The sequence below is a fragment of the Telopea speciosissima genome, chromosome 3, assembly GCF_018873765.1.
Source record: "Telopea speciosissima isolate NSW1024214 ecotype Mountain lineage chromosome 3, Tspe_v1, whole genome shotgun sequence".
Taxonomy (NCBI): domain Eukaryota; kingdom Viridiplantae; phylum Streptophyta; class Magnoliopsida; order Proteales; family Proteaceae; genus Telopea; species Telopea speciosissima.
The window spans coordinates 33,965,496-34,027,195 of NC_057918.1; the positions used below are offsets into that span (position 1 = coordinate 33,965,496).

A 61,700-nucleotide genomic window follows, 5' to 3' on the forward strand; every position below is an offset into this window, starting at 1 on the left:
GTAGGCCTCATAAATTTTGTTAAAGGGCAATTTATTTTCATCGCCGCAAGAACTTTATATCCTCGACATTTTTTGGAACCTAAACTTTTTGGAATTCTCAAAGGTCTTGAACATGCCGCGCTGTAGGGATTAAAGATGAAAGAAGTTTGGTGCTCCAACAAGACAATGCCCGGTCTTCTTCCATCTCCATCCCATTCGCCATGGCCGCTGGAAATTATAAATATTTTTTTGCAGGTGGAGGATATTTCCAAAGAAGTTTCTTTTTACCGGTGCCATTATAATACACTGCTTGATCTTCTTAGGTTTTGCGCTGAAAAAGCCTTAAGCTCAAAAACAAAATTGTTCTCTATAATCTTACTGTAAATCTGCCCTTGAATTAATATATTTTTTCTTTTCATAAAAAATAAACTTAAGTGTACAATGGTGTGGCCTATTTCTAATCCATGGTTGTGTGATTTATGTAATGCTCAGCCATGCGTTTCTCACATTATCCTTAATAATATTTTCTTTAAAAAAAAAAAAAAAAAAACCTTCAGTATGCTTCCTATTACTTTGTAACTAGAGGTGACAAATGATCGATTCGATTCAATTCAATCTCAATTTTTTATTTATTTATTTTTTTTAAACCTATATCAGATCAGATAGAAAATCAAATTGATAAGATGTTTGAGATATAATATCTAAACCAAAACCGATAGCTATCAATGCAAGATGGAGACACAGTTAGCTAACGCACACGCACCAATTGTATATATACCAATTTCTTTGTCTAAAAATAGGTTTGATTTGCTTCACCTATAAAGAATTTCTAGTTACCAATTCTTGTTTTATTCATCAAAGCCAACTTAAAAGAAAGGGTATATGATCTTATCAACTAAAGAGAACTAACTATATATTTCAGGAATAACGCGTTGAACGTCTTCCATCATGTTCTGACTATTTTACTGTAATTTGTTAGCAAAGCATCTCAGAAGCATTAGCATAATTAGTTAAAACACATTTTAAATGCCTTTTTTTTTACCCGTTTTCTTTGAATTCATCTCAAATGTATGGATCAGGATCGTCTCTAGGGAGCCTAGCGCCCAGGATGCTGCCAGGGGGCATCCAGCGGTTGACCTGTGCTGCACACATCTCGGTGCATGCCTAGAGATGTGTGCGGCACAGCCTAATGGCTGGCAGCACCCTGGGCCTGCTGGGCTCCCTGGAGACGAGCTAAATTCCAAATGTATGTCAAAAACAACCCTAAAACAACAAACTTTTTAAACGTGTAAAATTTCAGAGAGACTGATACCTAGCTAAATTAAGCCCATGGGGAAGTTCAATTCAATTCAATCCCTTGTTGCTTTTGTTTCTACAAATTCTTATCACGAAGATGTGAAATTTTGGAAAATTTATCTTCTCATGTGCAGTCCACTATCCAATGCACCACATTTAAGAATTCAACCGTCCATTCAACACTTGAAAAGATAAAAATACGTCACTATCCATATTTTTACGATTGGATTCTTAAATGTAGTGCCCTGGGCAGGATGAAAATCCGAAATTTTGCCCGATTAAACAGGACCATGAACATGACATGATATTAACTAATGAGTTTCAGTTAGTTTCCTCAAAAAATGGCAGCACTGCAGGAAGGGTTTGTATTGGGAAAGTCCTTTGCTTGTACAAATAAGCAATTTAATTTTGTGTACATTTCAATGATTGTGTGGAGGAGAGGGCAATTGTATTTGTTGGTTTGGTGCACCACACGTTTAGTTGAATCCAAATTGCAAATGGACAAATTAGTTAAGGGTAACAGAATGCTACCTTTTTACCCAAAAAAAAAAAAAAAAAAAAAACAGAATGCTACCTGGTTGTGTGCAAGGTGTGGCGACCATGCCTAGGCACAAAATGCACCTTGTGCGTCTGAAAATTCGGCTTTTACATGGAGGTAAAGCGGTAATTTCCAGGCGCCCAAGGCACTTCTTGTGTCTAGGCATGATCGCCACGCCTTATGCACGACTGGGTAGCGTTCTTTCCCTCATTAGTTAACTAGCAGGTTTGGAGTATTATCATCCCTACATCTGGAACTCCATCCATCATGCTCAGTTTTAAGGATATGTGGTTGTTTGGTTGACCCTACTATTTAGTTGACATGTTGCCCATAACATCATTCGTTAATGACAATCAAATATTCAGATCTATCTAAGATTCCATATTTTACTATAAAAAGGACGTACCCAGAGCATTAGGCTCCCGCCAATGTGGGGTCTGGGGAGGGGTGGGAACCTCGTGCACTGGGTACGCCCTTTTACTATAAAGATTTCAATTAAGTTTAAAAAGTGAAAGGGATCACATAAAAACCCATACATGATGAATCATATAATTGACATAATTAATCACAGAACTTCAGAATGACAGTTAATTTTACCACAAAAGGTTTTTTAAGTCTACAACATGATCATCCCCAGACCCCATAGTGGCAGGAGCCTCATGCACTGGGTATGCCCTTTAACATGATCTAGTGTCAAATCATCAATCCATGTCTTAAAAGGATAGAAATAAATGTGATGGAGATACAACTCCAAAGGGTCAGCTCAGTTGGCAAAAGAACAACTCCTCAAATAAGACGTCATGAGTTCAAACCACCTTGGGGCCTATCCCCCCCCCCCCCCCCCCTATTAAAGCTCTCCAATTCCCAAAAATAAATGTGATGGAGGTATTGTGATGAAAGCCCTATGTGTTTATGTGCTCCATTTGGTTGGATGTAAAAGGGAGGGAAGTGAACTAGTGGAAAAACTATATATAAAAGATAGAGGTGGGAATGAAATCGTACCTACAAGGTGGGAAACGGATTTGTTTAGTAAAATGTACATATTTTTTTCTAAGAGAGAGTGTCAGAGTGGATTCTCCAACTTATTCTCATGTGGGAAAAAATCCCCAATCTAGCGTCTTGGGATCTTCTCTCAAAAACAAAAATCTCAAAGCTGGTTTAATTTTGCATGTCTTTATAGTATCTCCAAATTGACATCAAGTTTTATCACAAAAAGAATGATATGGTGATTCTTGATCCATGTAATCGTGTATTATAAGAAAATTTAAGTTTGAGGAGAAAATTTTCTTCCACTATGTAAGTAGGTTTCAACTCTTATCATCGGTCCTTAAACATTCTCCCCTATTTATGAATAATTGAACAGGCTCTTTACTGTTGTGTGATACCCTCTCTCGCCCGTATAAAAACCACGGTCAAGAGATTCCCTTTTAACTGTGGCTTAAGAAAAACTCTTTGGTCCTAAGTTTTATGTCAAAAACTATGTGCTTTTGGAAATCCCATCTCCTAAAGAAGCACGCCCTGATTGCCTCACCAAGTCAACTAATCAAGTAATTAGGCAATCATCCAATCCACACCTACCATGGAGTCTCGCCATGGACTTATTTGGGTTCGATGTTTCTCGAACTGACTTTATTTAAGTTTTGTATATTTAAAGAGGGGAAAAGATGTCTGCAACACTACCAGTGTCCCAACCCCTTTTGCATGCACCCACCCACCTCTTCTTTGAAGTCTCCTCAAAACACCCCAATTTTAAGGGTTTTAATTTCCTAATTAAAAATCCTCCAATGCCTGAAACTGCACACTGGCGTGATAGGGAATTTCTTCCATTTAATGTGACGCCTAGTTCTTCTTTAAATGGAAGATGGGGACATATACATCTCTAGATGATGTTTCTACTTTCTAATGTTATCATTTAATTTTTTGGATAAAGTTTTCCTTCTTCCATAAATGACGATTCACCTACCATCCTAAGGTTCACAAACCCCACATAAGATTTTAGTATGTTTCAAATTTTTCGGGACTAATCTTATCTCATGGATATCAAGGAAACAGTTCACTGTTGCACGTTCTTCTACAGAGGTAAAATATAAGGCCCTGACAGATGCGGCGGCTGAACTAATATGGCTACAATCTTTGTTTATCGAACTTCACATTTCTCTATCTGGCCCACCAATACTATGGTGCGACAACATTGGAGCCACGTACCTCTCGACTAATTCGGTCTTCCACGCCCAAACAAAACGTGTTGAAATTGACTTCCATTTCGTCTGGGATCATGGTGCCAGCCGTGAATTACTCGTCCAGTTTATCTCCACGAAGGATCAACTAGTAGACATTCTCACCAAGGCCCTAGCAACGGCCCGGTACCAGTTCTTGCGTGACAAGTTGAAGCTTTAATGCTCGAAACCTTCCACTTGAGGGGGCATATTGACCAAATATTGGATTTCCTCCTAAACTTGGAAACCCAATATTTGGTCCTATCCTCCACCTCAGCTGATTGCTAAGATTCCATTGTATCTAGTGTACATACCAAACAAAGCTAAGACTATCTTTGTAAGCTATTCAACTATATATTCAGTAATTATTCATACAATCAATTAAGGGAAAATTACAATCAATCAACCATGGTTATTACATTTCCTTCTCGTGGTTGAGGTTCTTCCCCATGACCAGGGCCTGCTTCTTTGCCAGTCCCGATATATTGGTGACTTATTGATCAGGAATATATAGTTGAATTGTTTAAAGAGATAGCCTTAGCTGATTTTGATATGTACATTAAATACAATGGATTCTTAGCAATCAGCTGAGGTGGAAGATAGGAATAAATATTGGGTTTTCAAGTTTAAGAGGGAATCCAATAATTGGTCAATACAAAATACCCTCCCAATATCCATTCTCGCCCTCTCCTGCCCCTCGGTGAATAAGATCTCAATCACCATTGGTGGAGGAAAACTCGGTCCTTTTTATTTTCCCTTTTCATAAAAAAAAAATTTCTTGAAAAAAGTTTCATTAAGGGGTCCGTGGATGGTACAGTGAGTCATACGTTAGCATGCTCTCTCTGTTAATCTTTCCTAACATGAAATGACCTATCTATCCCTACGTGTGAACCCATTTATTAAGTTATTACTCTCATTTACCAACAAAAAAAAAAAAGTTATTACTCTCCCTTCTTATCTGGACTGGTACGCTTTGACCGCCTTACCCTTGCCCAAGCGCCTTGCCCAAGCTGGGATAAAGCGGTCAAAGTGCAGTGCCTTGAGTCTGGCGCTGCACATGCAGCCCGGCTGCCCGGATGCACAGGATCTTTTTCGTTCTTTATATACATTGCAATTGGAAAACCATATCTTCACTGATATCCAATAGAACTCCAACTCTACAGAGAGAGAGAGAGAGAGAGAGGGTGAAGGTGATGGCAGCGGATATGGGTGGTGGTAGTGGAAGTATTGGATCATGTAGAGAGATGAGAAGCCTAACAGGGCAGGTATTCTCAGGAAGATGGTTCATGGTCTTCGCATCTCTTCTCATCATGTCAGCAGCCGGTGCTACTTACATGTTTGGTCTCTACTCTAACGAGATCAAAACATCTCTTGGTTACGATCAAACCACTCTCAACCTTCTTAGTTTCTTCAAAGACGTAGGTGCTAACGTCGGTGTTCTCGCCGGCCTAATCAACGAGGTAACACCTCCTTGGGTGGTTCTAGTCATCGGCGCCGTCATGAATTTTGGTGGTTACCTCATGATATGGCTCGCCGTAAAAGGTACCATTTCAAGACCTCAAGTATGGCACATGTGTATCTATATCTGTATTGGTGCCAATTCCCAATCCTTTGCCAACACCGGTGCTCTTGTCACCCTTGTCAAGAACTTCCCTGAAAGCAGAGGCATCGTTTTAGGTCTACTCAAGGGTTTCGTCGGCCTTAGCGGTGCTATAATAACCCAAATCTACCATGCCGTTTATGGAAACGACCCTAAGTCTCTCATTCTTTTCATTGGTTGGCTTCCCGCTGCTATTTCTTTTGCTTTCGTTCGAACCATTAGAATCATGAAAGTTGTTCGACAACCCAGAGAGCTGAAGGTGTTTTACAGGTTCCTTTACATTTCTCTTGCCTTAGCTGGATTTCTTATGATCATAATCATTATAGAGCAGAAGTTCAAGTTCAATCGAGCTGAGTATGGGGTCAGTGCCGCGGCTGTTCTTGGCTTGCTCTTTCTCCCACTTGCCATCGTTGTAATCGAAGAGATTGACCTCTGGAAGAAGAAGAAAAAGACTTCTTCTTCTTCTTCTTGCGAGATTAAACTTACCGTTGAGAAGCCACCACCGGCTTTAACAATGGAAGCTGAAGATGCGACAAGGGATTCAATAGTCCAATCGTCATCAACATACGCAATGCGAGGTACGTCTAATTCCTTCGTTTGCGTGTTTATCTATTGGTGTTCCAATTGGATTTGGCTCCTCTCCTCCGAACCCCTGTAAAACAAAAGGGGTTTTGGCCATTTAACAGGTGGGACCCAAGTGGATCCCTTTAAAATGACCATATTCTGATACTTCCCTGTTATTGCTGGGTTAGATCCTTCAACTCCCGCCACGGTTGAAAGGAGAGTCAGATCCATTCGTGTTCTAGATTTCTATATGATGTTAAGGTTTCAATTGAAACTCAAAATGTTTTCTTCTAACAACCACCAGCTTCAAAAATGGCAGCAGAAGGTGGGACAAGTTCCAAGAAGCCAGAAGCAGTTTCTTGCTTAGCCAACATGTTTAGAGCGCCAGATAGAGGTGAAGACTACACCATTTTACAAGCACTAGTGAGTGTGGACATGTTGGTTCTGTTTCTAGCGACGATATGTGGGATTGGAGGGACATTAACAGCGATAGACAATTTGGGGCAGATAGGCCTTTCATTGGGGTACCCATCAAGCAGCACAAGCACCTTCGTGTCACTAGTGAGCATATGGAATTACCTGGGAAGAGTGGTGGCAGGTTTCGTCTCTGAAATTTTTCTCAAGAAATACAAATTCCCACGGCCCTTAATGCTCACATTGGTCCTTCTCCTCTCCTGTGTTGGCCACATCTTGATTGCCTTTGGGGTTCCCAACGGTTTGTATGTGGCGTCGGTGATTATTGGGTTCTGTTTTGGGGCACAGTGGCCGCTGCTCTTCGCCATAATATCGGAGATATTTGGGCTGAAGTATTACTCCACGCTTTACAATTTCGGGGCGGTGGCGAGTCCGATTGGGTTGTACGTGCTTAATGTGAGGCTGGCCGGGCATTTGTATGATAAAGAGGCGAGGAAGCAGATGGCGGCGCTAGGGCGGACGAGGGTGGCGGGACAGGTATTGAATTGTACTGGGGTAGTGTGTTATAGGCTTTCCTTCCTTATAATTACTGCGGTGACGTTGTTCGGGTGTGCCGTATCTATGATTTTGGTTATTAGGACCAGGAAGTTCTACCGCAGCGATATCTATAAGAAGTTTAGGGAAGCCGCAGCGGCTGCCGAGACCGAAATGGCTATTGCTGATGAACCAATAATAATCAATGGAAATGGAAACGGAAACGCTGACGTATGCTCTTCCACCACGACGACGACGACGACGACGACAACGAAGTCGCCGCCCGTCGTCGCAACCACCACCAACTCAAAGACAAGGATAGATGGAGAGAAGAGGGAGGGAGATGATGTGAAATGAATTGTCGGACAGAGTTGAAAGAATCTTTGAAAGTTCAAATTGACATATTAAGATATGAGGAACAAATGGAGATGGGTATTTTCATAATTTCACTCCATTGTATGTACGTTTTTGTTTTTGTGTTTTTTTTGGGTCCTTGTAACATATACTCCTACATCAGCGCAAAAGTACCACACCGACACACAGTAACAGGTTTGACTAGTGGCAAGTATTGTATTTTTATACTGTTTTCTTGGTTGTTTCAGCTTCACGACAAACCTGTTTTCCTTGAAGTCAGGAATCAGGATTGGTTTCCACTGATTCTGATCCGATTTCCATTTGGATCGTTCAGAATCGGTCGGAATCTGTTAAATTCTGCTCTAACACCTAGAAATGCTCTTACGATTTATTTTTTATTCGAATCGGCGGATCCCATTCCGATTTTAAAACTATTGCATCACTGCCTTTGTGTCTACACATTCAGGCAGCCCAGATAGAGGTCGTTTCTGACACCCAAGAGACAGTATAGTACTGGTTCATTTGGAAGATCGTTGAGGGGTCCCTAACAAGAGATGGAGATGGTATAGTATCAGGGGGTTTGGATCGGTGAGGGAGTGAAAATTTACTCCCACATCGGATAGAGAAAGAGATCTTAAGCTATTGATAAAGAATAGTTTCATCTATTTGGTATGATGCATTTTAAAGTCGTGAGGCTCATTGGGTCAAAACGGACAATATCATGCCAAGAGAAAGTCTAGGTTGTTACAAAAGTTGTCCAATATTTATGGATGAAATATCCATTGAAAACACTATTTATGTAGTGTAATGTATGTTGTCAGTAAGGCTCTAAACAAACCCAAGGCCTTTAACAGACTCTGGTTGACACTCAACACACAAAGAGAGCACTTTTAACAGACGATGGTTGGTTGATGCTCTAACCACTAATGAAAAAGAGAATCGAGAGCCTTTCTTTCAAAAAACCCTACCCTTATAGTGTTTCTATTGTACAATATGAGTTACACTACTCTCTTCTATAAGTGTTTACACCCTAAAATTTTCAATTGACCAATAATGAAAGACCAATCAACTTTAAGTTGTAGAGGATCGGTCAACAAGGCAAACTGCTCACGTGAAGAAAACGTGGGAGGGCCGAAATGGTTATAACCAGGAAGTACCTAAAACCAACGCCACCTCCAAAGTGGAAGCCACTCTAGGAGGACGTGATGTACAAACAGTTCTATAACCGTCAAAGGAGTCGCAATTAAGGAACGCATAATGGAGACTCCATCCTCACAAGTATAAAAGTCATATTCGCAAAAGAGGAAGGGATCTCTCGACAATCAACAAACCTGCAATTTAAATTATCTTTTATTTTATTTGCATTTTACCTTTTCTTAATGTAATATTCTCCCTGACCATCGCGGTCATCTTCTCTTTGTCAAGTTTTTCTTTTGATTTCTTGTATCAGTGGTATATCCTCTGTATATACCAACATCGAGATCAATAGAAACTCTTGATTTCTTATTTCATCTCTATCATTTGTTCTGTGATTATCCTGTTCTTCGCATATTGCAATTTAGTCTTTAATTCAAAGTCCTTGGAGCAATCGTGGCAAAAGGGGATTCCACATCTTTTGATAGAAGTCAAAAGTGCAATCTTTTTCTACATTGAATCTTGTACACTCCACGCCCGTGCTCTCTATTACTACTGTTTATTACGGTAGACCGATTATTTAAACGATCGGAAAAAGAGCCAAACAATAAGCAATGTGAAACTAAATATTTTCCATCACAAATGAGATTTTTAGAAAGTTATTTTTCTTTTAAAAGGTCATTTAATACAACAAAATTTCCAAAGCAAGGGATCATGGAGGGAGAGAAATCAAGGATGGTAAGATCCATTATGCAACCCTCTGATCAAAGTTTCAAGGTTCTTTCTTTTTCTTAAAAAAAAAATTTCAAGGTTCTTTCGGTCACAAAAAAGTGCCTTTTTTACTCAGATAGCTAAAAGATGTCTTCAAGGAACGATTGACTTAAAAAATGAAGTCCAGCAAGTGGAAACACTTCTCAATTGTACAACCGGGTCAAGGTGGCGATAAACACTTGGCATTAATCATGTGGTAGAGATAGGAGTAAAACCCTAATTTTCTTCCTTTCCTATAGATTGGTACCAATCAATGCTCCCTCTAATAATTCGCTAATGGGTCTAGATGCTGCACCCTTTGGGTATAATTTTCAAATCTGTATTTGGTATGCTTTCTAGGAATAGATTTTGAATCTTTAATGTATTTTAAAGCAAGAAAAAAGAGAGGAATTGAGAATGCATTTTAGATTCACAATTTATTTAAAAAAGCTTGTCAAACACAGCCCTATTTAAAAAAAAAAAAAAAAAAAAAAAAAAAAAAAAATTAAGAAATTGATTCTTATTTGTTCCATGACCTTTTCCGTGTACACTCGTCCTGGATTCTGGACCAACCTTCATGTCATTTCCCCTTTTATTGTAGAAAAAAGAGGTCTTCATCCCAGTCTTATATTAAAGTTGGTGACAATGTCATTCTCTATTCTACTTTAAATTTTCTCACAGAAGCGATAAATGAGGGCGGGCCCCGGTACGGTGCAACGGTACTCCATTGTGATTGTGACCAAGTGATCATAGGTCCGAAACACATCCTACCATTATAAGCCACAACTTTTGACTTTCCTATAAAGCTAATAACATGTGCAACAATTAGTCCTCTTCCACTAGTGCTAGTTTTTCTGCACCAAATTAGTCCAGATCCCATTCCAATGTTGAAAATAATTCCCTTTTCACATGAGAAGCTACTCATGGAATCATATTTCTAAATTTGTAGTTGTTTACTGGTTTTATTTTTCATAAGCATACAAGGTCTAAAAATATTTGCTATATTTCTAGAAGCAACTGTTTACTGTTAGCAGTTCTGTATTAATCTCCTAAAATCTGTGCCCAAACTGTCAGAATTTCTTCCTCACCCTCCCCCCGCCTCCCAAAAATAAAATGCCACAAGAATTTGATGTTACAAAAGTAATCCCAATTTTCGTTTCAGGGGAAACTCTACATGGTTATCATGGGACAGAATGAAAACATCTGACACAACAAAGCTCAGTATCTATAAGTAATCAAATCCTTTGATGGCACCAACACAAACTTTGAGATTTTCATCTGAGCCATTTCAGGAGGATTTTGCTTCAAGTTTTCTTGTTACACAAATTTGGAGGCAAAAGAAACAGGACCTATTGAGCAATGCAATTTAAATTACTCAAGGATTATGAGAATGTCACATAGGTTAAGATTTCAATTCAAGAATAATTTGGAAGAAATCAAATTATTAACAGAAAGTACATAAAAGTTATGCAAACAAGTGGATATAATGAACAGAACTATATTTTACTGCCACCACAACCCTCTGTTCTCCTAATCTGATACACTCAAGGCATTGACAGAAATGGTTTACTCACCAACTTATTGTTGGTTGTTTTGACATACATGTTCTAATGATGAACTGCAAAAGTTGTTACTTTGGCAATTTCCATGGCTCAGCTCCTTCATTTATGCAGATTCAGTTGACTAGGCTTCTCTGTCAAATGGTGCACACAAAGGAGGTAGAGCAAATATCAAGGGAGAACAAAACAGGACTTTCAATTAGCAAGTGTTTACCATTATAGCTATTTATTTGAAGTGGTAAGATTGCCCATTAGTTTCTGTAACTCTTCTAACTTCTCCATTTGAAAGAGCATGATACAAATCTTCTCCACTTGGCTGAACTTTCCACTGCTGAGATCAGAAACAAGAGGCATTTTACAACAGAGGAGAGAGACCCTTTTGGTTAAAAATGTTCTTGTATCATTCATTCATTGGGGAACCCTATTATTGTGTGATCTCATGGTATGCGAGAACATCGTCTCAACAACAGAAACAAATTAGATCTTTTCTGATTGACTAATTCTTAGGACTTAATTTCTTCTAAGAACAGCATGGAACCTCATATTTTTCATAGCTATGGAACCACCACAGATCACAACAGTTTAAGTTTCATTCTAACTGGGTCAAAAAGTAACAAATGGCAGACAAACTAAGGAGAAGGGAAGCTGATCGACAACTTTGCAGCTTTTCAAACATTTGAATTGCCCTAGCTTTCAAATCACACTAATCATTGTTTCATACAAGAGAGGATGTTTAATATTGTTTATGTTTTTTGAACAGAATCTCTATCTCCCCAGTTCCTTGCTCTCTTTTCTAATCCAAATCTGAGTAAACTCAAGTGATCCTGTGGTATTATTGATGCTATCAGTCTAACAAAGGCTCAGTTTGGTGTTGCAAACATGACGTGGCTCCCAGTCAGAGCTGTGAATACTGCAACAGCTCATCAATTTCTAAAGCTATCTACTGTGGGTGTAATGAAGATGACATCTGTTCATGGATTGCTGAACAATCTACCGTCCGTAAATGAAGACAGCATCCCAGTTGAATACAGCAGAAAGAAGCTGCATAGCCCTTTTGCTCAATTGAAAGAATTTCTCTCTCTCTAACTCGTGTTGGGGTGGAGTGAGGGGGCTGTAATCCTATTTGCATTAATCGCCCAATTATATCGACCACAAGGATATCAAGGACTAACCAAAAAATGAATAAACATAGAGATAATCCTCATACCTTCAGTTTTTCAGGTAGACATTTCATGGTAACACATGTATACATTATCATCGCCATCATCCAGGGCTTGTCCAGGCCATTTTAGGCCCCCACTTCATGAATCCTACAATTATAGTCCAAATCCAATATGCTCTGTAATATCACCCTCAAGATCCTCTCAACTCGCCAACTCCTTACCATTTTCGTCTAAGGTCTTCATCGCATAGGACAAAATAATCCCCGTCAACTTTCTTTTCCCATCACCTATAAACACACACACACACACACAGAATCTCTCAGATACATTTGATTCCCTTTTAAGCAGGTCATATATCTGCAAATACATGTCTACAAATATGTATGTATTTTCTGCAAGTTAAAAGTCTATGAATAAGATGTCTTTCTTATGTATTGAATGAGAAAGTAAAAAAGGCAAGCTCCCAATACAAAATACAGAAAATAGAAACTGAAAAAAATAAAATAAATACAAAGTTAGGTAAAACCAAAACCATGAGCAAACTTTGCCAGACTTTGTATATGGAGATAGAGAATTGCTATTTAAGGTCAATTTTTGTGAAAATTTTGGAGCAAGCCACCGACTAGTATTTATAATCATCAGTTCATCCTTCAAAGATATACATCTTAGGGAAAGGAAGGAGCTCCTCAATGAGGCGTCTCCTCAGACAAAAGCCAAGCTTGTGCAGCCAATAGGTCAGGAAGCACAACCGCACCAGATTTCCTCCAACTGATAGCATCAGTTGACTTAAATCTATCCAACAGCAAGGCATGCACTCCAACACTCTTTGCTGGAAGGTAGTCCTTGCGCATGCTGTCACCAATGTGCAAGGTGTCTTCTGGTGCCATTTTTCCAGCTTTTTCCAGGGCAATCTCATAGATTCTCGGGTCTGGCTTTTCCACACCTTCAAGACCAGAAAACACACCAAAGTCCCACTCGGATCCCTGCACAAGCAAATAGCATATAAGTGAAACTTCTAAGGGGATCACATTGACAGGCATGTATCAATAAGAGCTGACAATTGTTTTAGTGTTCTTAAGCCCTAAACTAAGAAGGAATTCAAATTAATCACATGATATTTTTGAGTGAACAGAAGATGGCGCTTAGCCCTTGGAAAATGTTAAAAAGCACCAAAAAAATAGAGATAGAAGCAAAACTCATGTCAAGGAAATTTTCATAATCTTTCAGTTTAACTAAATGAAATAAAATCAAGTTGATCAGGTTTTCACCTCATTTAATGAATCATTTCTAGACTGTCAAATCTCAACTGATATCCAGTTTGGATCGAGTCAACTTGAAATACAACTGAATCAGGTCAATGCATTTGATATTAGACGACCTCATGTGTTACAAAACCACATCTTTTTACCTCGTTCAGACCTAACGCAGGAAGGATGACATCCTGATATCGATATTCAGCATTGCTGACAATCCCAACAACAATCCCTTCTTCACGTGCCCATCTCAGGAATGGCTGGGAGTCCTGGAAGATGGAATATGGTGCAGACGATCCGAAAGTTGAGTATATCCGTCTGAACACCTTCTCAAATGTTTCGTCATCATAATCATATCCTGCCTGTCAGTGAAACCAGATTTCTATTTCATAAAGTGCTGAGAAAGGGGCTGATAAGAATATACTTCTGCACAATGATCCAGGGGATTGTAAAATATCTTACCCTGATAAAGGAGTCCTTGACACATGATCTCCACCACACAATGTTTGGCATTTTTGCTGCATAACCAAAACAAGGATATCTTTTTGCCATGGCAGTGTATGCAGCTTTGAAGGCTTCATGCATGCGCTTGTAATCTGGACAAGGCAAACCAACAGCTTTGGCTGCCATGCAATAGTAGTCACCAAGTTCCCCTTTGTAAGCTATAAGTGTGCCAGTTACATCTACAGTTATGCAGCGTAACTTCGACAATAATGACATTTTCAGAAAAGCACTCCTGCTTCTTCTTGGAGATGAATGGTTGAGAAATGTTGCAGAAGAAATTTCTATATCTCTCTTATGATAAATGTCAAAGGAGACTCTTATGGCAGAGCCTGGTCTTCTGGTTAACTGAGCTACATAAATAGATCCAAGAGGTGCTTGCATGTGCCTACATCATCACAATTCTGAATGTGAGAAACAACATGTTATTTTTTAGCAGAAATCACTCAGGCAAGCATGTGTGAATCACTAAGTTTGATTTGGCAAGGAAGTTCACTATAGCAGTAACCATATTAGGCCTTTCATAGGACAAAGAAAGCAACAAACATCTTAATCCAACTGTAATTTTTAAAATCCAACTATAGTTTTAGAGAGATATCTCTCCCATTGCACACAGGATTCTTGCAAAATGGCCTGTTGCTTCATCAATTCTTAGCTCATCATGAAGCTAGGCCATTTTCACTGTACAGGAAACAAAAAGTAAACTGCGAATTAAGAGGAATGATACCTTAATCGATTGTGAATTGTCTCATTCTTTCATATTGTTTCGCTTAATAGCTGTTTAGTAATTCAGCAGGATTGGTAAACACAAGAACCGTCTTACCAACCATTTGCCCCTTTACTGTCAGTTTTGGTCATTAAAATATTAGGGTTATTTCCAATGCGCATAGAAAATAGATGAAGGCAGAGTATGTTAGAAACTTCACATCTCAGTTACTGTGGAAATTTTCTCTCTTTTATACTCATATCCATAACAGAAGTTCATGTGGCAGCATTGACAAATGTGAACCTGTTTGCCATCCCTTTTAATTGACATAATTTTTCCATTCTAAATTTTCAACTATTTCTCACCATTCCCATTGTTGATCAGAGGAGTTCCTACCCATTCCAACGTGGTAGAATTTTTTACTTCAAGACCAGGCTCCTTAGACTTCCAAAAGGAATGTCCACTATCAGCACCACAGTCTTGTTATCATATGCAGCTAGGCAAATTTTACATCCCTCAAGTGTTAAGAGTTGTTAGAATATTTTGTATAATGATAGTTCTGTCATTGTCTTGTTATAAGACATGACTAAGTTGTATTTTTCCTTTCTTTTTTTATTTCCGTTTACCTCCCTAGAGAGGTCTGTGTAATTCCTTTAAGTTAATTAACGAAGCTATTATGTGTGTTGAGAATCACTCAACACACATAATCGATTTCTCTCAAACCTCTGTTCTTCTTTCTCTCTTCTCTTCTCTTCTTCTTCTCCTTCTTGCTGTAAATCTCTTTCCTCTTACTAGAATCGATCCATCTTCAAGTTTTAACTTGGTATCAGAGCTGAGTCCTCTGGTTTGAGAGTCGACTAAGCTCGGTTGCCTTTTCTTTCACCTCTCTTTGGAACCCTAAGAGGATAAAGGGTTCCACTAGAGGCTGTACTATGTGAAGCAATACTCATACTACATTCTTTGGGGGTCTGTTCCTCAAACCAACATCCAATTGAGGGAATCTAGAAGCTGTTGAAGGAGACTAAAGCCCTAGAAGCTACCCAGAAATTTCTGCCAGCTCTTCCTCCTCAGTTCTGGTTCTGGTTTCTTTTCCGCTTGATTTGCTCTGACACCATGTGCATTTGGATCGCCCAAGGGTCCCTTTTAAGTCCCCAAGAGCTCAGTTGGTAAGGGGGAATGGTTAGAGAGCATAGCTCCCTTCTATGTTGCTGCACAGGTACCGCCAGCAGTGATTTTTTCTTCTCTGTTTGAAGCTTTTTGGATGTTATATGGTGAATGGCTGCTGTGAATTATGGAGTTACACAACTTAAGTGACTTTGGTTGTTAAGGAATGAAGTTGGGATGCACATAAAGTGTTTGACTAGTTTTTATTAAGGATTTATCCTCTGTTTTTGCTGCTGTGACTGCTTGGGCAGTGTATTGCTCTTTGGTTGCTGTATACCTTACTTGTGTTTGGGTAGAGTTTACTCCCCATTTGTGCAAGACACTATTCTAATTTGTTGGGTATTTTTGGTACCATGTCTACTATGTCTGGGAATGATTCTGAGGTCAGTGGACCGATTTCGGCTATTGGTTATCCCACTATGGCTTCCTTTGATAACCCCAACACCCAAATCTCGGTTGTGAAGTTGGACACAATCAACTACTTGGACTGGTCTCATTCTGTGAAGATGTCCCTGAGAAGTAGGGGAAAGTTGGGGTATATTACTGGCTCTATTAAGGACTTGCTACTACTGATCCAGGATATCTGAAATGGGAGACTGAGAACTCCACAGTTATGACTTGGTTGGTTTTCTCCATGAAACCTGATATAAGTAGGAGATTTATGAAAAAGGAGACTGCAAAGGATATGTGGGATAGTATCACCAGGACCTTTGATCGAGTTGGTGACTATGCAAAGGTCTACCAAATCCACCAAAAGGTCACTAATATGAAGCAAGGTGATAGGAGCATCTCTGACTACTACAACACTGTTATCAACTTGTGGCAGGAATATGATCACTACAGGTACCTTCAACTGTCCAACTCTGAAGATGAAGTTAAGGTCTACAAGAACCAGGAAGTTGAAAGGATCTTCTCCCTACTTGGTGGGCTAAATCCAGAGTGTGAGCCTATTCGTCCGCAGATCTTAAGGAGGTCTCCCTTTCCATCCTTGGATGAAGTGTACAGTTACTTGCAAAGTGAGGAAACCAAGAGAGCTATCATGGATACTACACCATCAATGGAACGATCAGCTCTTGTTTCTAGCTCCCACAGAGACTGGAGAAGTGGGAAGAAAGGCCAAGGGCCAGCTCGTGGAGATCACTGTGAGAAATTTAAATGTGAACACTGTGGAAAATTGGGGCACACTAAGGACAGGTGTTGGGATCTTCATGGGCAGCCCCCTGGTACGCGTGGTGGATCATCTGGTACTAGTGGTGGTAGGAGAGGAGGAGCTAAGGTCCACTGTGATATCCAAGATTGAGACATCTGTGATATCTGGAACTCAGCCTACTCCTGATTCTCTTTCCCAGGATGATATTGTAGCTTTCCGCAGGTTAATGTCACACCTAGGTCACTCCTCTACTAGTTCTACCACTGGAGGGTCAGCTGCTTCGGCCTCAGCCTTGCAGGTCTCGTCTGCACCCCCTACTGCTCCTACTTGGATCATTGACTCTGGAGCCTCTGACCACATGACCGATATGTCACAGTATTATGATTCCTATTCTATTTGCTCTGGCTGGGACAAGGTAAGGGTTGCTAATGGTTTCCTTTCTTCTGTCTCTGGTAAGTGTAATATGAGGGTTACTCCTTCTGTTTCTCTCGAGTCTGTTCTTCATGTCCCTGATTTTTCTACTAACCTACTATCAGTGAGCCATCTAACCAATTCCTTAAATTGTTATGTCACTTTCTTTCCTTCCTATTGTCTTTTTCAGGATTTGGAGACAAAGAGAGTTATTGGCAATGGGACTAAGAAAGGAGGACTCTATCTTCTTGAACCACGCTTACCTAGTTCATCTACTGCTGCAGCTTATGTTTGTGGTCGGAGTGACCGTAGTACTTTGGAGTTTGTAATGCTTTGGCATCAACGTCTGGGTCACCCCTCTTTTGTTGTTATGAGGAGATAGTTACCCCATTCATTTACTTCCTTCTTATGTTTTTCAGTGTGAATCATGTATTTTTGCTAAACATTGTCGAACATCTTATCCTTATCATGGTAATGGATCTATCGTTCCTTTTTCTCTTGTTCATTCTGGTGTTTGGGGGCCTTCTCCCACTACTTCTTTGTCTAGATTTCGTTACTTTGTTTCGTTTGTTGATAACTATTCTAGGTCTACTTTGACTATTTTGTTGAAACAAAAAAGTAATGTTTATGATGCTTTCAAGAATTTTTATCAATTTATTAGTATTCAGTTTGGTACTCGAATTCAAATTGTTAGGTCTGATAAGGGGGGTGAGTAAATGTATGGGGGGCTTCAACAGTTCTTTACTGATAATGGCATCATCCATCAACTGGCATGTGTTGACACCCCTCAACAAAATGGGGTAGTTGAGAGGAAAAACCGCCACTTGTTGGAAATCACCAGGAATCTTCTCTTTGATATGCATGTGCCTAAGACCTTTTGGTCTGATGCACTTCTTACTGCTGCCTTCCTTCTTAACTGGATGCCATCTCCATTCCTAGGCTCCAAATCTCCCCTGGCTCTTCTCTCTCCTCAATCCTCAGTCTTCGCCTTGCCTCCAAAAGTGTTTGGCTATGTTGGTTATGTTCATGTCAACAAATCAGCCCGCACCAAGCTTGACCCCAAAGCCCCCAAGTGCATCTTCTTGGGCTACTCTGATTCAACCAAAGGGTATAAATGCTACCACCCTTCTTCCCAAAGGCAACTTCTCTCGAAAAATGTCACCTTCTTTGAGTCTATTTCCTTTTTTTCTTCTCCTCAGCATCCTGTTCAGGGGGAGAGCATTACTAAAAGTGAACAAGATGTTGATGTTGCTGATGTTACTCCTTTTTTTATCTCCCTTGCCTACCTCCACTTCTCCATTCCTGTTTGATATTGGAATATACAAAGAAGTGGATGTTGTTGGTGTCGATGTTGATGCTAGTGGTGGTGGTGATGCTAGCAAGGAAAAAGAGCACTAGGAAAAAGAAGTGATTATGTTCAAAAGAGGTGAATGCTTGAAGGGAAAAGGAAAACAGCCTTGCCAAAAGTCCTCTTTGGATCCTCATCCTCAATCTCATCCTCCCTAGTCAGGTAACACTTCTCCTCCTGAATTAGATCTTCCCATTGCTATAAGAAAGGGGAAGAGAGCATGTACTAATCCCATAGCCCAGTTTGTCTCCTATAACTCTATATCTCCTATAGGTATTGCCTTCCCCACTGCCCTTGAATCTTCTTCCATTCCCAAAAATGTCACAGAGGCCCTATCCGATCCAAAACGGATGCAAGCAATGTTTGAGGAAATTGTGGCTCTGGAGAAGAATAATACTTGGACACTGGTTAATCTTCGTATGGGGAGAGTTCTAGTTGGGTGCAAATGGGTTTATACCATCAAGTATAGATTAGTGGTACAGTGGAAAGATATAAAGCTCGGCTAGTTACAAAAGGGTACAGTCAAGTGTATGGCATTGACTACCAAGAGACTTTTGCCCCTATAGCCAAGCATAACTCAATCAGGGTTCTTCTTTCAGTGGCAGCTAATAAAGATTGGCCAATATACCAATTAGATGTGAAGAATGCATTTCTTCATTAAGATTTAGCAGAAGAAGTGTACATACAGCCCCCATATGGTTTTAAGTGTCCCTCAGTTGAAGGGAAAGTGTGTCTTTTGAAGAAAGCTCTCTATGGCCTCAAGCAGTCTCCTAAGGCCTGGTTGGAAAGATTTAGACAAGCCATCCTGAAGAATGGGTATTACCAGAGTCAAGCTGACCATACTTTGTTTATCAGGAGAGGAAATGGAACAGTTACAATTTTCATTGTCTATATTGATGATATTGTCGTAATAGGGAATGATGTTGCTGAAATAAACAGATTGAAGTCTTATCTGGCTAAACAGTTTGGATTAAGGACCTTGGACTCAATACTTCTTGGGTATTGAAGTATCTAGATCAAGGAAAGGAATCAATATCTGCCAGAGGAAATTTGTCTTGGACCTTCTGAAAGAGGCAGGCATGATGGGGTGCAAACCAAAAACCTCCCCAATTGATCTGAATCATAAGCTGGGTGATGATTGTGGTTCTTCTCTCATAGATGCAAGCAAGTACCAAAGATTAGTTGGAAAACTGATCTATCTCTCCTTGACTCGACCAGACATCTCTTATGCAGTTCGAGTGGTGAGTTAGTTCATGCATGCTCCCAGGAGTAGACATCTGGATGCGGTTTAACGCATCATTAGGTACTTGAAATCCTCCCCAGGAAAGGTTCTTCTATTTGTCAGGCATGACCATTTGAAGATCGAAGGCTAGATAGGTACTGATTGGGCTGGTTCAGTTTCTAACAGAAGATCCACTTCTGGGTATTGCACTTTTGTGGGTGGTAATCTAGTTACTTGGAGAAGCAAGAAACAACCAGTTGTAGCTAGATCCAGTGCGGAGGCAGAGTTTAGAGCCATGGCTCATGGAGTGTGTGAACTTATATGGCTAAAGATTCTACTTCAAAACTTGAGTTTTGACACTGAAGGACCAATGAGGCTTTATTGTGACAACAAAGCTGCTTAAGTATTACCCATAATCCGGTTCAACATGATCGAACCAAACATATTGAGGCTGATCAACACTTCATCAAAGAGAAGCTGGATTCTGGTTGCATTTGTACTCCTTTTGCGAAGACAAGTGATCAAGTAGCAAATATCTTCACCATGGGTCTCATTCCTGGTCTAACTAATACCTTATTGTGCAAGTTGGGAATGTAACATTTATTCTCCAGCTTGAAAGGGAGTGTCAGAGTTGTTAAAATATTTTGTATAAGCGTAGTTCTGTCATTATCTTGTTATAAGACATGACTAAGTTGTATTTTTCCTTTTTTTTCTTATTTCCATTTACCTCCCTAGGGAGGTCTGTGTAATTCCTTTAAGTTAATTAATGAAGTTATTATGTGTGTTAAGAATCACTCAACACACATAATCGATTTCTCTCAAACCTCTTAATGTAGTCCTAGATAGGTAGGAGACCTACTAGGAGCCAAACAACAGGATCAAACAACAAAAGGGGTTGCTGGTTCGAATGGACAGTACTAGGTTTTAGGTTAATTCTAGGATTTAGGATGGGAATATGGGAATGGGTCTTATATGGCTTTAATATGCAGGTCCAGGGGGTTATTATGGGATAAAAATAATTGGATTTGGTTAAGTTTGAAAAATCTGCAAAATTAGGGTTAGGGTTTCGGGTTTTAGGTTTAAGGATCTAAGCTGAAAACTAGGGTTTAGATGGGAATTTAGGGTTTAATGGAGAGGATGGAAGGCTGGCTGTAGTGATCTGATTGGGTCGATGGGAAAGGATGGATTAGGTTAGAGTATGAAGAGGGGAAGGATATATGCAGGAAACTAAAATTACTTACTGATTTGATCTCCTTCAAAGGCAGCAGCAACAGCTTGAAGAAGCTCGATTGAAGAAGAAGAAGAACCTCCTGGTACTGGACAGACACAAGGAGTCGTGAGAGTCCACTCACCCTAGCACCTTGAGATCCACAAGGCAACACTCACACAAGGGAGCAATAGCAGCAACAAAGGCAGCAAGCATAAAGCTGAGTTTTTATTAATCAAAATTCGTATTCAATGCTGGCCTCCCTTACAAACTTATATAGAAGACTCAAAAATAGACTTAGACACTAAAAAGGAAAGGCCTAACCCTATCCCTAACGTATTAGGCAACTTAAACTGACTAGGAAACTAAAATACTAAAAGAAATAGACTCTAAACATGGCTGGACTTATAGAGTCCTAATCCAGCCCAACTTACATCACATGACCACTTAAGTTATCACATGACCACTTAACCAAGTCATATGATCACTTAAATTGAACCAATTGGATGCAACCAATTTGAACCGGTTCAATTAAAAAACATAAAATAAACTAAGTATTGGGCTAATCCCGTATGCAACCTATATACCCCTAGTTTAGGCTCATTAAAGTGGCCTATTACATAGAAAACCCTTGAAATCAAAGGCCCAACATATATATATCCCAACCCTAGACTTATTCCTAATAAAAGAAGCCCAGTTTGGTGATAATTCTGCATCAACTCTCCCCAGCTTGAAAAAATTCTTCCTCGAATTTTGTAGTGGTAAGGGGGAAACAACATGTAAGTAGCAGATTTAACACTTCCCGGGCAGAATTCTGTTGAGGCTAGAACAGTAGGAATATAGTCTTCAAGTCGTGAAGCCTTTTCTTCAAAGAACCAAGGGGGCATTACAAAGTCTATGTGTTCAACCTCTATAGGGTCTTCAATGTTAACACCCTTCTCATCCAGCTCCACCTCTTCAAGAGCAGTAACTTGATCGTCATTGTCTTCCTGTGAAATGCTCCCAATTACCTCTTCACATTCAGCCACATCATCCATGAAGACTGGAGTAATACTATGAACGCCTCGAACATCACCACCCAAATCTTCAAGGTAACCATCTAAGTCTTCATCATCATCAAGGGGTAATGCATATATACCATGCTCATCATCAGAGTTCTTCTCTTCCATTTCAGCCACATTAACAGGTTTATGTTTTTGTGGGCATTCCCTAGCATGGTGGCCTAAATCATTGCAGTGATAACACCTGCGGGGGTCATTTCTGACCATAGGGGCTTTGCCCTTGTTGTCCACACGTGGGGGAACAGCAGGGCAGGAGGTGCTGCCTATAGAGGGACCTTGTCGTGAGGTACTAGTGTTGATGTAGGCCGGCTTGGGAGTAGGACCCGGCTGTATACTTGAAGCTAGTAGTTCCTCTGCTTTCAAGGCCTTCTCAAAGAAATCTCGAATGTCTGCAATGTCAACCACCCCAATTGCCCTGTTGATCTCACTTAACAAACCCGACCTGAACCAAGAAAGCATTTGGATGCCCTCCTTGCTAATGCCAGTGCGAGAAGAAAGAGCATCGAATTGCCTCATGTACTCAGTTACAGTCATGGTCCCTTGGCAAAGGGAGTTGAATTGATCCTGTAGTTGAGACTTGAAGTGCCTTGGCAAATATTGCTTACTCAGGTCGTATTTCATGTCTTCCCAAGTGCGGGGTGCAGTACCATCAAAGTCCATCTCTCTTTCAGTGGTTCTCCACCACTCGCGTGCTGGTCCAACAAGTTTAGCACGGACTAACTTCATTTTCCTCTCTTCAGACAGATCATACCAGTCGAAGTAATCATCTATTGCAGCAAGCCAGTCATAAAATACCTGGGGGTCAGGGTGACCATCGAATTCTTTCAGCTCAAGCTTCACCTTCTGGTTGTCTGTGTAGCGCCGATTAGGGCCCTGGTCTCTAGTGAAGTAGGACCTCATATACTCCTCAAAAGTAGGCTGGCGACCTCTATCTCTGTCCCGGTCTTCTCTATCTCTGTTTCTGTAGCCTCGGTAGTGATCTCTATGTTCCCGGGAAGGCTCACGGGCATCTTTAGGTCTGTCCCGACGATCTCTATAATAATCTCTACCATCCCTGTCATCTCGGTCAGTCCTGATTCTGTCCCTGTGACCTCTGGGTCCATCTCTATAAACCCTGTAATCATCTCTGGGGCTCCCATCTCTATCAGGCATCCTCTGTACCACTGAATGGAATTGGTACCTGTCTTCTTCTATAGGTAAGTTGCTGTCTCTATCAAGGGGAACCCTTTATTCTTCCAATCGTTGCACCCTAGCTACGATGGCATCGGCAGCAGCCTTTTGGGCTTCAGTTACAGCCCTCTGTTCAGCAGTAAATTTTTGAAACAAGTCTATCATAGCAGCCATAGGGTCGGGTGGGTGTGGCAGCACTGTATTGTGCACTGGATTGCCATGTTCAGCCTTGGCTCTGATACCAAATAATGTAGTCCTAGATAGGTAGAAGACCTACTAGGAGCCAAACAACAGGATCAAATAACAAAAGGGGTTGCTGGTTCGAATGGACAGCACTAGGTTTTAGGTTAATTCTAGGGTCTAGGATGGGAATTTGGGCATGGGTCTTATATGGTTTTAATATGCAGGTCTAGGGGGTTATTATGGGATAAAAATAATTGGATTTGGTTAAGTTTGAAAATTTTTTGCAGAATTAGGGTTAGGGTTTTGGGTTTTAGGTTTAAGGATCTAGGCTGAAAACTAGGGTTTAGATGGGAATTTAGGGTTTAATGGAGAGGATGGAAGGCTGGCTATAGTGATCTGATTGGGTTGATAGGAAAGGATGGATTAGGTTAGAGGATGAAAATGGGAAGGATATATGCAGGAAACTAAAATTACTTACTGGTTTGATCTCCTTCAAAGGCAGCAGCAACAGCTTGAAGAAGCTCGATTGAAGAAGAAGAAGAACCTCCCGGTACTGGACAGACGCAAGTAGTCGTGAGAGTCCACTCACCCTAGCACCTTGAGATCCACAAGGCAACACTCACACAAGGGAGCAATAGCAGCAACAAAGGCAGCAAGCATAAAGCTGAGTTTTTATTCATCAAAATTCGTATTCAATGCTGGCCTCCCTTACAAACTTATATAGAAGACTCAAAAATAGACTTAGACACTAAAAAGGAAAGGCCTAACCCTATCCCTAACCTATTAGGCAACTTAAACTAACTAAGAAACTAAAATACTAAAAGAAATAGACTCAAAACATGGCTGGACTAATAGAGTCCTAATCCAGCCCAACTTACATCACATGACCACTTAAGTTGTCACATGACCACTTAACCAAGTCATATGATCACTTAAACTGAACCAATTGGATGCAACCAATTTGAACCGGTTCAATTAAAAAACATAAAAATAAACTAAGTATTGGGCTAATCCCGTATGCAACCTATATACCCCTAGTTTAGGCTCATTAAAGTGGCCTATTACATAGAAAACCCTTGGGATGAAAGGCCCAACATATATATATCCCAACCCTAGACTTATTCCTAATAAAAGAATCCCAGTTTGGTGATAATTCTGCATCACCTCTCTTCTCTTCTCTCCTTCTCCTTCTTGCTGTAAATCTCTTCTCTCTTCCTAGAATCGGTCTATCTTCAAATTCTAACTTTAAGCACCTCATCAAACTTCAAACTTCAGTTGTGAAACTGATATACAATGGATGCATTTTGTATTAAGTGGAAATCTTAATTCTATATTCCATCATGCAGTTTTACCCCCAACAAGTACTCATGCCCCCAATATGATCTGATAGCAAGCTCATGTTATATACTATTCTATTTAGCATAGCGTAGTCAATGTGTATTTTCAAGAAAAATGTTGGGCTAGCATCTCCATATGCAATTTGATTTGTGCAAGGAATACAACTCATACAAGTATCCTAGTTAGTTTAGTATAGAGTATATCATCCGTCATATTTACACTAGCACAAGCACAGTATGCAAGCAAGGTAGGAAATCTAGCATTGTGAAGTGAGTAGAATCATCTTACCTGCATATCAACTGCACTGGTAAAGATCAAGAGGACTCGTAAACACTAAGAGCCAACCCAAATCCCACTTAGACATTTCCCAATGGAAGGAACAAAAAATTACAGAAATTGAGTAAATTTCTTCCCGAAACATGGAAGCTGTTGTCATTGTGATCCCCTTATTTATCTTTTTTTTCCCCTCAATCAGAAATGTCAACTAAAAATTTATCTGAAAAATAGAAAGCAACCTCAACAGATGTTTGGTTTCACCCGGATGACCTATCACCTATGCAATTTCATTCGGGTTATTTTCAAACTCTCTTCTTTCTTACCATTCTAAAACCCCAGTCCTGTTTCTGAGCAGTAGCGAGCATCAGAATAATATGAATAAAAAATGATAAGCTAAATGCATCCTTTCTTTCCGAAAACAAGATGAACAATACCACGATTCGGTCATTTACCAATTATTAAGTACTGAGAAGACAAATAATAATCAGACAACATAAATGCTAAGAGACATCAAAAGAAAAGAATAGAGTTCAGGCCGCTACATAAATGAAGTAAGAAATCATCAACAAAGTCTATTCTCAGTGCGACTGGATGAATTTAAAAGAACAATAGAAGGAGAGAGATAGAGAATATGTGGAATATCTGATTCGTTTATAGCTAGATTAGCATGTTCATTTGTCTCTTACAGAAAGAAAAGAAAATCCCATCACGGAAACGAAACAATAGATTATCAGAGAATATAATCAAACCAGAAAATACATGAAAACAGAACCAGAAGACGAGATTGATCAGAAGGTCAGAGAGAGAGAGAAGGTGGGGGAGAGAGCACAAACTAACGTTTTTCGAGTTATTGCCATACAGGTCTCCAGCTCCATTCAGACGTCAGAGAGAAAGCAAAGAAGAAAAAAAACAAAAATCAATGGGAAATGGAAATAGAAGGCTACCCAGAAGCTAATCGATGGGAAGCCCAGTTGCTTCGACGAAATCACCGACTGACGTTATTAGTTCCTCTAAGATGATAGGAGGCTGGAATGCTGAGCAGAACAACGCTGGTTAGAGTAATTGAGAAGACAGCGAAAACCGTTCTTTCTTACTTGTCTTGACACTGAAGATTTTCCTTTTCCTACATTTATAAACATTGCGGAGAGATGATTCCATGAGGCCTCTCTCGTACTATTTATGTTAAATTGGAACAGCAGGTGAGACGGAGTAAGTTACAAATTCCAATCCAACGTCAACCAAGGGCATCCTCCTACGTAAAAGTTGAAAGTAACACACATTGGGACTTTCCCCATCTTGCTCTTCAAATACACGTCGAGAGGATGACGTGGTTGCCGACCCTAACTAAAAACAAACTTTAGGTGTCAAAAATTGGCCCACACTGGTACGCCCAAATCAAAATCAATCAGTTACCAGTTGGTAAATGGTTTGGTGTCGGATCCGAACCAATTATTATTTTGGCATTCAAGGTCCTTGGTTGTAGGATCCGGCTCCTCTCAAGGGGGCTTAGCACCCAAGGCATCCAAGGGTTGAGCTGTGTTGCACACATTTCGGTGCACATCTAGGAATGTGTGTAGCACAACCTAACAACTGGATGCCTCCTAGGCATGCTGGGCTCCCTGGAGAGGAACTCAATCCTTGGTTGAAACTCAATGAACGTCTTACTAAGATAGACTATTTATAGGCTAATAATCTTGTTTATAGCTTGATCAACTCGTTTGTAACCTGTTTATAGTTTGTTTTCGTCTAAAGACTGATTATATAGCAAACGGATGGTATAGGTTTTATAGGTTTTAAATGGCGTAAACTCCAAATGATACTATCAAAAAAAGGGATACAAACACTGTGAGATTTAAATATATAGTTAAAAAAAAAAAAAAAAAAAAGGACTAAAAGAGGGCAGTATACTCATATATATTGAGGAATTATTACCTGAATATTTGTATATAACGTTCCAAAACAAGTATAACATCCAACATTAATGCATATATTTTCCAAAACCATAATAAGTTCCAAGACATATCATCTAAAATAAAATTCTAAATTCATACATCATAAAAAAAATTAAATAAAAAAATAAAAAACATGTCCAAAGTCCTATGCACCCTTGTTCGTATTGATCGATTAAGAATCAATATCGATCTCCACTGATACCGATCCGATTCTAATTCCTCAACCCATCTCTTTCATCCATCTTTAACTAGTCATAATCATCAAACTCACCAAATCCAACATTTCTTTCAAAACCACCAAAAGGTATGGAAACCCATATTTTTTCTTTGTTTTTCAATTTTTTTGCCATGAAATCATGCTTCTATTTTGATTGATTTGCACTCAATGTTGTTCTTATAGCATGTTTATGTATAGGGTTTTTTTTTTTTTTGGGCATTTGTAATGAAGAACACTATGCTTTGTTCGAGAACTCTATTTTTTTATTTATTTTATAAATATATAAATAATTAACCCATGAAGATGGGATTATATATGGAAGATTATTATAATCTTTATGTTTTTACAATTTTTTAAAGTATTTTTTAATAGGTTTATTGTGTTTTTTGGTATTTGGCGATTTTGCCCATTATGTCACTAAAACTAGGTATCTTTCACGTTTTTTTTTATATTATTTTTCTGATATTTTTGAAAATTTTAAGATTTTTTATTTTTTATTACTTTTTTTGAACCGATCCAGAACGATACGGGACCGGTTGCTAAAATTGGTACTTCTTTATTTCTAGTTGATCTATGTCCAATACAGATCGATCTCGGTATCGACATAGACTGATACCGATACTGATACTGGCACCAATATCGATACCTCAATCCCTGATTTAGGTTCCATTATAGAATTATGGATTAATTGGTAATTGTTGGCAACAAATTTGGCCACACCGTTGCAGATATCGTGAATGAAGATTGCAATCTATCAAGGAAAATGAGATTCTCTCTTGCCACACCATTGCTCCAAGGATTTTTAAATATCGATCAATCGCAATATCTAAAAGAAAATGATACAACTATAAGATAAATTAAAGGAATAAGAACCAATGGAATTCAATTAAAAACTTTCAGGTAGTTATTGAAGAACACAGTATTACACTTGGATCATTTCCCTGTCTGGTCTATTTCCCCAAGTTCCTCTAATAAGGGGTAGAAATGACCACCCTACCCCCTGTCCGAACACACTACCGGGTGATGGTGGTCCACACAAATCCCCCTCCCCCATTAGAGGAACTTGGGGAAATGAACCGGATAGGAAATGGAGCAAATAATTTTCCTATTACATTATGAATTTTGAACAAAAACAGAAACTACACCAAGCTATTCTACTAGTCATGGAACAAAAGATAAAGCAGGTTTTGTCTGATTGTTGAAAAGTCATTCTCTCTTCGCCAAGCCATCTATTTATAATGCCTTGAGGCTTCTGGTACTTGGCGGTTAGTTAATTGTTTGGCTCACTTACCACACCCTTTTGTCATGGTATGGCATTAGTTAAACTCCTCCTTTCCATGTCAGGTCCGACTCTTCTACTTTTGCCTGCTCGGTACTGCCGTGCACCCCCACATACAAATGCGGCCGAAAGTACCACTTACCCCTGCTTGGATAGGGGTAAGGTGGTACATTCTGCCTTGCTTGTGTGTGGGATACACACGGCAGTAGGGGTAGGCGGAAGTAGAGGAGTCGAATTGTTGTCAATTATAATCGCCTTGGTTAATACGTGGTAGACTAATCATCTTTGGTTAACTGTCTTTTGGACCTGTTCTCTTATGGTCTAATGCTTTTTTGAACCTCTGGTCCTTTAACTCTACTGATTGACCGAAATAAGGTATAAACAGTAACAAGTAAATGGATGATATATCAAATCGACTGCTTTTATCTAAGTGAATGGTCTAAATTGGTCACATCTCAAAAATTTTTCTTAAATTTAATCTTATACCTTCAGTACATTGGCATTGCACGCTCTCAATAGTCTTGTATTTTTTTCAATACTTGGTTTGATCACTTGGCCAACTTTGATTAAACAGAAATTTGACAAGTGAAAGAAGGACCTTGGAGTTTAATCATCCCCAAAATTTTCAGCCCCAGTTACCTTACCACAAGACATAACTAATGTATCATGTATCAATTCCATAGTGGATATGTCCACAGGTCCTCGAAGGAAATTGCACCCATACATGTATATAACTAAACTATCTTTACTTCATTTGTGAAAGTACCCAAGTATTTGTCCTTAGAAGTGTAAAAAGCGGTGGCTAATACCACCTTCATAGTGGTGCAACTTGGGCCCAACAAACCTAAGCCTGCCCAAACCTGGTTAATAGTTTTGGAGTGGTTGTTGGGGCTCATCCGTTTCTTGTTCGCTCATGAAATTTCTTTTTTCTTACCTCTGAAGCCCCCTGCTTTTCTTTTCTAACTGTGTATAACCTTCTCATCAATAAACTTTTTCCAAAAGGGAGTGTCTGACCTACATTTCTATAATGTTTAGAATTTGACATTTTCTTTTAATTCTCTGTTGTCTTGTTTTCAAAAGTTCTTTAATATAAGGGTATACAAGGGTTTTCAAAAATTAGTTGAAACTTGAAAGTGGCATATCAAATTTTTTTTTTTTTTGTGATAATGAGTGGCATATCATTATGTCATTATCATGTAATATTTTTTCGAGAGTAGGTATGTGAAATATCATGAAAGTGACATATTATTATGTCATTATCAAAAGGTATTATTGTTTACCAAAAAAATAAAATCAAAAGGTATCGTTATCATGCATATTTTTTTGAGTACGTATGTGAAATAACATTACTACTCTCATTGTAAAAAATAACTATCATATCAAAAAGGGCATTAATGTTATCACATATGCACTCGAAAAATATGCATGATAATGATAACTTTTGATGATGACATAAAGAAAATCCCACTTGGTATGATAGGTTTTTTTCCAACTAGGGTAATAATGTTATGGGAGAATGTTTTTTGTGGGGAAGCATGGTGCCTGCGCCTACGTCGAGATACAGAGGGGGAGAAACGCTTGCCCCGCGGCCCCCGCCCCGCTTGATGCTTCCACACACTCCCATTGGTCCTCATGCACACCAAGGAGCACTACTCCCCCACAAGAAGCACTCACCCTAATATTATATGTGAAATAACATTATTACCCTCGATGGAAAAACTATCATACCAAAAAGGCAAAAAGTAATAAAATAAAGGAGAAAGAACACTAACTGGGCGCATATGGTGCACTACCCCTGTGCCCAAGCTATAAAGAAGGCAAGATTGAGTGAATTTCTCAATAGTTTGTATTAAGATTCAATGATATAAATACAAAGATACAACTCGAGGAAATAGGGAAAAAATTAAGAAATGGAAAGAATCCATTCATATCATATGTAATATGTAGTTTCCATACAAAGAGGATTTTATCATCACATGTGATATGGGTGGGAAATACAAAGATATCTGAAGATTAGGAAGACTCGTGCGATGGATGGAACTCCTTCCATTGAGTCCAATTAATACTCCCACTCAGTTGGAGCGTGTAGGTCATGAACGGTTAACTTGGAAACTAAGAAATGAAATGTGTCATGCCCAATGCTTTGGTGAAATTGTCGGCAAATTGCATCTGTGAAGGAACTTGAGCAGTGGTCAAGCAGCCGGATTGGATGCGCTCACGGACGACATAGCAGCCAATTTCAATGTGCTTGGTATGTTCATGGTAGACCAGATTTGTAACTATGTGGAGAGCAGCCTAACTGTCACAAAAGAGCCGCATAGGACCAGAGTGAGCAACATCAAGGTCCTTGAGCAGGGAGCGAAGCTAGACTAATTTGTAGGTCGCGGTGGCCATGGAACGGTACCTGGCTTCAATGAAGGAACGAGACACCGTGCTTTGTTTCTTGGACTTCCAGAAAAGGGGACTGTCGTCGCCAAGTAAAGTGACATAACCAGTAACGGAGCGACGGGTAGTAAGGCATGCAGCCCAATTAGAGTCCGAGAAAGTGAAAAATTAAAGAGAACTATTGGCTGGAAAAAAAAATATCCTAGTACCAGGAGAGCCTTTGAGATAACGAATGACCCGAAATGCAGTGTACAAATAAGACTGGCGTGGTTGATGCATAAACTGACTTAAAGAGTTAACTGCAAAGTTAATATTCGGCCTAGTGATAGTCGGATAGATGAGACGACCAATGTGGCATCGATAGAGAGAGGGGTCGGCCAGGGTAGGACCATTGTCAGTGTCTAGCTTGAGGTTCTGTTCCATGGGAAATGTCACGGGCTTTGCAACTAGTAAACGTGATTCAGAAAGAATATCAAGGACATATCATATGTGATATATAGTACAAGAAAGAAATAAGAAATGGAAAGAATCCATCCATATCGTGATATATAGTTTCCATATAGAGAGGATTTCTATTATCACATATGATATGGGCAAGAAATACAAAGATATCTGAAGATATGGAAGACTCGCGTAGTAGACAGAACTCTTTCCATTGAGTCCAATTAATAGTACAGGAACATGCAAAATGACTGTTGCACCTCCGAGATTTCCCACCTTTTCATTGGGGTACAACGGTCATTTTTTGCACCACGTCTATGTAGATCACTAAGAAAACCCAATTTCCAAAATAACCATTCATTATAATGAATAACCTGCGCTTGTTATCAGCAAATCACTATATATGTCCTCGTAGTGGGCGTCTTTTTCTTTCCTCAATTGGGAGGCCCAGTACTATGGGTGGTTGATAGTTTTTCATACTCCACTCGCAGTTGTGGCAAATGATCCCACTGGCACAGGCACAGGCACAGGCACAGGCACAGGCACAGGCAGTTGTGGGCATTCGACAATCATGAGTCATGAAAGTTTTTCATACTCCAATCTCAATCCTCAGTTGTGCCGATTGATTCAACAGGCAATCGCGCCCCATATGGAGATTTTTTCTATCCCGCAAGGCACACACCACTATCATGTGGGCATATTTTTTTGGGCATACAAAGGTACTAATGCTTCCAATGCAATGTCATAGTCAACCCCACCTTATTTCTACCCAAAAAAAAAACAAAAACCCCACCTTATCGATATAGGTTTCGTGACTTTTTTTATACTAATAAATAATGCTACCTACTACATAGTATCGTGGCCGCGATGAGATGCAGAAGCATGAGAAATTACCGTGCTGCCCCCATGAAAAAGAATTTTACTCCTCTCCATTTCCAAGATCTATAATTTCTATAATTTCCACCTTGAGAATGCGACACATGGCGGGGTGAAATCCAATGGCCCACTTTTAAAACCCTAAAAGTAACCAAGAGTTAACCACGGTTTATGTAACCCATGGCCTAACCAGCTTTGGTGACTAAACTCAACCTCAAACTGTGGTCAACTCAAATTCAAAATCAATTACACGTTCTCGTTCTTTCTCTCTCTCTCCGTTCTTTCCCGCTCATCTCTCCTCTCGATTCTATCTCCTCTCTCTACCTCTGCAACTGTGCGAGAGAGTCTGCCGGAAACAACAAATCGGAGAGGATCGCTTGCTCTGCGAGAGGGAAGAGAGCCTACCGAAAACACAAAAACGGAAAGGATCTTCGCGAGGTTTCATATCACAGCTAGGGTTTTCGATGAGGGAGTTTTTCTTACCCCTTCTTCGTGTCTACGACGACTGACCGATTTTCAAAGCTTGCCGAGTACTCTTGGAGAGTTGCGCGTTCTCTTTCTTTCTCTGCAACTGTGCGAGAGAGTCTGCCGGAAACAACAAATTGGAGAGGATCTTTTGCTCTACGAGAGGGAAAACCTCTGCAACCTCGCTCTCTTAGTTTGCGCCTTAGCGGAGGACCCAGCAGAAGTTAGGTTCGAGCTCTCTCTCCCTGTTTTCGTTGCTTCACGATCTCGTTTCTGCAACTTTAAATCGGTATAAGACATTTCTTTTCCGATATAATTTTTCCATTCACATCTCTGCAGTACCCATTGAGAGACGAAAGAAGCTGCCGCCGGAAGCCAGGAGTTGCAACTTCGCCGGAGCCCACCTCTTCTTGCCGCTGCGACTTCAGGCGACGGCGCCCTCTGTTTCTTCAGGTAACTTCAGGTGATGTTAATTTTTTTTTTTTAATGAACACAACTTTTAAAAATCAGTTATTTTGCACTGACAAACACACTCCACCCTGTGGTAAGAAGATGTCTTCTCGGCTTGTTGACATTAACTTCATTCAAAGAGCTAGTTCCATTTTTCTAAAGCATCTGCTTGTTGACATTAACTTCATCCAAGGGCTTTGTTCAGTTGAAAAATGACTGGAAATTAATTTTTTCAAATGATTACAGCTCTTCAATCACCACAATTGCATTAAGAAACAGTTGCTTATCCATGCTGCCACATTCTATCATAGAAGCCTTTAAAAATTCAAAGGTGTTTCTAGTACTTTATTCAAGATTTAAACCAAACATATAGATGTCGTTTGATTTTGGGTAGATGGATTCATCAGTTGGGTTTATCCTTTAGCCCCTAAAGTTCCCTTATTGGTCTGAGGGCTGAATCATTGTGACTCCAGTTTTTGTTAGTTGTTTTAGTTGTTTTGGTGTGCTTCTTAGTAACCCAGAATAATATTTAAATGCTTTCTTTAATTTCTTTATGAAGGGTTCATATATTTGACATATTTTGTGAGGATCCACAAAGAGGCTGATCTTAAACAGGAAAAGATTAGTGTCTTAGACCTCCCAGTTCAATAATCCTGATTAAAACCACTGTATTGATTTGGGTTACCAGAAGAGTCAATGGCCCTTAAGACCGATTCTAAGTGATTACTAAATTAGCATGATCCAGTGGATATTTATTAACTTTACAACTTGATCATCACTTCAAACTGAAGGCCCATAATATTATTTGCATACATAATATTAAACTATGATTTAAACCCAATTAAACAATGGGCATCTATGAAATGTTGGGAAGAAATTAAACAAATTAAAAAGCAATTATCTTACCACCCAATTCCGCAGGGCTGATTTCTTGATCTTTCCAGTCTCCACATCACCTTAAATCAGTTTTATGTTTCAGTTTTATATTGACTTGGTCACTGGTTTACTACTTTATAGCATACATAGTAACAAGATGCAGTGTGATGGTGAAACTGAGAATTGCTTGCTTAATTTATATCAGCTTGCTCACTGATTTACTACTTTATAGCTTATTTTGTTTGGCACTTGTGTGTCTCCATAACAATTTGTATGGGATTTTTTTATGTTCAATTACTATTTTCAAGTCATTTTGTAGGGAAATTTATTGAACTTATTTTAGGATTAGCTTTAGTGTTTTTGTATTGTCTGCTAAAGTGAAGATTTTGGTGGTATCCCACAGCAGGGTTGTTGCTCTCTATCATTTTTACCAAAAAAAAATAAAAAAAATCTTTGGACTGATCCGCTACACAACCTCCATTAAGCTTGAAACTTGAAATATGACCAGGTGACCTGGGTAAACTTGCAGCAAAACCAATCCCAAGTTTTTAAAAAAAACTAGAGGCAATAGGACCATATAGGAAATACCACCAAGTAGAGATCTTTTATTTGGGCCAATGGGTTCTACTGTAGCTTTTTATGGTTTTTCGGAGGCCGAAATGGATTAAGAATGAACCCCTAAAATCTGATATAGTTCTGTACCCCTAAAATTTATACAAAATTTCAATTGTTCTTCTATTGATTTCATCAGCTTATTTCAGCTTATTTTTTCACAGGGATGGATGAACAACCTCCGATGTGTAGTTATGGTCAAGGAAGGATGGTCATGTTGACTTCCAAGACGCAAAAAAATCCTGGACGGCGATTTTACAGATGTCCAGTCAGTGGAAAACATCTAAAAGCTTTTATCTGGGTGGATCGGATATCCTGGAATGAATCGGGGAATGTAGACACAGGGGTGTGCTAGTCATATGAAAGTGTCAACAGCCACACACGGTTGAATTCGATTGCTCCACAACGAGCATCTGGCCCACAAGTGCATAACCAAATACCTGTAGACTAGACACTACTCAACCACTACTATGGACTGACAATCTTCCTTTGTATTTGGGTGTTGTTTCTTTCGTGTTATGTATTTTATGCAACGACTATGTAAATTTATATGTCTTCTATTTTGACAGACTGAACAAGTAAGTTATTGACATTTATGACTTTGTATACTTCTTGTGTTTTCTGTTCTTGTGAACTTGAATTTGATTGGCACCCATTTCTCATGTCCTTTATCTAAAGGAATTTAGGCTGGTGTACCTTTGGGACTAGGGATTCAAGCTCCTACCATCCTTGATATGATTAGCTTATTTTTCAATGTCCCTTTTGTTTTTAATCAAGATAAGAGATTCATGTTAGTAGTTTGTCTCTATTACCCTTTTACTTCATCTGGAATGCTCATTGCTGTGTGTTTAACCTCAACCATGTTTCTCCCAACCCCTCTATTGTTATGTCCAAATATTAATAGAAAAAGAAATAATGAAAAAAATAATCCAATTAATTTACCTTGACTAGGGAAATATATTTATTTGTTTTTTAATGGGCTAAACTGATGATACAACAAAGAACACAACATGGCCTGAATGAAGTAGACATGCATTCCAGCATAAAGTCTGGACATATATAATGATGACTCTCAGCCCATCTATGGTAAACTGCGGTCCTTAGCCACATTCAAAGCAAGGATTGTAGATCAAGATTTGATAAAATCTATGATCCTATGTTTAAGCCTAGGAATAGCCCTAGAACCATTGGCGTCTTCTCAATTATCAGAATCCTCTTCTGAAGCCTAGGAATGACTTGGTTTTTTGTTGCACAGATTCCTAGACTAGAGACATCAACAAAGGCACAGGGGATGAAAGCTACAAATAAAATCCAAGGGTCGATAGGATACAAAGGACCATAAGGGGATGTCATTAGATGAGAGTGTGAATGACTTGAGTTTTAAATTAAAAATAACAAAAAATAAATCTTTTTCGTGGATTACCAATGGCCACAATCGCCTTCTTTTCATATACATAAAGAGATTTTGGGTAAGAAATCTATCACAATAGTCCCATTGTTGAAGAGAAGTAAAATCTAAAAGATGCCAAACTTGATACCTAGGATAAGCAGAAAGATATGAATATTATTTTTAAAAAAATTAAAAAAGAGAAGAATTAAAGAAGATGGCACTCTGAATAGTCCAAGTTCCAACTCAAACTGATCTGAAAGACAACTAATTGCATCGACTGACCATCGAGTTCTTGTACTAAGAAAAACCATAAACAGTACTTCATCCAGAAAGTCAACACCATAACTAGAATGCAGTATTTATCTATGATGTAGTTCATTACTTATTTATCATTCAAAGTCCCATTGGACTTCTCCATAACCAAACCCAACCCCCCTTCCCAGCAAATATCAAGCACTTGATGCTCTTCTCAAAGGCAGGCAGCTCTAAAACCCTATATATGGTATATCTAACTTGATATCAGCCATCTACTACTGCTGCTGATAGTGATGATGACAATGAGTAATTAACATTGCTCCAATAGCAAGTCCAGTTCCACAACACTAGTAGAATAGCATTTAATATTCTTCTCACTTCACCACACTTCTTGTAACATATGGCGCCAAACCCGTCCAAGATGTTAATGAACTCTTAGGAATATCCAATTATTATTATCCCTTTAACAATAGTGAAATCCATCAATTTAAGTCAAACTTACTAAATTAGATGGTGTAGGGCTTTTTGTCCTTTTTCCCTGTGTTTTCAAACAACTTTTCAATCGCTTTGTAGTATTTTTGCCCTCTATCTTTTTCTTCTCTTTCTTTTTAAGCCCTTTAGCAATATTCAGATTAGGCTCCTCAGTTAACTCAACTTGGTGTGGGGCATCCTTGACAAGATTGTGTACTTGTTTAAACAAGTCAGTAGCAGCATTGTTCACCAAATCATATCCATCTACTGAATTGGATGCTTCGGATGCAAGTTTTACCAGTTTACGGCATAGCAATATATAATGTTGTGTGGAAGCCAAATTAACATGTTCCACAATCACTTTTTCCCTGCTATCTTCAATCATCATGCTTTTTGCAGCACGTGTCCATCTACTCAAAATATATGCTGTAGGAATTGACTTGATATCTAACAAGTCCAAAACTTTCAATGCATGACAACATAGAATGCCAAATGTCTCAAACTTTCTACAGCTACATTGAACAATAGACTCAGATGGATTACACTCAACTTTAAATTCAATCTCCTGATCATCTATACCAACACCAAACTCCCGCAGACTAGAACTTTCATTCTTCCATTTAATGTGGCAATCACCAACCATTAAAAACTCATCTTGAAATAAGTTAAAGATTTCTGAAGTGTAAACTTCTCCTGCATGTTTAATAATTTTTATACGGGAAAACATATTCTTTGGGAGCTTATTTCTTGCATCAAATTCAGCCTTCAATTCATTAGCATGCTTGTCATTGATTACCCTTTCAAAATGCTTAAAAAACTGCACAACATCTAGAGTAGATTTTGTATAGTTTTTCAAATCAGCGTTTATACTTTCACTCAGTTGTGTACTCCGTATACCTCCTGCAAATGTATTATTCATATAATATCTGACCCACTTCTCTTTAAGTTCATACAAACGATTTAACCATGAATTATTTTCAACCCCATAGTTAATCCGTAATTCTTCCCATGCAGACTCAAATTGTACTTCCTCAACATACCGATGTACACATTTTTTGAGATCTGAGAGAAAGCTTGATCCGTTCTTCATCAAGTTGCCTAGATGTTTAATCGCATTTTGCATTAAATGCCAAGTACACAAACAATGCCATGTCCCATGAAACACCTCTGAAATTCCCTTTGCCAGTGCAGCATCTCGATCTGTAAAAATGGTTATAGGCTTCTTTTGCCTATGAGTTTCCAAGAATGCCTTAAACAACCATTTGAATTATTACACCGTCTCATCATATAAAAGAGCTGCTACAAATACAATGAGTCCTTTATGATGGTTAAAACCAGAAAAAATTTCAAATGGCCTATTTTTCTTGTTTGTGCAAAACATAGTATCGAAGGTAACAACATCACCAAACAAGACATAATCTATTATCATTCTCGCATCAGCCCCAAAAATATTTGTTATAAACTCATCCATATCCAATTGCACAGCGTAGCTAAAAGATGGGTCTAACCTAGATTGTTCTGTAAAATACTGTAACAAACTAGTCGCTTCACCATAACCTAAGTCACGCTGACGCTTAGATCGGAGATAATTGTGATGATCTTTTGGTGTAAAATCAAGGTTCTGTCTCCCACCTGCCTGTCTACCCATGTACCCAAATGTAGCCTTCGGTCTAATTCCAGAATCATCAGCCAAGTCAATTCCATGCCCATATATTTTTGAAACATTCCGTTGTGACCGCATCATGTGTGTGGTAGATGGTATATGAAGCTCATGATTATGGCCTTCAACAAAATCATGGCATTGGTATTTCCCATTTTCCATAAGTATTATGCCCATTCGAGCAGGACAATCTGTTCTCGTCTCCGCTCTAGAGCAATTACTATGAATATCACGATTGTTTTTTTTTCTAATACTCTGTTTATTATATGCGAATCTCCTCAAAGTTATTGTAGTCTTGTCTTTTTTGCTCTTATTTTCATATTCTCTCCTAACACTAAAACCCAATCTTCCTCCATAACTGTTATAGAATTCATAAGCCTCGCTCTCTGAATTAAAATGCATGCCGATCTGAGGCTTATCCTCATCTGGGGTAGCCATTGGATTATCCATATTGTCACGCCCCCATCCCAGACAAGGAATATTGTACATTATAAGGGGTGACTAGGACGACGCGTGCCATCCTATTAAGCTGCCAGGATCACTGACATAGTGTCCCAACGCACAGTCATAACTAATATTAAAACAATATAATATCAGAGTGCGGAAAGGAAAATATTACATTCTAAAAGATCAATAGTTTTGCGGAAGCGTATAAAATCAAATAGTTACAGATGATCAAAGCCTAGATGATAAATACTGTAATTAATCCATTTTTCATTACCATCTAATAGCTATCAGCAAGGGTATAACAGTAAATGTTTATACATAGGCTTTAAGCCCTAAAATAACATAGGGGAACAAGTCCCAAGAATTCTCACGACCCGTAGGCGCAATCGTCACAAGGATACCCGTCGCCATGTTCCTCAAACACAGCTTCCGGCTCCTCCGTACCTGCATCATAATCTAAAAAGTGTGTACACGAGGGGGTTAGCTCCACTGAGCCAGTGAGGGGATGGGGATGCACAAACACGCAATTCACATAGTCCCATGATGCATGCATATGTTAAATAAATTTTTCACCTATCATCACAACTAAGTCAAAGGTATATGCTACTGTGACAACTCGGAAAACACTGTGGGTCACTTCCATTCATCACCACAATGAAACCTCAACTGCCACCCGGGAGCCTACGCCGGACGATGCCACCAAAACATCCCAGTGGCAAGCCTTAATATAACCATCACTACCATGACTGGCTCTCTCTCACACCACAAAATCCGGGCTTTGGTTATCTAACACTTAAACTCCTGTTGGCAAGGGTCATAGCATAATGGTACAAAAGTCCTAGCCGCAGTATACTACATGCAATTCCTATCGTCCTGAGAGGTAATCCGAGCGCATTAACTTTTCATCTGGTTTAGTGCCCGGTTACCAGCACGGCACGGCACATATAGTTCAACATGACATTCAACATAATTACTTCATAAATATATATAGTATTTGGGGTTCTGACACCGGCACCCACCGGCACCGTAACCCATCAAAGTAAAGTATCTCCAATCAACATCATAACAATCTTATATAAAAGTATGCAATATACGCAAGCATGCTTAATAATTTATAATGATGACATAATATACAATGCAATAATAATATCAAGCCCAAACAACCAAACCCACTCACAGTATATGTTATGTCCCGAAGTTACAGTTGTCGCTGCGATTAAGTAATATGCCACAGGATGGGAGTTTTAAACCTAGACAAAAAGTAAGAATAGGGTTAAATAAGTAAAAGGACGGATCCCCAAAAGGTCTCCCATAATCACTTTAAGTACAAGATTTCAGAAGTAGAGTGGTTGCAGGAGTGGTCTCATGCCCAATTTCTGAAACCACAGGTAAATCCTAGAAAATCAGGGGCTCAGGAATGTCTCTACCAAGTGCGGTTGCACAAGTGGTTTCTCGTAGGTTTTGAAATCATATGTAAAATCACATACCTGCAGAACCAAAATTTGAAAGGTTTCTCACCAGGGGTTCCTTTCCCAAGGGGTTTAAAGGTAAGGAGGCTTCAAGGAAGCTTCCTCCTTGGTCCAGTAGGATCCTATGACTTCATTAGGTCCATGTAATCCCAAGGATTTAAGAGGGAAGCAAAGAGAACCTAATTTAGGGCATAATAGGGTAGAAACCCTAAGTCTTTCAATTAGAATAAGATTGCTAGTCTTAGAGCTTGTAATGGAGTGAAATAACTCTACCTTAACCTAGGCTTAGAGGTTCCATCGATTCATTGGGTTCCAAGAGAACCCCAGGTTAAGTCTCTCCCATTTTTCCAAACCTTAAAACCCAAAAAATAGAAGAAGTGTAGTGGGATTTAATGACTGACCTACCCCAAGGAAGAAGAGCTCCATGTTGAGGCTCCAAGAAGTAAAATCTTCAAGCCTCCAACCAAGATTCTCCACCCTTCTTCCTCCTTTTCTCCCTCCTTCTTTCTTCTTTCCTTCTTTCTTCTTTCTCCTTTCTCCTTTCTCTCCTCTTTCTCTCCTCCACGATTTAGGTTAGATGGGAGAAGTAATAATAATGAATGCTTCTCCCCTCCTCTTTCTCTCCTCCACGATTTAGGTTAGATGAGAGAAGTAATGTTAATGAATGTTTCTCCCCCCCCCCCTTTTGTCTTATTTATTGCAAATGGGCCTTGGGTCCTTTAAGTTAAATGGATCAAGAGCTAAATGGGTCGATCCATTGGTTTTAATTAGAAAATAACCCAATAAGGATGGGTCCAATTGGTTGGGCAAGAAATAGAATAAAACCCATTTTTGATCCCCACAAGTCAAATGGGTCAAATAGGTTGAATAGGTCGATCCAAGTTAAATGGGTACTTTAAATTAAATGGATCAAGAGGGCTTAATGGGTTGACCCATTAGTTCTATTTGGGTAAGAGAAAGGGATACCCAACCTTGGGTCAAATAGAGTTAGATGGACTCTTAGGTTAAATTGTCACTTAAGTCCAATGGGCCTCTTAAGCTAATGGGCATGCCCACTAGTTATAATTAGGAAAGAACATAATTAAAAGATGAGCTCACATAATCTGGGTATAATTGTTCTCCACATGTTTTCCCAAGGCAAGTGGGACCCACAAATAAAATTTTCTCAACTCAATTAAAATAGCTTGGGCAGTCCAAACCTTGACCCGTACTTCGAGGGCATCGAGAGAAAGGGTAAATAAATAAAATTAAGGGCTAGAACTTACTATTTCCTTGCCATGGTTTGTCCCCCATGACCCCAAATAATTTCTTCCACAAGAAAACCCGTACTGTGGTCAATAATTTTGTAGCTGGATTTAACCACCAGTGAGAACAGCTCACCAGCATACGTGGTAGTGATAACTACACATCATAGGGAAGAAACAATAATTAATTATGATCCGGGGTGCGGGTATAAAATCCTCCCCACCTTACAAGAAATTTCGTCCCCGAAATTTGAGGTAGCTAGGGTCTCAAGTGATAAGGGCTGTTGGATAACATCCCAAGTCACCCACATCTTAAACTAAGTCAAAGGTCGAGTCAAGATGAGGCAGTGCCTACATTGCACAGCAAGTCAGGTTCCACAATTCTCTTTTCCTTACAGGGTCACATTACCACAGGGGTGTGGTTCACAATAACCCTAGAAAAATAGGGTTCCAACTACTAAGTTAAGTCTCAAAGAACAAAGGTTCCCTAGATCTTCCAAATCAAGTAATACCACTCTAGCCTTCACTACTCTGGTCATTCTTGGGTTACAGGATTTAACCTGTCCATTTCCCAACATAGGGTTCACATTCTGAAGGCTTTCACATCTGGTCGTCTCATTACCTAACCCAATTTTCAAATGATTTAGAATATTGATGGAATCTCCTATTGTTCACTCCCAACACGGAGGGGACGCATTTGGTGATCCATTACCCTATTCATATCTGTTGTTGGAGAAGGTCTTGTTACATCCTTCAGTTTCAGCTTTCACAATCTTTAAACCTACTACACAGTTATCCCACAGGGAAAAATCCATTATGGTTCTCTTTCGAGAACCAACAACCTTCTAATGGTTTTGGTCCAAGTCAATTCATTAAGCGGTCTCAATAATTTAACCTGCCCGGTCATTAAATTCATTATTCATTACCCTAAGGTTTGGTCAACAAAGGTCAGGGCACCAACTAGTTACATAGCAAGGTCGAGGTAAGGTCATACTTGTAGTACCAGAGAATCACTATAGTCACATAAGTCCAAGGTTCTAAGGGATATCTATATATATTTATCACACCAATATGTAGGCATAAATTCAATAATTACATTCACATTCCTATGGACATATCTGTCATCTAGATCAGTCTACAAGAACAAGAAGTTCTCGATACGGTTCGCTAAGTCTTTTTTTTTTTTTTTGGAAAGTCAAATCACGGTGTAAGACTTTCTCTATAAGTCTAAACAAGGTTTGGATAAACCAAGTAAAGTTCAAATAGAGTCATCACTAGGTTGAGGCGTTATGAATGACTTCCAAATACACGTGACCTTTATGGCTTACTCAAATAAACCAGTCCAAACCAGCCTATTACTTTCCTTTCTTAGTACCTACAAATAGGTTTAAATTATACGCACCCCATTAAGGATCTCTACCCGCATAGGTTTAGGTTTTCCTATCCACAAGATTCGGGTCTTTAAATTCACAGGGTCTAAGGTCTTCATCCTCAAAGGTAACTCTTCTCCTTTTATGTAAGAGAGGAGTCACAGCGGTTACCAATGCCTGCTAGTTCTTATTAGCTGGCCCAGTCGAATACAAGTCCTAACCTCTTTCAATTTCAAGGTATTAACTAGACTTAAGTGGTCCACATAAATGGGTCACACAACAGGGGTGTCCGATCTAGGGCATAGGCACGTAATCATCACATATAGGTGTGGTCAAAAGGTCTCCAAAAACATGCTCAAAATCTTAAAAGAATTCGGACGGACTCACGAGCGGTGTCAGTACTCTGGGTGCATTCGTGGCTCCTCCGTGAAAACAGGGAGAGCGGACTAACGGGCAGATGTGGAATGCGAATCCGTTCGTTCGTCCGATCTCAGAAGTCTCAAAGGCCAAGAGAGTTGAAGTCAAACGGACCTACGGACGGACGCATGAGTGTGGATCCGTTCGTTGATCCGCACAATTTTAAAATGATAATTTCAAGTTTTGTGCGGAGCGGATTCACGACAAGTGAATCCGTTTGTTCGTCTGTTCGTAAAATTTTAACAAAACAGAGCCGCGAGTTTTAAAACTCACTTTTGGCTCCAAAGAAAAGGACATAACCGCAGGGAGAAAAACCTCTACAGGGACTTCCATTCAAGCTTCCCTTGGGTGGTTTTCTGGTAATCTTAAGCCTCAAGGTTCAACTCTCACTTGTTCAAGATATGGCTTTCTCCTATTTCTACTTTCTCTTTTCTTGGATTTGAGATGAATCCTCTCAAGTTGTGATCATGTCTTGATTTTGCTTGTAATCCCATAGGCATGTACATCAAATCCATGCCAAACCGATTGGGACCAGATTTTTTTTTTTTTTTTTGTGATGTAAATTAAGCCCTATTTGATCGATGACACTAAGTTGTTGGATCCTTGTTTGCTTATTGTATCTTTTATAAATTTTTAAGTCTTTGCAAGCATTTTAGAGATTGTTGCTATGTTCGTCATATCTAGTTGAATTTTACTTGGATTATGTCTAGGTTTTGGTTGTGGTAAAATCCTCAATTCACAATATTTTGGAAAAACTCTCCAAGTTCAAATCTAATTCTTTTACATGCTATAAAATCTCATAAAAAATTATCACATTGTCTTATTTTCAAGCATATTCCCTTGTATATATGATTATTGATAAAATTCTTAGAATCTTTTCACTTTTCTTCAGATAAATAATTCTTGTCTCTTGTTGAGGTATTTTCATCCAGTAACTTGCTTGGTTGGCACTGCTTGGAATGTAAAGTAGCCAAAAGTACATGTTGTTCCTATTTATCTCATTATTCACATCCATGCATTAGGGATCTCACATGGATTTTACATGTGCATTGATCTTATTCATATCTCTTTACTCCCAACATCTTCCTATGGTTATCATGTCTCATTTTTCCTTATAAGCTTTTATTACAATACAGTTCTCATATCTTGCAGACATTTCACTTCTATAATTTTATTTGCCAAACATAAAGCTTAAATTACTAGGGTAACATAGGCCACAAGAGGGGCGAGGAAAACATCAATTAAAGGTAACAAACACCTGAAATAGGTTGGTTAAACCAAACAGGGCCAAAAATCCTTTCTAGATTAGGCGATTTTAGGTGTGGTTTCACTAAGTTGCAACCACAGGTAAATTCGGGCTTTTACAAAACCAAATTTTTGTTCTCAGAAATTCGCGGATTCTCAGTCGATTTCACAAAATTGAATCCGCGGGTGAAAACGTATGGCCCAAAAATTAAAATTTTAAAACCCGCGACTTAGGGGTTTATTTCCCTCCTTCAAAACACAATCCTAATATATTTGAAGAACCAAAAGCCGTGATCGTTCTTGCTCTCTCTTCCCTCCTTGGTGGATTTTTGGTATTCCAAATCACTCCTCAACAGAATTTGATCGAGTTCAGGTATGGTTTCTCCCTCCTCTATCGATCTATCTCTCTCTCCCATCGATTTCTCTCAAGGAGAAACCCCAAAATCGATTTTAGGTTTATAAAACTTGGGGTTTTTGTTTCTTTTTGCTCGGTAGGCTACTCACAACCTAATCTTAACCATTTGCTCACCATATACAGTCTATGTAAGGGCTCGAACACGATCTTGGCATCAAATCCAAAGATTTGGGTTAGATTTTGGAAAAACCAAAACCTAATCAAATTTTTCTCTTCTCTTTTGCCATATTTAATTCGATCTTACTAGATAAGGCTTAGCTTACATTCTCTGAGTTGTCACAAACCATATTTACTTGTTTCTTATGATTCAATCTCCCAACCACAAAATCTAAAAATTTTCTTTAAAGTTTATAGCATGTTTCAAGATCAAATAAGTTCATATTTTGCTTGAACTCACAGTTTTACATAAAGCATACTTTCTAGGCATATTATGACCATGAATCTTCATTATTTATCATGTCATTCACATAATGGCCATGCCTTTCCTTTTTTCCTAACTTCTTAGATCACAATTGGATAAAATCAGAATTTTCTAGCCTAAGAATCCTGCTGTAACTTAATTGCCTTGGGAAAGAATCAAAGGCTAGGTTTTGAACTTCACAACCTTACATTGATCATCTACTTAAGCCTTAGCATTCAAGGTAATAATTTGTTATCAATCTTGGCTTTTGGCTGCAGGTTAAAATAATCAATGGCTCCAAGAACACAGCGTGCATGCGTTGAATAAGTTGCACCAACTGTGCTAGATCCACTATGGTTTCAAAAGATAGAGGACCAAGAGCTTTACCAAAACTACTTTCGCTTCAAAAACATAGTGGAAGGGCGGGATGTAGTGTTGGATGATCTCAAAGTTTACATGGTGGGACAGAGATTCGAGGCATTAGGGTGGACCAACATTCTCAACCTTCCTGAACTATACTACTTGAAACTCATTCGCCATTTCTATATAAATCCGGATATCGAGAACCCGGGCATACAGAATTATCGGGTTGTCTCATATGTCAAGGGGGTCCCTATAGCCTTCACAGTAGCACAGTTAGCGGGGATTCTTAATGTGTCTATTAGGAAAGCGAAGACGTATTGCTCACCGGGAAAGAACCCCTATACCTTCATCAAGCGAGAGGTATTGACATTCTGACGGCCATCAGGTGGCTGAACCTGCGAGTGGTGGATGGCTTCGATGAGGTCACGAAGCAACTCTTCGATCAGACTCGACGTCTAAAGGGTATCGAGAGAGGGGTAGATGACATCAACACCTTTCTTGGTCGCGGTGGTGGCGGTGTTGCAAATGACTAGCCCAACTTTAGAGAATCTGAAACAATTTGGTGTTTAGATTGGTATCTTTTGATTGAGCAGGATGGAGTCATATGTTTTTGTTGGAATGGATGAAATCATGAATGTTGAAATGAGAAGGATATAGTTGCCTTCCAGGAAGATTTGGAACAATTGGATATTTATAATTAATCTTATATATATCTCTACGTATTTGCTTAATTCACTCTTGTTTAAATCATTGTTGATAATTGTGGTTGATTATGATTGATTCATTACTGTTTATGAATTATAGCATATAATTGCTCATCTATGACCTACTTAAGACTCAACCAAGCAATTACATAGTTGTAGCTTAACAGCCTCTATGGTTCAAGTCCTAAGTTCCATGTTACCTATTATCTTCTAAGTCCTTGTTTCACCACAATCAGTCTTCTCCTATGTCTACACACCATCATTTATGCTCTTGAAGATTTTTAGTTTAGAACCTAATTGTGGAGAGTAAATCAAGAGTCTGTGAGACTGTGGTCAGTGTAGAGCATCATTACTCTGATACCACTCTGTCACGCTCCTATCCCAGACAAGGAATATTATGCATTATAAGGGGTGACTAGGACAATGCGTGTCATCCTACTAAGCTGTCAAGATCACTGACACAGTGTCCCAACGCACAGTCATAACAAATATTAAAACAATATAATATCAAAATGCGGAAAAGAAAATATTACATTCTAAAAGATCAATAGTTTTACGAAAGCGTATAAAATCAAATAGTTACAGATGATCAAAGCCTAGATGATAAATACTGTAATTAATCCATTTTCCATTACCATCTAATAGCTATCAGCAAGGGTATAACAGTAAATGTTTATACATGGGTTTTAAGCCCTAAAATAACATAGGGGAACAAGTCCCAAGAATTCTCACGGCCCGTAGGCGCAATCGTCACAAGGATACCCGTCGCCATGTTCCTCAAACACAGCTTCCGGCTCCTCCGTACCTGCATCATAATTTAAAAAGTGTGTACACGAGGGGGTTAGCTCCACTGAGCCAATGAGGGGATGGGGATGCACAAACACGCAATTCACATAGTCCCATGATGCATGCATAGGTTAAATAAAACTTTCACCTATCATCACAACTAAGTCAAAGGTATATGCTACTGTGATAACTCAGAAAACACTGTGGGTCACTTCTATTCATCACCACAATGAAACCTCAATTACCACCCGGGAGCCTACGCCGGACGATGCCACCAAAACATCCCAATGGCAAGCCCCAATATAACCATCACTACCATGACTGGCTCTCTCTCACATCATAGAATTCGGGCTCTGGTTATCCAACACCTAAACCCCTGTTGGCAAAGGTCGTAGCATAAGGGTACAAAAGTCCTAGCCGCAGTATACTACATGCAATTCCTATCATCCCGAGAGGTAATCCGGGCGCATCAACTTTTCATCTAGTTTAGTGTCTAGTTATCAGCACGGCACGACGCATACAGTTCAACATAACATTCAACATAATTACTTCATAAATATATATAGTATCCGGGGTTCTGGCACGGGCACCCACCGACACCGTAACCCATCAAAGTAAAACATCTCCAATCAACATCATAACAATCATATATAAAAGTATGTAATATGCGCAAGCATGCTTAATAATTTATAATGATGACATAATATACAATGCAATAATAATATCAAGCCCAAACAACCAAACCCACTCACAGTATATGTTATGTCCCGAAGTTACAGTTGTCGCCGCGATTAAGTAATATGCCACAAGATGAGAGTTTTAAACCTAGACAAAGAATAAGAATATGGTTAAATAAGTAAAGGGACGGATCCCCAAAAGGTCTCCCATAATCACTTTAAGTACAAGGTTTCAGAACTAGAGTGGTTGCAGGAGTGGTCTCATGCCCAATTTCTAAAACCACAAGTAAATCCTAAAAAACTAAGGGCTCAAGAATGTCTCTGCCAAGTGCGGTTGCACAAGTGGTTTGTCGTAGGTCTTGAAACCATATGTAAAACCACATACCTGCAGAATCAAAATTTGAAAGGTTTCTCACCAGAGGTTCTTTTTCCAAGGGGTTTAAAGGTAAGGAAGCTTCCTCCTAGGTCCAGTAAGGTCCTATGTCCTAATTAGGTCCATGTAATCCCAAGGATTTAAGAGGGAAAGCAAAGAAAACCTAATTTAGGGCATAATAGAGTAAAAACCCTAAGTCTTTCAATTGGAATAAGATTGCTAGTCTTAGAGCTTGTAATGGAGTGAAATAACTCCACCTTAGCCTAGGCTTAGAGGTTCCATCGATTCCTTGGGTTCCAAGAGAACCCTAGGTCAAGTCTCTCCCATTTTTTCAAACCTTAAAACCCAAAAATAGAATAAGTGAAGTGGGATTTAATGGCTTACCTATCCCAAGGAAGAAGAGTTCCACGTTGAGGCTCCAAGAAGTGAGATCTTCAAGCCTCCAACCAAGGTTCTCCACTCTTCTTCCTCCTTTTCTCCCTCCTTCTTTCTTCTTTCCTTTTTTTCTTCTTTCTCCTTTCTCCTTTCTCCTTTCTCTCTTCTTTCTCTCCTCCACGATTTAGGTTGGATGAGAGAAATAATGATAATGAATGCTTCTCCCCCCCCCCCCCTTTTGCCTTATTTATTGAAAATGGGCCTTGGATCCTTTAAGTTAAATGGGTCAAGAGCTAAATGGGTCGACCCATTGGTTTTAATTAGAAAAGAACCCAATAAGGATGGGTCCAATTGGTTGGGCAAGAAATAAAATAAAATCCATTTTTTATCCCACAAGTCAAATGGGTCAAATAGGTTGAATGGGTCGATCCAAGTTAAATGGGTACTCTAAGTTAAATGGATCAAGAGGGCTTAATGGATTGACCCATTAGTTCTATTTAGGTAAGAGAAAGGAATACCCAACCTTGGGTCAAATAGAGTTAGATGGACCCTTAGGTTAAATTGTCACTTAAGCCCAATGGGCCTCTTAAGCTAATGAGCATGCCCACTAGTTATAATTAGGAAAGAACCTAATTAAAAGATGAGCTCACATAATCTGGGTATAATTGATCTTCACATGTTTCCCCAAGGCAACAAATAAAATTTTTTCAACTCAATTAAAATAGTCCGGGTGATCCAAACCTTGACCCGCACTTCGAGGGTATCGAGGGAAAGGGTAAATAAATAAAATTAAGGGCTAGAACTTACTATTTCCTTGCCTTGGTTTGTCTCCCATGACCCCGAATAATTTCCTCCACAGGCAAGTCCGTACTGTGGTCAATAATTTTGTAGCTGGGTTTGATCACTAGTGAGAAAGCTCACCAACATACGTGGCAGTGATAACTACACGTCATAGGGAAGAAACAATAATTAATTATGATCCAGGGTGCGGGTATAACACATATCCCTACACAGTCTCTCAAATAAATCACTAAATAGTAACAACACATTTAGCTAAAAAAAATCAGCTTGCAAACAAGATGAAGATTATGATGAAGGAGAAATTATTAAAAGGCAAAGATGGTCTTTTTTCAGAAGATTCAAGATTAGTTTTTTCAGAAGTACTGCCTAAGGAGAGAAAGGAGAGAAGATCCAAGATTAGCTTTTTTCAGAATTTTTTTTCTGTTTTTTTTTTCCGGGGGGGGGGTGGGGTGTTATTACACATTTCGGGGTGGGGGATTAAACTAGAGTATATAAAATGGTATCGAACTCTGAGGCTATTTCGTAAAGTGGCAGTGCAAATGCCAATTCATCCAAGTGGCTATTGGTGTTTTTTATAAGAAAGTTATTACGATGGGTTCTCTTGCTATGACTCTAGTTTCTGAATTCCAGTTTAATTAATGATGGAAGTAAGACGTTTGTATATCTTATAAAAGATTTAAAGCAGAACTTATGATGTACTCAGAGAAACATGCTTCAATGCCTCAACAGTTAATCTGTTATGTAACATAATAAGAAAATTATGTATCTTGATAAGAGTTCCTCAAGAGAAACAAGAATAAAGATAAAAAATTGAAGCAGTGAATCATGAATAAGATACCCCCTTTAGAAATAAAAAATGCAACAATGGAACTCGACCAGAAGTGGAAGCAGGAAGCAGGATATAAGGAGAAGGGAGACAGCATACCTCTCGTGTTCGTTGTTTCATAGCAATTGCTAACAATGACAATGTAATGAAGATCCAATCAAAATCACTTACATTTGTAACAAATGGGAAGAAAGATACCACATTTTACCCAATTGCTTTCTTTCAACCAATTTCGTCATCAGAAGATAAATCTAAACACCATGCTTGGCTAATCAGTTAATACTTGAGAAATGCCATCTCAATGGGGCATCCAGTGGATAAATTGAATTTTAGATAAAAGGAAATAAGCATGAGTATCCCCCAGAAGAATCAGAAGAGCAAGTTTTACACATACCCTGAAGAACTGAGGGGAAAAGAAAGAACCATAATCAAATTAGAGCCAGTTGACCATTTCTATATATGCATTTCCATCATTAAAAGGACGAATCCTAAAGTACCAATCACGGTTTGTAAGGTGTTATCCATTACAATCAAGCATCACACCTTTCATAATTGGGAATTAGTATAACAGATTGACCAATCATACAAAAAAATAACGGAAACATACAAATTGAGCACAAGAAAAGAAAAAAAAAAAAGGAGGGGAGGGGCTATTTGCAGTCAAAATGTGTCTAATTCTGTAAAGAAACAAAGTGGATTGAGGAGCCAAACCTGTTTCTGCTTTGGATGACTTGATGACTTCTTGCTTCTCAAGCTTCTTCTTTCGGTCTTTCTTGACCCTCTCCAAGAGTACTCAGCAAGCTTTGAAAATCGGTCAGTCGTCGTAGACACGAAGAAGGAGTAAGAAGAACTCCTTCATCGAAAACCCTAGCTGTGATCTGAAACCTCGCGAAGATCCTCTCCGTTTTTGTGTTTTTGGCAGGCTCTCTTCCCTCTCGCAGAGCAAGCGATCCTCTCCGATTTGTTGTTTCCGGCAGACTCTCTTGCACAGTTGCAGAGGTAGAGAGAGGAGATAGAATCGAGAGGAGAGATGAGCGGGAAAGAACGGAGAGAGAGAGAGAGAAAGAAAGAGAACGTGTAATTGATTTTGAATTTGAGTTGACCACAGTTTGAGGTTGAGTTTAGTTACCAAAGCTGGTTAGGCCATGGGTTACATAAACCGTGGTTAACTCTTGATTACTTTTAGCGTTTTAAAAGTGGGCCGTTGGATTTCACCCTGCCACGTGTTGCATTCTCAAGGTGGAAATTATAGAAATTATAGATCTTGAAAATGGAGAGGAGTAAAATCCCATGAAAAAGGTGTAAATCTCACCCTAGACAATGGTTGTGTGCGTTCTCTTATTGACTGACGGGAGTGCAGACTTTAGAGGCTTAAACAACGATCTTTTTTCCTTAAAAGTAAAAAAAAATATTTGTTAGACTCTGTAATATATGCTACTGCTTCTATGTGTCTATCTCTCTCTTCCCACGATAAGGGTAAATATATCATTCTAGAGAAGGCGAGGAGAGAGATAGACACAAGGAAGTTTAGAAATCAGGATTTGATAAGGTATCGGCCTCGGTCTATACCGATCCAGATTGCCCAGTATTGGCCTAAATTTGGCATATTTACTTTTGATTTTCATTTAATTGGAAGGATGAAACCACGGCCCTGCCAAATGAAGAATCTCACCCTACTGATGCTACTAAGAGTGTTCTTGTTAACCTCGTGTTGGTATGGGGTCACGCAGTCCGATAGCAATCTCCCTCCCCAAGAAAAAATAATAATAATAATAGAAGGAATTTCAATTTCTCTTCTTACTTATTTCTTATCCGTTGCGTAGGATTTTTGGCTTGGGCCCATAGTTTTATTTTTGGAAAGTTGTATTACATTGCCTTACACTGTTACATAGCAATAACAGCCTACCAAGTGCAGATTTTTACCAATTAAAACGATTTCTAGCAAACAACAGCTAGCTCAATTGGTTGGAGACATTGCAAATTTAATGCAAACCCTCAGGAGATCAAGGGATCAAACTCTTCTAGATTGCATATTGTGCCAAAAAACGCACCCCTCTCTCCTTTCTCCTCTCCCTTAGTTGTAGATTGTATCTTAACCGTCCCCGTAGCTTGTCCGCCTAAATAGGATAAATCAAAAAAACAAAAAAACGATATCTCTGACACTAGTCGCACGGTCTTACCAACTCTACTCCACCTCACGGCTTTGACCCAAATTCGGCTTTCCGTAAGCTTCCGTTTTGTCCCCGTCGGTTTTTCTGTTAATAAATTCATTAGTTTTGGATATTCAATGTGCAATTTTCAAACCCTACAAAAGAAAAGCAAAGCAAAAGTGGAAAAAGAACTTGAGGGTGGGACCCACAAAGTCCACTCATAGAGTGTGTGAATTCACAAGTCACAACACTACAACCTTCCTGTGAGGCTGTGATGTGACCCCCGCGTAACGTCCCCCCACCCCCAAACACACTAGTTTGTTTATGTCACGGGCTCAAACGCTCATTGATCAGCACTAATATACTATTGCCGGTACCGGTGCCATTGCCGCCTCACCGGCACATAATCCTACTTAACTATTTATAGGGAGGGGGGTTACCAAGGCACAGCTAATTAAGAGTTAAGGGAAGTACCATTTGGCACATCACACACCATTACTTACTTGGTTCCCTCTCTGTCGTCTCTCTCTCTCTCTCTCTGAGAACTGAATCGGCTCCCCCCCCCCCCAACCCCCCTTGATTTCCTCATCCATTGCTTATTCCTCATCCATTCCTTATTCGGCATCGTATTTTCCCCTTCAAACTTAGTTTCCTTTTTGTCAAATCCTCTCTCCTCTCCTCTTTTCTCGAGTCAAATTATCAATTACAACTTGGTTTTATGCTAATCTAATTCCAAAATAAGGAAACCTGTTGGAATTAAATTGCATCAATCCATTCTATTTACTGCGCATCTCACTTACAGAGAAGAGTAAAGGGTAGACAGATTTGCTCTTGTTGTGAATTTGGTGATTGTTCGGTCTGAAAATTGGATTGGATTGGATTGGAAGAAGCAGCTCAGCAAGGGTGTAGGACGATGGCAGTAGCGGCGATTGGGAATGGCGGTGGTGGTGCTGCTGCTGCTGGTTTCGCTGCCCATCTGGTGCGTGGGAGATGGTTTATGGTGTTCGCTTCATTCTTGATCATGGCAGGGGCAGGAGCAACTTATCTATTTGGGATCTACTCCAAACAGATAAAAATGTCACTCGGGTATGACCAGACAACCCTTAATTTATTGGGCTTCTGCAAGGACCTCGGCGCCAACGTGGGAGTTTTCTCTGGCCTCATCGCTGAGGTTACCCCTACCTGGTTCGTCCTCTTAGTTGGAGCTCTCCTCAACTTCACCGGCTACTTCCTCATATGGCTCGCCGTCGTCGGCAAGATCCCGCAGCCGGCCGTTTGGCAGATGTGCATCTTCATTTGTATTGGTGCCAATTCCCAGAACTTCGCCAACACAGGCTCGCTCGTCACCTGCGTCAAAAACTTCCCCGAGAGCCGAGGCATCATGTTGGGCCTGCTCAAAGGATACGTGGGACTCAGCGGAGCCATTATGACCCAGATGTACCTGGCAATCTACGGCGACGATGCCACATCGCTCATCCTCCTTATCGGCTGGCTGCCGGCACTGATTTCCATCATCTTCGTGTACACGATCAGGACGATGAGGGTGGTCCGTCAGCCCAATGAGACCAGGGTTTTCTACCATTTCCTCTATATTTCCATCGCCCTTGCGCTGTTTCTCATGGTCATCACTATCCTTCAGAAGCAGATTGTTTTCCCCCACGCCGGGTACATCGCAAGCGCCACATTCGTCTGTGTACTACTCTTTCTACCGCTCGGCATTGCAATTCGAGAAGAATACGCCCTCTGGAACCTCAAGAAACAGCCCATCGATCCCCCTTCCAGCATCACCATCGTCAAGGAACTGCCGACCGTGGCGGTGGCGGAGTCCAAACAGTTAGCAGCGGCAGAACCCTCCTCCGCGCAGCAGATAGCAGAGAAGAAACCCAAGGGATCAGGCTGGAGCATCTTCAAGAAGCCAGACAGAGGCGAGGATTACGGAATCTTACAGGCGATCTTTAGCATCGACATGATGATTCTGTTCCTGGCGACGTTTTGTGGGCTCGGCTGCTGCCTAACGGCGATTGACAATCTGGGTCAGATTGGAGAGTCTTTGGGCTACCCGACTCGTATCATCAGCTCTTTCGTATCACTGGTAAGCATATGGAACTACTGCGGGAGAGTTTTCGCCGGATTCCTGTCGGAAATCTTGCTCGCGAAGATGAGATTCCCAAGGACTCTAATGATGACGCTGATCCTTCTCTTGTCCTGCGTGGGATACCTCCTCATTGCCATACCTTTCCCAGGCTCCCTGTACGTAGCATCGATCATCGTCGGCTTCACCTTCGGCGCCCAATTGACACTGCTCTTCGCCATCATATCGGAGCTTTTCGGACTCAAATACTACTCCACATTGTTCAATTGTGGCCAATTGGCTAGCCCATTAGGGTCTTATATCCTCAACGTGAGGATCGCGGGGAAGCTTTACGACAGGGAAGCCTTGAAGCAACTGGCGCAGAAGGGGCTTAATAGGTCTTCAGTGAAAGAGTTGACTTGTATAGGGGCTCAGTGTTACAGACTTTCCTTCATCGTACTAGCGGCAGTGTCGTGCTTTGGAGCACTGGTTTCGTTCATTCTGGTGATGAGAACCCGAGAGTTCTACAAGAGCGATATTTATAAGAAGTTCAGAGAGGAAGGAGAAGCGGCGGAGAAGAAGATGGCGTTGTCATCTGCCTCAGCCGGCGACGAAGGACGCCGGTAATTAAGATCGAGACGAAGAGGATACATTCCTGCATTGTTTGTTTATATGTAGGCTTGTATAGGTTGGAGGTTTGGACTTGGAGGGGAGGGGATGGATATATTTAATCTTACTTTTCCGTGTATTCTTCTTAGGAAAAATTGTAAGAAGTATCTCATAGATCTCATATTTAAATTTGGTATAAGGTTTCATACAAGATCAATACTGAATATGTATGGCTAAATTATACGATCACCTAAAATATTGATCTTGTTTCATATATCACGGTTTTGAGAATCAGTATTGTGACTAATTGTATAGACTGATTCGTATCGGTACCAGTAACAATCGATATCGATACCTAACTAATACTAATATCAATACCGAAATTGGTTGTATATGCAGATTCTTGTTGGTATCGACCACGGTTAATACCAATAATTGGGTGTGTTTGGTTGCGTCAATCTGGTGAAAGTCATTCTGTAGAATCATAAATCTGAATTATCAAAACTGTTTGGTTGCCTCAGTATATTCTTCATTTTAGAATGACGTGAATATGGGGAATCACGATTTCGATATTCTTAAAATTGAAAGGCATCCTCCCTTCCTTCTCCTTCTTCCTTTCTCCTTTTTCTTCTTTCTTTCCTTCTTCTCCTTAGCTCTCTACGTTTTTTTCCCTTCTCTAGGGGTGGGAAATGAGAGAAATGAGGAGAGGGATAGGGTTTTAGCTTAGTTTAGCTAAGTGTTTTAGGGTGTATTTAGTTTGCGGGTGTTTTAAGGTCCAAAATGAGTTTTAAACACTTGGGATTCCAAAGGGGGTGTAAGCTATCCATCCTAGGGTTTAGATGAGTGTGTTAGGTCATAGGACAATTGAATCACCTAAATCCACCCTAGGTATAAAAACCATGGTTCACCTGGAATCACGTAACCATGCGTAAATCTGGGGAAAGTCTTTGTTTTGTAGAAACTCTACTAAGAGAAGAAAGAGCAGAAGCCCACCGATCAAGCATCTCACAATAATCTCACGATTAAGGGTCAGGTAAAATCCCCTTCTCTTTCCCCATCTTATGTTTCAATTTTTGGTTCTGTTCATCTGCTGTGAATTAGCTTTTGAGTGATGGTTGTTTGAAACTATTCCCATCCCACATCATGGATCTGTTGATGACTAATGTGTACAGACTTGATAGGGTCAGAGCTGACATTGTTGGTGAACCCGCCCTTATTCTTGATGGGAAAATGTACCAATTTTTGGGTTCTGATTCTTAAGCATAATTAGGTACATATTCTATTTCTTCTTCTAATCTATTGATATTATGCAAAATAAATAAAGCAAACATCCAGCCTCTATTGTTAGTGAAAATTTGTATGTGATTTCTCTCTCTTGGTCACTGGAATTGCTTCTGTCACTTTGAAACTGAGAGCCTACCAGAAGCTACAATTTGCAACCTTCTTAGTGGAACTTTGATGATTTGTACTTTTGTAACTTTACTTTAAGGGTGATCAAATCCTCCATGCTTGAGCCACTCTAATCATCTACCTTTGTTCTTTTTCCATTTCTTCATACTCCTCATCTTAGGAATGGTCCATATTTAGTGAGTTGGTGAATGCAAGTAATTTTGGCATCTCATCCTTTTCCTCTTTTCAAGTCCCCATCTTGTTGACTTTTGAAATTGCCTTTGTTCTTTAGGCTCTATTGTTAAGAAAAAGTGGAGTTGGAACTTTTGTTTGTTATTGTTGCTTAGTAATTTATGTTGCATTGTGCTTTAGTGATGCTTCGTAATTAATAGTTCTAGGCTAAAATACAATTGGTGATGCTTCAACCGTGGAATTTGTTTATTAATGGTGAATACCTCTTGCTCATTTGGAGTCTACTACCCCACATACTACCACTCACCACAACTTTACTCAGATCTCAAACTTCTTTTCTCCACTTCAAAATTTCTCCTTTCTATATCCCACCACTGCAGGGTCTGGGGAGGGTCATAATTTAGACTTGCCCTTGTTAAATACAAAAAATAGCACCAAATAGAAATTTTGAAGCTAGGTGTATTGAAATAACAAGTTGATCTGTGTGCATCACATGCTAAGGGTCCTAAAAGCATCACAACTTTAAGAGATTTGGATGGAGATCGAACCAAACCAGTAGCAATTTCAATGCAATTGAATGGAAAATCATATACAAGAGAACTCTATGGTTGGACCTATTAACAAATTGATAATCATGTCTTGACTTAGCTATGATCTTGAGACAGGTTTTCATCCACTTCTCTGTTTTTTAATATAGTAAGTCACATTATATTAGAAAATATACTTCAATTGAATTCTTTGCATCATTCTTATATTTTGTGGTTGTTCTCATTAGTGTTACTATGAGCTAGCTAATTGTGGGAGTATACTACTTCTTGCATAACAACTTGTTATTGGTGAAGCCTGATTTCGGTCCAGAAAATGCAGTTGGGATCTTCGGAGGGTTGTTTCGGTCTCGAAATGAGCTCGGATGGCCTAAAAAGCGGATATGTCACCGCCAGGGGCTATACGTTGTGTTGGGCTCGTAGAGACCTTTGAATTGATATGTTTTAAGACATATGTTATGTTTTGGCCTGACCGTCCGGTTTGGCATTTTTTGGGTCTGGGGGCATTTCTGTACTTTCTTGGGTTAAGGCTTTTCTATAAAGTGTTCTTATCTCTTTGAGAGGTTAGTGAGTTAAATCTGAGGGTTTGTAACATTTCCAAGGATATAGTGAAATTCGTTCTATTGCTCGGTCGTGGACATAGCTTCCCATCTTGGGGGTGAACCACATAAATCTTTGGTGTTGTGTGTTGTTTCTCTTTTGTTTTTTTCTTCTACAAATCGCTATTTCATGGTATTGTTTTCTTAAGAACTGGTGTCAGAGCTTTGGTTCAGGAAGTAGATCGAGGGTTTTTCATTGTTGACTTGAGTGGGAGTGATGGCAGAAGATGGAAAGGCGAGGATTGAGAAGTTCAACGCTCAGAACTTTCAGTGGTGGAAAATGTAGATGGAGGACCTTCTTTTTCATAAGGATTTGTATCAACCACTGGAAGGGAAGAAACCAGAGGAGATGAATTGGGGAGCTTCTTTTTCAGAAGGATTTAATGACATATAAATCATACACCTAAGATAGACAATTAATTATAATTGGTGTTTTGGACTACTTATGAAAATTGGGGAGCTCAATTTGATTGAACAATGTTTGTGCATCATGCTTGTATGTGGGTACCGCAACCTCTAGAGTGGGGTTGAATTTTCGCCTTGTGGATGGTTTCAAACTTCAGGGTTTGAGTTGAGTCAGAATTTTTTAAAACCTAGTCAAGAGTCATGTAAACTAGGTCAAAGTAAAAAATGACAATACTGGATCATTAATCGTCCGAGTCAAATAAGACTATTTTTAGCTGAGTCATGACAGACTTGGCGAGTTTAGTTGTTTTTTTTTTTTAAACCATAATGCTGATTCACTTATAAGCTGAGTTGAGTAAAATAGTAAATATGTACTCTAAAACAGTAAGAAACCCTGAACTCCTCGTCTCCCTTCTCTTGTTCAATGGTATAAATTCAAAATACGTTGATATGTGATTCCTTTTATTTTTCTAGTTTTTCCATATTTTATTTTGTATTTTCCTGATTTTTTACTAGTTTATGTATATTTATTGTATTAATTTTTTTTTCTAAAGAAATGTCTCGCCTTTACCGTTTTTTATAAGGCCAAGTCACCAGGTTTTTTTTGAAAGACGAGTTGAGTCAAAAAAACTGCTTTTCCAACTATGTGTTTATGTGAAAATTAGTCTTTTTTTATTTAATTTTCACCAACAACAACCAAAGGGGAAATTTGGAGAAATTTTATTTCCCCAACTGTAACAACTAGCCTTTGATGTAAAGGATGTATAGGATAGACTGCATGTGGCAGCTCTTAAAGTATTTTTGTGAGGCATTTTAAGGCTGTCTACCTGGCCCAATCTTTGAAAGATCGATTTGGTTCAAATTATCATTCAAATTGTATTGGATCCGGTCAGAACTCAGAATCGACGTGAGTCTACAAAACTCGAATGGACTCAATAAGGAAAGAATTGGAACTATAGACACCTAATTTTGTTACCCTGACGATGATGACAAGGAAATTGATTACACACTCAATGTTTACTCTTTGAGAATTTTAGACCTAGGTAGGAAATGAACAGTTTGTCCCTATTAAATTTTAATGAAAAAATTTTAAAAAGAAAAAGGATTTTAACGTTGTGGATTAGTGTTGTTTGTCCCGTTACCGAATACTACACGTTGGTACGAGAATGGCATGAATCGACCACTATTTTTCCCTTACACTGTATGGCCAGGGTTTCTGCTTGACACGTGTTTTCGACAAGGTTCCCAAACTACACCATCATTGGAAAGTGCTCGAAACAAGCTCTCCAACGACATACTAGACGTTAAAATCCACTACCGGTTTGGAAATTAAAGCCCTTAGAACATCCCCCCAGAGTGAACCTAAAAATTAGGGTTTTTGAAAGATCCCCTCCTGCACATTATGAGGATGCCACATGACACTCAATGTGCTTAGACCAAAATACTCCTACCCTCCATTTTGCCTATAAATAGAAACCTAGTTCTTTCATTTTGGGAGAAAGGAAAAAAAATGGAACAAAGGAATAAAAAGGAGAAAATGAGAGGTTTATTTGAGCTAATATCTTTTTAAGAGTAATCAAGTATGTTAATCTTCCTCCTAAGTGTAAACATCCCATTTTGTCAACCAGAGTGGCCTGGACGATGATGAGTTTGGAATCTTCTTTAAAATATAAAGTGAACCTCTGGTTATACTCAACAATACCCCCTTGCCTTAGGCCATGTTCTTACTTCCCGTGATGGTATAGGTGGTTAATATTTGACAAACTAATTTTTCAAAATCATGGATAATGGTTTTGGCATGTTTAAACAGACCCAGACTAACCCCAAAGACCAAGACCATAGCCGAATTCGAGTTAGACCCCAACCTAAGGGTGTCAATTTGAAACCGAAACCGTATACCGAAACCGATCGCATATAATCGTACCAAACCATACCATTACAAAAAAAGTACGGTACAATACAAGAAAACGGTATTGACCTCTGTACGGTATGGTGATGGCTTTTAATTCAATACTATCGGTATGTACCGGAACCGTACCGTTATACCGAATTGTATCGAAACCGTACCATTTTGGGGGCAAACTTATAAAATTAAAAAAAAAATACCTAAACCTAAATCTTTTCAATCGTTTGACCTTTCCCAGTTTCCCTTTCCCCTTCCTCGCGACACCCAGTTCCCAGAGCGGTCGAGCCTCCTCGAGTCCTCGACTGAGCAGTGAGCACTGGATTTTTGAGGACCTGCTAATGTTTGTTGTTGCAAAATTTCTTTGAGAAGTTTGTCATCCATTGGTGAGCATCGGATTTGATCAATGGACTAGTGGGTTATTTTTCTTTTTTTTTTTATATTTTTATTTCTTCTTCAGTTTCAATTTTCTATGCCCGATTTCTGTCTCTTCGTCTTTTGGAACTTCTTTTTTCCTGATAACGTCAATCTCCCTTTTCCCTCCTCTTGTTTTAGGTAGCTTTCGATCGACAAAGCATGATATATGATTTTTGAATTCTACACCTATATTCTTTGAGTTGGTTATTAATATTTTTCACCTATTTGAATGTAGATGGGTAGCTTCACTTGAACTCTTGAACCAAGCAGTAGTTTAGTCTCAACCACAGAGAGAGAGAGAGAGAGAGAGAGAGAGCATCAAACAGGTATTGGAAACCTGTCTTATAAACGGTACGATATCAGTATCTGATCCCTGTTTTTTGTACCGCACTGGTTGACACCCTTACCCCATCCCAATAATTTGTTGGAAATGGAGAATAAGATACTAAAGCAACTAAAGCAAATCCAAACAAGTATTTCAATGTGGGAATTACTTAAAAATGGCTTCCTCCGATCATAGAAATAAGGTACGCAAGGCACTCAGCAAGGTCTCAATGTCGTTCGAAACAGAACCACAACAATTACTTGAAATTGTAGGAGGTATTTATGCCTCAAATATGCTATTCTTCAATGAAAATGATCTAACATTCGAAGGCATCAAGCACACCAAAGCCTTGCCTTTTACATCACCATTGATTGCAATGGAAAGAGAATTCCACATGTGCTCTTTGCTTTCATTCTTGTGAGATTTCATTCTTTTAAGGGAATAGGTCAAACATGTAAAAGAAATCACTTCCATGCACAAAGATAATGTTTTGATTTAGTTCTTAGGATTCTAGGGTCTTTTAGGATGTTATTAGGCTCTTAAAATGTGTCTAGGTGTGAGCCAAGGTCAGCAAATACGAGACCAAATTGAATTTCTTGTTGATAGGGGCGAATCCCTACAAAATCTTCAGAAACGACATATAACGAGTATTAAACAACATGTAATAAAGCTTTAACGACATCATTTGCTTAGCAAACTGCGTCGTTTCCTCGACCGACGGTGTCGTTTTGAGTCAGTGTAAAACCTACTCGAAATAATACCA

The 61,700-nt window shown here is 39.4% G+C and overlaps 5 protein-coding genes across 7 annotated transcripts; 2 read left to right on the top strand and 3 right to left on the bottom strand.

Moving 5' to 3' along the window:
• Nucleotides 1–5,223: 5,223 nt before the first annotated feature.
• On the top strand, nt 5,224–7,498 carry LOC122655098. Its single transcript, XM_043849334.1, has 2 exons — nt 5,224–6,207; nt 6,513–7,498. Exons 1-2 carry the CDS (start codon nt 5,235–5,237, stop codon nt 7,496–7,498), a joined length of 1,959 nt encoding a protein of 652 aa, XP_043705269.1. The 5' UTR covers nt 5,224–5,234.
• A 5,017-nt stretch (nt 7,499–12,515) lies between these two features.
• LOC122657033 (haloacid dehalogenase-like hydrolase domain-containing protein 3) lies at nt 12,516–26,121 on the bottom strand. 3 transcript variants are annotated; one of them, XM_043851781.1, is made up of 4 exons: nt 26,036–26,121; nt 13,817–14,243; nt 13,510–13,716; nt 12,516–13,084 (listed from the first exon to the last, which is right to left on the bottom strand). In XM_043851781.1, exons 2-4 carry the CDS (start codon nt 14,237–14,239, stop codon nt 12,788–12,790), a joined length of 927 nt encoding a protein of 308 aa, XP_043707716.1. In that variant the 5' UTR covers nt 14,240–14,243; nt 26,036–26,121; the 3' UTR covers nt 12,516–12,787. The 3 variants fall into 3 exon arrangements, with proteins under 3 accessions (XP_043707716.1, XP_043707714.1, XP_043707715.1); XM_043851779.1 differs by lacking the exon at nt 26,036–26,121 and adding an exon at nt 25,929–26,014; XM_043851780.1 differs by lacking the exon at nt 26,036–26,121 and adding an exon at nt 25,250–25,397 and having other exon boundaries at nt 13,817–14,244.
• Nucleotides 26,122–36,776: 10,655 nt separating this feature from the next.
• LOC122655100 (protein FAR-RED IMPAIRED RESPONSE 1-like) lies at nt 36,777–37,850 on the bottom strand. Its single transcript, XM_043849335.1, has one exon. The coding sequence runs from the start codon at nt 37,848–37,850 to the stop codon at nt 36,777–36,779; it is 1,074 nt and encodes a 357-aa protein (XP_043705270.1).
• A 180-nt stretch (nt 37,851–38,030) lies between these two features.
• LOC122655101 (protein FAR1-RELATED SEQUENCE 5-like) lies at nt 38,031–38,858 on the bottom strand. The gene has a single exon (XM_043849336.1). The coding sequence runs from the start codon at nt 38,856–38,858 to the stop codon at nt 38,031–38,033; it is 828 nt and encodes a 275-aa protein (XP_043705271.1).
• A 14,418-nt stretch (nt 38,859–53,276) lies between these two features.
• Nucleotides 53,277–55,180, top strand: LOC122655102 (protein NUCLEAR FUSION DEFECTIVE 4-like). The gene has a single exon (XM_043849337.1). It carries the CDS (start codon nt 53,396–53,398, stop codon nt 55,178–55,180), a length of 1,785 nt encoding a protein of 594 aa, XP_043705272.1. The 5' UTR covers nt 53,277–53,395.
• Nucleotides 55,181–61,700: the final 6,520 nt, after the last annotated feature.

Bases quoted from the DNA above. Each gene is read 5' to 3' on its own strand.
- LOC122655098 (XM_043849334.1), top strand. From the start codon at position 5,235: ATGGGTGGTGGTAGTGGAAGTATTGGATCATGTAGAGAGATGAGAAGC. The intron at 6,208-6,512 runs GTACGTCTAATT...CAAAAATGGCAG, and splicing joins ATCAACATACGCAATGCGAG to CAGAAGGTGGGACAAGTTCC.
- LOC122657033 (XM_043851779.1), bottom strand. From the start codon at position 25,966: ATGGAGCTGGAGACCTGTATGGCAATAACTCGAAAAAC. The intron at 14,244-25,928 runs GTTAGTTTGTGC...GTGATGATGTAG, and splicing joins ATGGCAATAACTCGAAAAAC to GCACATGCAAGCACCTCTTG. The intron at 13,717-13,816 runs GTAAGATATTTT...TTTCACTGACAG, and splicing joins TCAAGGACTCCTTTATCAGG to GCAGGATATGATTATGATGA.
- LOC122655100 (XM_043849335.1), bottom strand. From the start codon at position 37,850: ATGAAGAACGGATCAAGCTTTCTCTCAGATCTCAAAAAATGTGTACAT.
- LOC122655101 (XM_043849336.1), bottom strand. From the start codon at position 38,858: ATGGCTACCCCAGATGAGGATAAGCCTCAGATCGGCATGCATTTTAAT.
- LOC122655102 (XM_043849337.1), top strand. From the start codon at position 53,396: ATGGCAGTAGCGGCGATTGGGAATGGCGGTGGTGGTGCTGCTGCTGCT.